The following is a 61,019-nucleotide window of genomic DNA, read 5'->3' on the forward strand; positions in this document are numbered from 1 at the left end:
CTCAGTCAATTTCTGCTTTGCGTTTCTACTTTTTTTTTTTTTTTTTAAATTAAATGCATAACATTCCCCAGATTCCCATTTAACAATACAACCCCCACTATTTCATTCATCATTTTTCATGGACCTGTATTCTCCCCACCCACCCACCCACTCCAGAGTCTTTTACTTTGGTGTAATACTCCAATTCCATTTCAGGTTCGACTTGTGTTTTCTTTTCTAATCTTGTTTTTCAATTTCGGCCTGAGAGTGAGATCATCCCGTATTCATCCTTCGGGAAATGTGTGAATTTAACCCCTCTTAATCTTATGGTTTTGTTGATGATATTTTCTATTTTTTACAAATTAAAAAAAGGGAGTCGGGCGGTAGCGTAGCAAGTTAAACGCAGGTGGCACCAAAGCGCAAGGACTGGCGTAAGGGTCCCGGTTCGAGCCCCAGTTCCCCACCTGCAGGGGAGTCGGCTTCACAGGCCGTGAAACAGGTCTGCAGCTATCTGTCTTTCTCTCCCCCTCTGTCTTCCCCTCCTCTCTCCATTTCTCTGTGTCCTATCCAACGACATCAATAACAACAACAATAACTACAACAATAAAAGGGAATGAATAAATGTTAATAAGAAACCTTAAGACACTAATCAGCCAGCTAACATGACCTAGTCAAAGGCAGGCAGCCCAGCTGGGGGAGTGCAGTCTGCCCTGCCAGGTCCTTTCTTGGAGCCCTAAAGCCCCATATGGGGACAGGCGTAGTGGTGTGCTGGTGTCTCCTTGGTCCTCACTGCCTCTGAGGAAGAGCTCAGGTGCCCTGTGAGTATGGACGGCTCTCATGACTGGCTCTACCTGAGAATCACATGGGCGTCTTGGGATCCAGCCTATGGAGGTTCAGACCCAGATGTGAACATCACAGAGCCTCCCAGTGCACCAACTCCTGGGACGAGTGTTCACAGACCTTCAGCTCCAGCACTTCCTGGAGCACCTTTGGAAGCAGCTCGCCATCTACTCACTCACCAGAGCCAGCGGGGTCGGGGGCAGGGGAACAGCTGGGCCAAGGGAGACATCAGAAGAAAGCCTGTTGCTTTGAAGTGTGTGTGACCCAGGACCGCGCCTGGCCCCCACCTCACTGGAGGAAGTGTTAGTCGCTGGTAACATCTATCTCAAGTTTGCACACAGGTGTTGCATTGTCGAAAGAGGGGGAGAGAGACAGAAATTTTTTTAAAATAATGTTTATATTTACTTATTCCCTTTTGCTGTCTTTGTTTTATTGTTGTAGTTATTGTTGTTATTAATGACATCGTTGTTGGATAGGACAGAGAGAAAAGGAGAGAGGAGGGAAAGACAGTGAGGGAGGGAGAAAGACAGACACCTGCAGACCTGCTTCACCGCTTATGAATCGACTCCCCGTCAGGTGGGGAGCCGGGGGCTCGAACCGGTTTGGTCCTTGCGCTTCGTGCCACCTGCGCTTAACCCACTGCGCTATCACCTGACTCCCTTGACCATTTTTTAACTTCTGTGGACTATATTATATTCTTGCCTATTTTCTTTTTTTTTTTAATTTTATTTATTTATTAATGAGAAAGATAGGAGGAGAGAAAGAACCAGATAACACTCCGGTACATGTGCTGCTGGGGATTGAACTCGGGGCCTCATGCTTAAGAGCTCAATGCTTTGTCTACTGTGCAACCTCCCAGACCACAATTTATTTTCCTTTTTTTAATCTTTTTTTATTTCATTATTATTGGATAGATACAGAAATTGAGAGCGGAAGGGAGAAATAGGGAGAGAGAGATACCTGCAGCCCTGCTTCACCACTTGTGAAGCTTTCCCCCTGCAGGTGGGGACCGGGGACTTGAACCTGGGTTCTTGCGCACTATAATGTGAGCACTTACCCAGGGTGCCACCACCTGGCCCCCTCTTGCCTATTTTGTATTGTGTTGTCACACTGCTATAGAAAGCTAAAGTGTGGGAATCTGGCACAGTGGGTTAAGCGCATGTGGCGTGAAGCACAAGGACCGGTGGAAGGATCCCGGTTCGAGCCCCCTGGCTCCCCACCTGCAGGGGAGTCGCTTCATAGGTAGTGAAGCAGGTCTGCAGGTGTCTGTCTTTTTCTCCCCCTTTCTGTCTTTTTCTCCCCCTTTCTGTCCTCCCCTCTCCATTTCTCAACAACGACATCATCAGCAACAATAATAACCACAATAAAACAAGGGCAACAAAAGGGAGTAAATAAACATTAAGAAAAAAAAAAGAAGCTAAACTGTTAGTATGGCCACAAACACTACCCAGCCTTTTCCTTCTTGATAGGACACAGAGAGAGACTCATGAGCCCTGCTTCAGTGCTCATGAAGCTTCCTACTGCTGGGGAGAAGGGGCTTGAATGTGGTAGCCTGTGCACTCAACTGGGTGTGCCACTACTCAGACTTCCCAACAGCTCTTAGCCATGCGGAACATCCACAAAAAGCTAGATCTCACTTTGTCCTAGTGTCATGGGCAGGCTGGTCTCTGCAGATGTCTGTCTTCTGACTGCTGTTCACAGCCTATAAAAGAAACGCCATTAATAACTACTTGGTGGAGAAGACGACGTAGATGTGTCAGAACTAAAGCACTTGGTCACGGAGCCAGTGACTTTCTGGCTTGTTGAGAGAAAGATGAGAGATCTGGTAACCTCAAGCCATGGAAATGCAGGGCAAGTGATGGGGTGAATGAAGTAAGCGCTATGAAAGGAGTGCAAATCACAAGTTGATTTCCGGTTCTAGCACTCATTCTGTTCATTATTCATTTTGCCATTGCAGGGGCTTCACTGCTTCTGGTCAGCTTTTGATGATGGGGGTGGGTGGGGGGAGACACCAAGTTTCCCATGGTGCTCTAGTCCTACCTCCCTCCCTCCCTCCCTCCCTCTGTCCTCTCTCTCTCTCTCTCTCTCTCTCTCTCCTCTCTCTCTCTCTCTGATCCTGTGCACTGCAAAGCACATGTCCTCACAGGTGAGCTACATTGCACCAGTCTACGTTAGCATTCTAGTCATGATTTTTTTTCAGCCCTGGAGGCAGCTCCCTTGGTAGATAAAACACATGTTGGACAATGAACGGGCTCCTTAGAGCCCCAGCACCACATGGGAGCACCATGACCACCACTGGGGGAACTCCATGAACAGGGACTGGGGCTGTAGTGCCACTGTTCTTGTGGCTGTCTCTTTCTCTTAAAAAAAAAAAAAAAAAAAAAAAAAAAGACCTGCAAGGGGGATGCTTCAAAAGTGGTGAAGCAGGTCTGCAGATGTCTATCTTTCTCTCTCCCTCTCTTGCCACCCCCCTCAATTTCTTTCTGTCCTATCCAGTAAAATGGAAAAAAAAAAAAAACAGCTGCCAGGAGCAGTGGATTCGTAGTGCCAGCACTGAGCCCCAGCAGCAACCCTGGAGGCAAAAGAAAAAAAAATGAAATGAAAACTTGAGGGCTGGGGAGACAGCATAGTGGTTATGCAAACAACTGCCATGTCTGAGGCTCAACCCCCAGTATCACCACAAGCCTGAGCTAGCAGGACTCTGGTAAAAAGAAAAAAAAAAAAAGAAAGAAAGAAAAATTGAACCCAGGACACCACTCAGCTGTGTAATAATATATGCACCAAACTCTGGGTTTACTCCCTGGCTCTGCACTTAAGAAAAAAAGAGGTCATGCAGTGTAATAAATCCATAAGATCAAAAAGAGAATCACAAGGGGAGAAAAGATAGAACAGTGGTCTGGGAGGTGGTGCGGTGGATAAATCATCGGACTCTCAAGCATGAGGTCCTGAGTTCAATCCCCGCCAGCACATGTGCCAGAGTGATGTCTGGTTCTTTCTCTCCTCCTATCTTTCTCATTAATAAATAAATAAAATCTTTTTTAAAAATAAGGAAAAGATAGAACAATTGTGAATTCACCCAGCCTTCAGGGGCTCAGCGATCTCAGCCCTGATTCCACCAGGACCAGGCTTGGCGCGTGGGGGCGGGGCACCAAGAGAGACCACGCCCCACGGGGCGGAGACACTATATAAGGCCCCACCCACGGGGGGGTAACGGGAGGTCGTGGAGCCCCGCCCACAGAGCGAGGTGGCGTGTCCAGCCCTTCCCTCTAGGAGGCGTGGCCAGAGGGCAAACGCGGAGACGTGCACCTCGGGCTCCACCCACCAGGGGGCGTGGTCCGACATGCCCCTCCCCGCGGCGGGCGTGGCCTCGGCGGCGGCGGGAATCTGCACGGCGGGAGCGGCGGCCTGGGTCGGTGCAGGTAGGGCTTCCGGGCGCCGGGCTCGCGGGGCTCCGGATCTGGGGGCTCCGGTGAGGCGGCCGAGGGCAGAGTGGTGGGGGGGTCCTGCCCAGCCGCGGCCGGGAAGCGGAGCCAGGGCGGCCCGGAGCGGCGGGTCCTTCCCGGTGGCCCCGCGCGGCCTCCGCAGCCCACTTCCTGGGGGGGAGGGGCCTTCTCGGACCCCGGCCCGGGAGTGGGGTTCTCCTGGGGGTGGGGTTCTCCTGGGGAGTGGGGGTGCCCCGGGGAGTGGCGGTGCCCGGGGGTGGGGGTCCCGGGGGTGGGGTGCCCCGGGGGTGGGGGTGCCCGGGGGTGGGGTGCCTCGGGGGTGGGGGTACCCGGGGGCGGGGTGCCCGGGGGTGGGGTGCCCGGGGGTGGGGATACCCGGGGGTGGGGGTTCTCCTGGGGAGTGGGGGTGCCCGGGGGCGTGGCGGTTCCCGGGGGTGGGGGTCCCGGGGGTGGGGTGCCCCGTGGTTGGGGATGCCCTGGGTTGGGGGTCCCCGGGGGTTAGGTTCTCCTTTGAGTGTGGGTGCCCGGTGGTGGGGATGCCCGGGGTTGGGGGTCCCTGGGGGTGAGGTTCTCCTTTGAGTGGTGGTGCCCGGGGGTGGGGGTGCCCGGGGGTGGGTATGCCCGGGAGTGGGGATGCCCCGGAGTGGGGGTGCCCGGTGGTGTGGATGCCCTGGGTTGGGGGTCCCCGGGGGTGAGGTTCTCCTTTGAGTTAGGTTGCCCGGTGGTGGGGGTACCCGGGTGGGGGTGCCCGGGGGTGGGGTTCTCCTGTGGCTGAGGTCCCTGGGGTGGGGTTCCCGGGCCCTCTTTGCAGCCCTCCAAACAGCAGCTCCCCTCCCTTCCGTGCTCTCACCCCCGGTTGCCCTCCTCCCTGGCTCTCCCCTTCCAGGGTCACCTTCCCTTCCATTCCCCCCCACCCCTACTTACCCCGCGGTCTATTCCTGAGCCCACCCCTCCGCGCCTTCTCTTCTGGGCTAAGCACCTCTTCAGGCCTCTGCCTCTTCCCTAGTCACCCCATTTCCCATGACTCCATCCTTCTCCCCTGCAGTTTTTTTAAAAAAATATCTATTGGGAGTCGGGCTGTAGCGCAGCAGGTTAAGCGCAGGTGGCGCAAAGCACAAGGACCGGCATAAGGATCCCGGTTCGAACCCCGGCTCCCCACCTGCAGGGGAGTCGCTTCACAGGCGGTGAAGCAGGTCTGCAGGTGTCTATCTTTCTCTCCTCCTCTCTGTCTTCCCCTCCTCTCTCCATTTCTCTCTGTCCTATCCAACATCGACGACATCAACAACAATAATAACTATAACAATAAAAAAACAACAAGGGCAACAAAAGGGAATAAATAAATAAAATAAAATATTAAAAAAAAATCTATTTATTTTCTCTTTTGTTGCCCTTAGTTTTTATTGTGGTGGTGGTTATTATTATTGTTGTTATTGATATCGTCGTTGTTGGATAGGACAGAGATGTGGAGAGAGGAGGGGAAGACAGAGTGGGAGAAAGACAGACACCTGCAGACCTGCTTCACCACCTGTGAAGCGACTCCCTGCAGATGGGTGCCTGGGATTGAACCAGGATCCATGCGCTACCCTGCAGTCTTATGCTGGAGACCCCCACCCCCCCAGGCACCCATCCCCCCCGGGGTGCTCCCCTTCTCTGGACACTGGGACACACCCCTCCTGGGAGACCCCCGCCCCTTCCTGGATGATCCCCTCTCCCATGACCCTATCCCTCAGAATCCCCCCCCAGTTGGGTCCCCTCCCCGATCACCCTCCCTCCCTGGTGGCCAGCAGACCCTCTCCCCAGATGACCCTCTCTGGTGCCTCTTCCTTAGCTGACTTTCTTCCACGTGAATGAACCTCCTCCCCTCCCCCTACTGCTGCAGGTAGTCACTCCTCCCCCTGGGGCCCCTCCCCAGGAAACCCCCGTCCCCCTCCCCCTCCATCGTGTCAGCCCCCCCTTCTCTGAGCTGGGGGGCCCTAGGGGGACCAGCCCTGGATGTCCACTGCTCTGGGCCGCAGGTTGCCTTTAGGGAGCCAGGGTATCTGATCTGAAGCCGATGGGAGGGACCGGGCAGTGGTGCATCTGATAGAGCCCACATGTCACCAAGCACAAGGACCGCGGTTCCCACCCCACTCCCCCCTGCAGGGAGGAAGCTTCAGAGCACGTCTGCAGGTGTCTCTCTGTCTCTCCCTCTCTATCTTCCCCATCCTCCCTCCTCTGTTAATTTCTATGTATTGGATATTTATCATCCTAAAAGTAAATAAAATAAGTTCTTTTAAAAAGAATAAGAAATGTGGTCAGGGGATGGTACAGTGGATTTTTTTTTTTTAATATTTATTCCCTTTTGTTGCCCTTGTTGTTTTATTGTTGTAGTTATTGATGTTGTTGTTGTTGGATAGGACAGAGAGAAATGAAGAGAGGAGGGGAAGACAGAGAGGGGGAGAGAAAGACAGACACCTGCAGGCCTGCTTCACCGCCTGGGAAGCGCCTCCCCTGCAGATGGGGAGCCGGGGATTGAACCAGGATCCATCCCCGTGCTTTGCACCATATGCGCTTAACCCACTGCTCTACCGACCGACTCCTCGGCACAGTGGAATTTAAAGCACTGGACTCATAAGCGTGAGGCCCTGAGTTTAGTTCCCGGCAGCACATGTGCCAGAGTGATGTCTGGTTCTTTCTCGCTCTCTCTTCTTATCTTTCTCATTAATTAATAAGTAAAATATTCTCAAAGTGAAAAGAATAAGAAGCCAGGTGGGAAGCTTTAGGTGGCCTGTGGGGGGACTCAGGTGGGAAGACTTTGGTGCATTGTTCACGGGCCTGCTCAGGGGGAGGCGGGTCTTCTTGTCTGCCGTCCTGCTGCTTCCGGGCCGCTTGTTCTCTCCGACTATTTTACTAATGACATGTGAGACGAAGAGCTTCACGGGAGACAGAGGAATCAGACCAGGAGCTTCAGGCATGCAGGACCGATGCTCCACCAGTTGAGCAGTTTGCCTGGCCAGCTGGGGCCCCTTTTTCCTGCAGAGGGAAACAGAGCTGCTCCTGGTGCCTTAGTGCCTCCCGTGTGGTGCTGGGGCTCCAGCCTGGGCAGCAGCATGGCAGGGTCCCTGTGCCACCGCTGAGCCAGTCCTCTGGCTTCTCACAGCCCCACAGGGTCCGGCTCAGAAGACCCCTCTGCCCCCCTCCCCACGGTCTCAACCCCCTTGTGGGAGGCCCAGCCTCACACGGGAGGATGAAGGTCATCACCTGTGAAATCGCCTGGCACAACAAGGAGCCAGTGTACAGCCTGGACTTCCAGCCCAGTGCGCCTGGCCGCACCCACAGGCTGGCCTCTGCGGGGGTGGACACCACCGTCAGGGTGAGTGTGTGGCTGGGGCTTCCTCAGGCTTCCTCTCTCCATCCGTCTGCCTGCCCACGCATCCGTCCATCCACCCACCTCTGCCAGTCCAGCCATCCATCTGCCTCTCCACTCTATTGACCATCCAACCCTCCGTCATCCATCATCCATCTGTCCATCCACTCTTCATCCATCCATCCTTCCATCCATCCACCCATTCATTTATCAATCCATCCATCATCCATCCTTCCATCCATCATCCATCCACCATCATCAGTCCATCTTCCATCCATCATCCATCCGTCTACCTGTCCACTCATCTCTCTACCCGTTATCCATCCCTCCATCATTCATCCATCTAACCTATTCACTCATCTGTTGATTCACCCATCCATCCTTCCATCCATCATCCACTCTTCCATCCATTCACCCCATCCATCATCCATTTGTCCATCCACTCTTCATCCATCCATCTACCCATCCACCCACTCATTTATCCATCCATCCACCCATCCATCCATCCATCCATCCATCATCCATCCACCACCATCAGTCCATCCATCTACCTACTCATTTATCCGTCCATCCATCCATCCATCATTCATCTGTCCATCCACTCTTCATCCATCCATCTGCCCATCTACCCACTCATTCATCCATCCATCCTCCCATCCATCATCCACTCTTCCATCCATTCACCACTATCCATCCATCATCCATCTGTCCATCCACTCTTCATGCATCCATCCACCTATCCACCCACTCATTCATCCATCCATCCATCCATCCACCACCATCAGTCCATCCATCCACCTACTCATTTATCCATCCTTCCGTCCATCCATCCTTCCATTCATCATCCATCCACCACCATCAGTCCATCCATCCACCTACTCGTTCATCCATCCATCCATCCATCCATCCATCTGTCCATCCATTCTTCATCCACCCATCCACCCACTCATTTATGCATCCATCCTTCCATCCATTCTTCCTTCCATCCATCCACCATCATCAGTCCATCCTTCCATCCATCATCCATCCGTCTACCTGTCCACTCATCTCTCTACCTGTTATCCATCCCTCCATCATTCATTCATCTAACCTATTCACTCATCTGTTGATTCACCCATCCATCCTTCCATCCATCATCCACTCTTCCATCTGTCTATCATCGTCTACCTGTCTCCTCACTCATCCTCCCATCACCCATCTTTTTGTTTGTTTGTTTGTTTGTTTGCTTGTTTCTACCAGAGCCCTGCTCAGCTATGGCTGCTGCAGGGAATTGAAACTGGGATTGGGAACCTCAGGCAGGAGAGTCTCTTTGCAGAGCCACTGTGCTGCCTACTCCTGCCCTGTTATGCTGTCTGCCCTGCCCTCACTCGCCTTTAAGTTCATCTGTCTGTCCATCTGCCCACCTGTCTTTCTCTTCATACACCCATCACCCATCATCTGTCTACCTGTCTGCTCATTCATCTATCCACCCACCCACCCACCTGCCTACCCATTCACCTGTCCATCCATCATCCATCCATCCATCCATCCATCCATGCATCCATCCATGCATCCATCCATCCATCCATCCATCCATCCATCCATCCAATCTGTTCTCTCTAGTGTAGCTGGGCCCCACCTGGCTCGTGCCACATGCTCTGGGGGGCAAAAAAGGGGAGCACTGAGCTCACAGGGTGATTGTCAGACTCCTGGGCTGGGAGGAGAGGAGGGCAGGCCTCGGCGAGCCCCTGGGGGCCCCTGGGCTTGGGGAGCGGGCTGGCGGGGGGCCATCCTCGGGGTGTGTGGGTGCACCCGCAGGTCTGGAAGGTGGAGAAGGGCCCGGACGGGAAGGCCGTGGTGGAGTTCCTGTCCAACCTGGCACGCCATACCAAGGCCGTCAACGTCGTGCGCTTCTCTCCCGGAGGGGATGTGCTGGCCTCGGGGGGTGACGGTGAGTGCCACCCTCCTGGGGGCCCTGCCAGGACCGCCAACCCCTGCCTGCTCCCTGCCACGTCTGTGCTGGTCTCTGACCCCACCTGGCCCGCTCCTTCCGTCTGTCCCTTTGGCAGTGCCGTGGTCTGGGCCGTGAGAGGGGCTGGTGGAAGGCTGCCCCTGGCCCCCCTGCACATGCTGCAGTAAGCAAGGACCTGGGTTCAAGCCCCAGGCCCCCACCTACAGGGGGAAACTTCACGAGCAGTGGAGCAGTGTTGCAGGTGTCTTTCTCCCTCTCTACCTCCCCCCTTCTCTCTGAATCAATTTCTGTCTGTCCTAGCAAATCAAAACAAATACATTCCTAAAAAAATCTTTTAAAAGAACACACATTCATAGATTCATATAACAAGATGTGTCGGGGCACAGCTCTGACACACGGCACTGGGAATTAAACCTAGGGCCTCAGGTTGGCAGGGCACCTGCTCTACCCACTGAGCCACCTTCCCGTCTGCTTTCTTTTGAAGGAATCTGGACTCCTGGGCAATCATTTAATTTGTTTTTGTTTGAGAGAGAATGGGGGGAGAACCCACAGACTTGGGGCTCCCTGGGTGCTGTGCCTGGTGCTGAGAGAGGAGACGAGACCCCACAGCCCTGCCCACCCTCTATGGGTTCCCTGGGTGCTGTGCAGGGTGCTGAGAGAGGAGACACCCCACAGCCCTGCCCACCCTCCATGGGTTCCCTGGGTGCTGTGCCTGGTGCTGAGAGAGGAGACACCCCACAGCCTGCCCACCCTCCATGGGCTCCCTGGGTGCTGTGCAGGGTGCTGAGAGAGGAGAGACCCCACAGCCCTGCCCACCCACCATGAGGCTCCCTGGGTGCTGTGCAGGGTGCTGAGAGAGGAGACACCCCACAGCCCTGCCCACCCTCCATGGGCTCCCTGGGTGCTGTGCCTGGTGCTGAGAGAGGAGAGACCCCACAGCCCTGCCCACCCTCCATGGGCTCCCTGGGTGCTGTGCAGGCTGCTGAGAGAGGAGACACCCCACAGCCCTGCCCACCCTCCATGGGCTCCCTGGGTGCTGTGCCTGGTGCTGAGAGAGGAGACACCCCACAGCCCTGCCCACCCTCCATGGGCTCCCTGGGTGCTGTGCAGGGTGCTGAGAGAGGAGACACCCCACAGCCCTGTCCACCCTCCATGGGCTCCCTGGGTGCTGTGCAGGGTGCTGAGAGAGGAGACACCCCACAGCCCTGCCCACCCTCCATGGGCTCCCTGGGTGCTGTGCAGGCTGCTGAGAGAGGAGACACCCCACAGCCCTGCCCAGCCTCCATGGGCTCCCTGAGTGCTGTGCAGGGTGCTGAGAGAGGAGAGACCCCACAGCCCTGCCCATCCTCCATGGGCTCCCTGGGTGCTGTGCCTGGATGCTGTCTCTCTTCCTGTGGTCCCGGGTCCATTGTGTCTAAGACCACTGAGCGTAGGTCCGTCCCGGTCTACTCTGGGCTCGAGTGGACTCAGAAGCCATCACCCCGCTGGACAAGGATGGTCCAGTCCTGGGAGAGCCAGGCCCGAGGCCTGCGGTGAGCCCGCCCCCTCCCGCCCCACAGACGCCGCCATCCTGCTGTGGAAGGTGAACGACAGCAAGGAGCCCGAGCAGGTGACCTTTCAGGACGAGGACGACGCTCAGCTCAACAAGGAGAACTGGACGGTGGTGAAGACGCTGAGGTAGGTGGCAGCTCCCTGTGTCTGTCTGTCTGTCTGTCTGTCTGTCTGTTTTTCTCGGACTCTGCCTCTGAAGACAGAACTCAGCCGTTTCAATACTCGGTGCTACGGGGGACCGACCCAGGACCTCAAACCTGAGAGGCAAACACGTTACACTGGGCCGTCTGCCTAGCCCAGTTCCTCCTCTGTTTATTTTATTTTACTTTGTTTTACCAGAGCCCTGCTCAGCTCTGCCTTATGGTGGTGCAGGGGATTGAACCTGGGACTTTCAGCCTAAGGCACAGAAGACTCTTTGCAAAACCACATGCTATCTTGCAAGCCCTTATTATTATTGTTGTTGTTGCTTATCATTATTATTTGGATAGAGACAGAATTGGAGAGGCAAGGGAAGAGAGAGAGAGAGAGAGTCAGAGTCACCTGGCACCCTGCTTCACCATTCAGGAAGCTTTTCCCCTACAGGTGGGGACTGGGGGCTTGAACCCATGTCCTTGTGCATAGTAATATGTGTGCTCAGCCAGGTGTGCTACTGCCTGGCCCCCTTTTTATTTATTTATTTTAAAAAATATTTTACACTTTTCAAGGAAAAAAAAATCAAAAGCAAGAAAAAAAAAAAAGGAAATCAGTGAGTCGGGCAGTAGCACAGTGGGTTAAGCACACGTGGGTCAAAGTGCAGGGACCGGCATAAGGATCCCGGTTCAAGCCCCCGGCTCCCCACCTGCAGGGGAGTCACTTCACAGGCGGTGAAGCAGGTCTGCAGGTGTCTGTCTTTCTCTCCCCCTCTCTGTCTTCCCCTCCTCTATCCATTTATCTCTGTCCTATCCAACCACGAGGACATCAATAACAACAATAATAACTACAACAACAATAAAAAAAGGGGGGCAACAAAAAGGAAAATAAATATAAAACATTTAAAAAAAAATAGGAAAGCTTTCAGTGGAGGGGAGGGGATACAGAACTCTGGTGGTGGGAAATGTATGGGATTTTACCCCTCTTAATCTTATGGGACTTGAACTCAGGACCTCTTGCTCGAGGTCACAGCTCCCTCCCCCCCCCCCCCCCCCCGGGAGATACTGGCTCATCTGAACTACACTGGCGGCCCCTCGAGGCACAGACGGGAGCCCCGGCTGACAGTGTCCCTGCGAAGGCTTCTAGACCCCCCCACACACACATACACACTGTGCTCGGCTTCCAGGGGACACCTTGAGGACGTCTACGACATCTGCTGGGCGGCCGACGGGAACTTCATGGCCTCCGCATCCGTGGACAACACGGCCATAGTCTGGGACGTCAGTAAAGGTATCCGGGGCCCCGCAGTCTCTGCCGGGGGGCAGCTGTTCTGCACTTGTTTGGTGGCACCATGGCCTCGCTCCTGGGCCTCTTCCCATTCAGAGAGAGAGAGAGACAGCACACAGCACCAGAGCTTCCCCCAGTCACAGGGCCTCCCCTGTGGTGCCTGGCTCTGGTGTGTGCAAGTGCAGGAGTGGGCAAGCCAGGGACACTCACTCCTCACTACGCCATCCCCGGCCCAGTCGGCTGCTTGCCATCCCCCGGCCTGGGGCTTGACGCATGTGTGATTCCACTGCTCCCGGGCACCTTCTGATTGCCTGATAGAAAGGGAATGACATTTTGGACCGGGTGGTGGCACACCTGGTTGAGCACATGTCACAGGGCACAAAGACCCCAGTTCGAGCCCCTGGTCCCCACCTGCAGGGGAAAAGCTTCACGAGTGGTGAAGCAGGGCTTTAGGTGTCTCTCTGTCTCTCTCCCCCTCTATCTCCCCTTCCCCTCTCAATTTCTTTCTGTCTATCCAATAATAAATTTTAAAAAAGAAGGGGAATGACATTTTAAAATGTTTTATTTATTTTAATGAAAGACACATAGAGAGACACACACACACCAGAGCCCTGCTCAGTTCTGGCTAACGGTGGTGCTGGGGATTGAACCTGGGACCTCAGAGCCTCAGGAAGGAGAGTCTTTTGGAGAACCACTATGCTGTCTCCTCAGCCCCATTATTATGATTATCATTATTTTACCAAAGCCCTGCTCAGCCCTGGCTGCTGATGATGCACAGAGCCTCAGGTGTGAGAGTCTGTTTGCAGAACCGCAGTGCTGCGGGAATGACCTTTAGGACTGAGAAATAGCTCACTTAGTCAGTGTGCCGCTCTGCCATGTGCATGGTTCAGGCTCAGGCTCAGGCTCAAGCCCGGCCCCCACCTCACTGAAGGGAGTCTTGGTGCTGTGGTCGCTAACACACTCTCTCTGTCTCTATCCAAAAATAATAAGTAAGGAAAAAAAAAAGCAGGAGTGACGTTACAAGCTGGCTCGCCGCCGGCTGCGTGTCTCCCCCTCCAGCGAAGCCCCAGTGCCAGCCTGCACCGCCCCTCCGAGCCAGAGCGAGAGCCATAGTGGGCCGTGCGGGTGACCCGCCGCGGGTTTCTTTGCAGGCCAGAAGCTCTCGATTTTTAACGAACATAAAAGCTACGTGCAGGGAGTGGCCTGGGACCCGCTGGGCCAGTACATCGCGACCCTGAGCTGTGACAGGTGCGTTTGTGGGGAGCTCCCGCAGAGGGATTTGGTTGGTCAGTTAGTCATCCAGTCATGCTCTGCATGTTAGGGCATGCCAGGGGAGCCGCCCCACTCCGCTCCCACCGCCAGTGTTCCGTGTCCCCATCCCCTCTGCCGGAACCACTCCCAGAGTCACAGATACGGGCTGATTATATACATGTCTGTCTGTCTGTATGTCTTTCCATCTATCCGTCTGTCTGTCTGTCTATCTATCTATCCATCCATCTATCCATCCATCCATCCATCTATCCACCCACCCATCTGTCCATCTGTCTGTCTATCCATCCGTCCACCTACCCATCCATCCATCCATCTGTCCATCCATCCATCTATCCATCCATCCATCCATCCATCCATCCATCCATCCATCTATCCTATCTATCCATCCATTCATCTATCTATTTATCTATCTATGTTTTCAAGTTCATATTCTTTATGTTTCACTTGTAAGTGAAATCATCCTACTTGTCCTGTTTCTTTTTTTTTTTTCTTTTTTTATTATTTTTTATTTAAGAAAGGATTAATTAACAAAACCATAGGGTAGGAGGGGTACAACTCCACACAATTCCCACCACCCAATCTCCATATCCCACCCCCTCCCCCGATAGCTTTCCCATTCTCTATCCCTCTGGGAGCATGGACCCAGGGTCATTGTGGGTTGCAGAAGGTAGAAGGTCTGGCTTCTGTAATTGCTTCCCTGCTGAACATGGGCGTTGACTGGTCGGTCCATACTCCCAGTCTGCCTCTCTCTTTCCCTAGTAGGGTGGGTCTCTGGGGAAGCTGAGCTCCAGGACACATTGGCGGGGTCTTCAATCCAGGGAAGTCTGGCCGGCATCCTGATGACACCTGGAACCTGGTGACTGAAAAGAGAGTTAACATACAAAGCCAAACAAATTGTTGAGCAATCGTGGACCCAAAGCTTGGAAAAGTGGAGAGGAAGTATTAGGGAGGTACTCACTGCAAACTCTAGTGTACTTCTGCTTTCTTACTTTGGTGCCATACTCCAAACTCAGTCAATTTCTGCTTTGTGTTTCTACTTCTTCTTTTTTTTTTTTTTTTACATTCCCCAGATTGCCATTTAACAGTACAATCCCCACTATTTCATTCACCATTTTTCATGGACCTGTATTCTCCCCACCCACCCACCCACCCCAGAGTCTTTTACTTTGGTGTAATACTCCAATTCCATTTCAGGTTCGACTTGTGTTTTCTTTTCTAATCTTGTTTTTCAACTTCGACCTGAGAGTGAGATCATCCCATATTCATCCTTCTGTTTCTGACTTATTTCACTCAACATGATTTTTTCAAGGTCCATCCAAGATCGGCTGAAAACAGTGAAGTCACCATTTTTTACAGCTGAGTAGTATTCCATTGTGTATATAGACCACAACTTGCTCAGCCACTCATCTGTTGTTGGACACCTGGGTTGCTTCAGGTTTTGGCTATTACAAATTGTGCTGCTAAGAACATATGTGTACACAGATCTTTTTGGATGGATGTGTTGGGGTCCTTAGGATATATCCCCAGGAGGGGAATTGCAGGGTCATAGGGTAGGTCCATTTCTAGCCTTCTGAGAGTTCTCCAGACTGTTCTCCACAGAGGTTGGACCAATTGACATTCCCACCAGCAGTGCAGGAGGGTTCCTTTGACCCCACACCCTCTCCAGCATTTGCTGCTGTTACCTTTTCTGATGTGTGACATTCTCACAGGAGTGAAGTGATATCTCATTGTTGTCTTGATTTGCATTTCTCTGACAATCAGAGACTTGGAGCATTTTTTCATGTGTTTCTCGGCCTTTTGGATCTCTTCTGTGGTGAATATTCTGTCCAAGTCCTCCCCCCATTTTTGGATGGGGTTATTTGTTGTCTTGTTGTTGAGTCTGGCAAGCTCTTTATATATGTTGATTATTAAACTCTTATCTGATGTGTGGCATGTAAAGATCTTCTCCCATTCTGTGAGGGGTCTCTTGATTTGGATAGTGGTTTCTTTTGCTGTGAAGAAGCTTTTTAATTTGATGTAGTCCCATAGGTTTATACTTGCCTTAGTCTTCCTTGTAATTGGATTCGTTTCATTGAAAATGTCTTTAAAATTTATGCGGAAAAAAGTTCTGCCAATATTTTCCTCTAAGTATCTGATAGTTTCTGGTCTAACATCCAAGTCCTTGATCCACTTGGAATTTACTTTTGTATTTGGTGAAATACAATGATTCAGTTTCATTCTTCTGCATGTTTCAACCCATTGTTTCCAACACCATTTGTTGAAGAGACTCTGCTTCCCCCATATAATAGTCTGGGCCCCTTTGTCAAAGATTAGATGTCCATACGTGTGGGGCCTCATTTCTGGGCTCTCAGTTCTATTCCACTGGTCAGTGTGTCTGTTCATGTTCCAGTACCAAGCAGTTTTGATGACAATGGCCCTATAATACAGTTTGAGATCTGGCAGTGTGATGCCTCCAGTTCTGTTCTTTTTTCTCAAGATTGTTTTGGCAATTCTAGGTCTTTTCTGGTTCCAGATAAACATTTGTAGCATTTGTTCTATTCTCCTAAAAAATGTGCTTGGGATCTTGATGGGGATAGCATTAAATTTGTAGATGGCTCTGGGTAATATATTCATTTTGATGATGTTAATTCTTCCAACCCATGAACATGGAATATCTTTCCACTTCTTTGTATCTTTTTCAATTTCTTTGAGTAGTGACTCATAATTTTCAGTATACAAGTCTTTCACTTCTTTGGTTAGGTTTGTTCCTAGATATTTTATTGTTTTTGTTGCTACAGAAAAAGGAACTGATTTCTGGATTTCAATTTCTTCTAACTTAGTGTTTGCATAGAGGAATGCCACTGACTTTTGAATGTTAATTTTATAGCCTGACACCTTACTGTATTGCCTGATGATTTCCAAAAGCTTCTTGCTGGATTCCTTAGGTTTTTCCATGTATACTATCATGTCATCTGCAAATAAGGAGAGTTTGACTTCTTCTCTTCCAATCTGTATTCCTTTAATTCCTTGCTCCTGCCTGATTGCTATGGCAAGAACTTCCAACACTATGTTGAATAGTAATGGTGATAGTGGGCAGCCCTGTCTAGTACCTGATCTGAGGGGAAATGCTTCCAGTTTTTCACCATTGAGTATGATGTTTGCTGTAGGTTTGCTATATATAGACTCCACTATCTTCAGGAATTTTCCATCTATTCCTATTTTTTGTAGTGTTTTGATCATAAAGGGATGTTGTATTTTGTCAAATGCTTTCTCTGCATCTATTGATATGACCATGTGGTTTTTGGTCTTGCTTTTGTTGATGTGGTGGATCACATTGATTGATTTACGTATATTAAACCAACCTTGCATGCCTGGGATAAACCCCACTTGGTCATGATGAACAATTTTTTTGATATACTGCTGTATCCGGTTGGCTAGAATTTTGTTCAATATTTTCGCATCTATGTTCATCAGAGATATTGGTCTGTAGTTTTCTTTTTTGGTTGTGTCCCTGTCTGCTTTTTGGTATCAGGGTGATGTTGGCTTCATAGAAGCTGGCAGGGAGTATTCCAGTGTCTTCAATCTTTTGGAAGACTTTTAAAAGTAGAGGTATTAGTTCTTCTTTGAAAGTTTTGTAGAATTCATTTGTAAAACCATCTGGTCCAGGACTTTTATTTTTGGGAAGATTTTTGATAACTGTTTCAATTTCATTATCTGTGATGGGCCTGTTCATGTTATCCACTTCCTCTTTACTTAGTTTTGGAAGTTGGTAGGTATCTAGGAAATCATTCATTTCTTCCAGGTTCTCTAGCTTGGTTGCATATAGTTGTTCATAGAAGCCTCGCATGATATGTTGAATTTCTGCAGTGTCTGTTGTGATTTCTCCTCTTTCATTTACTATCCGATTTATTTGGGTCTTCTCCCTTTTTTGTTTTGTGAGTCTGGCTAAAGGTTTGTCGATTTTGTTTACTCTTTCGAAGAACCAACATTTACTTTCATTGATCTTTTGTATGGTTTTCCTATTCTCAATGTTATTTATTTCTGCCCTAACTTTAGTAATTTCTGTCCTTCTGGTTGCTTTAGGATTCCTTTGTTGTTCTTCTTCTAGGTCTTTAAGATGTGCAATCAGGCTGTTTATTTGTGCCTTTTCTTGTTTCCTAATGTGTGCTTGTATAGCTATGAACTTCCCTCTTAGGACTGCTTTAGCTGTGTCCCAAATATTTTGATAGCTTGTGTCTTCATTTTCATTGAACTCTCGAAACATTTTGATTTCTTCCTTGATTTCCTCTTTGACCCAGAAGTTGTTAAGAAGTGTACTGTTGAGCTTCCACATTTTGGCACTGTTACTAATCTTTTGTTGATTGTTAAGTGTTAGTTTAATTCCACTGTGGTCTGAGAAGATGCTTGGGATGATTTCAGTGCTCTTGAATAGGCTGATGCTGTCTTTGTGGCCTAACATATGGTCTATCCTTGAGAATGATCCATGTGGATTTGAGTAAAATGTGTATTCCAGTTTCTTGGGATGAATGACTCTGAAAATGTCCAATAGTTCTAGTTTATCTATCTCTTCATTTAGCTCCCTTATGTCTTTACTGATTTTCTTCCTGGATGATCTGTCAAGTTGAGAGAGTGGGGTGTTGAAGTCCCCTACTATGATTGTGTTACTGTTAATATATTGCTGTAGCTCTTTCAGTAGAAGTTTGATGTATTTAGATGGTTTCTCATTGGGTGCATAGATATTAATAATTGTTAAGTCCTCTTGATTGACTGATCCTCTGAGCATTAAGTAGTGTCCATTCCTATCTTTTTTAATCTTATCTATTTTAAAGTCTATCATGTCAGATATGAGAATAGCTGTTCCTGCCCTTTTTTGTGGGCCATTGGCTTGAATGATAGTTTTCCATCCTTTCACTTTAAGTCTGTGTTTGTCTTGTTGCGTTAGGTGAGTTTCCTATAAACAACATATTGTTGGGTTGTGTTTTCTGATCCATCTTCCTACTCTGTGTCTTTTAATAGGTGAATTCAGGCCATTGACATTTATTGATATCAAAGATTGAAGATATTTTAACGCCATTCTTGTAGAGTTTTAGAGTGTTTTGATATATGTCCTATTTGTGGTGGTCTGGTTGTTCATAAGAGACCTTTCAGAATTTCTTTCAGGGCAGGTTTGGTGATGGTTGCTTCCTTCAACTGTTGCTTGTCTGAGAAGGTTTTGATGCTTCCATCTAGTCTGAATGACAATCTAGCAGGATATAGTATTCTTGGCTGAAAGCCTTTCTCATTGAGCACTCGATAGATATCTTGCCGTTCTCTTCTGGCCTGTAGTGTTTGTATGGAGAAGTCTGCTGCTAATCTTATGGGTTTTCCTTTGTAGGTGACTCTTTGTTTTTCTCTTGCAGCCTTGAGGATCCTTTCTTTATCCTTATTCCTTTCCAATCTAAGTATGACATGTCTTGGTGTCTTTAGGTCTGGGTTAATTCTGTTTGGGACCCTCTGGGCTTCTTGAATCTTTATGTCTTTGGTGTTGTCTAGACTAGAGAAATTTTCAGCTATTATGGCCTGGAGAACGCTTTCTTCCTCCCCTTCTCTTTCTTCCTCTGGTAAGCCAATAATGCGTATATTGTTTCTTTTGAAGTCATCCCATAGGACTCTGTTGTTGTTTTCAGCATCTCTTAATCTCTTTTTGAGATCTCTTACTTCTTTTTTAGTTGTCTCTAATTCATCCTCAATCTTGCTAATTTGTCTTCAGCCTCATTGATTCTATTCTCTCTGCCTTCTACTGCTTTCTGGAGTTCATCTATTTTGTTGCCCTGCTCTGATACTGTTTTAGCTTGTTCAGCTAGTTGCCTTCTTAGCTCAGCGATTTCAGCTTTCAGCTCTCTAATAACCATGAGATAATTAGAATTTTCTTCCATATTCTCATTTGTTGTTCCTGCATTTCTGATTGCAATTTTTTCAACTTCTTTACTCCTGTTATTATTTCCTTAGCTAATGTTTGGATGTTGAACTCGTTTTGTGCTTCACCCTCTGGAGGACTTTTAGCTGGACTCTTGTCCTGGTTCGAGTCTCCAATATTTTTTCTTGTTGTTTTAACCATTTTATATAAGTTAACATTTTTTTCAATCCCTGAGTTGGAGTTCAGTGGTGTAAAAGCCTTTTTTTTTCCCCTGTAGGCTATGGGAGCCTGAGGGCTTTTAAACTATCAATAGGCTTCTTAGCTTAATCACTGACTCCTGACCAAGAGATAAAGCAGGGTGTGGCAGAGATAATCCAGTGGTTATGCAAAGAGACTTTCACAGCCCCCTCAGCTATGCCACCGAGGTATAGGTCTTCTGAGTTCCCAGTTAGATCTCTGTACCCTGGTGTCCCTTCCTGTTGCTGCTCCAGATTCTGAGGGTAGTAGCAATGGAGACTCAGAGTTGCACTTGGTGAGTCTCTGGGGAGTCCTTTCCTCCCTTCAGCTGTCCCCTTGTTGGTGGAGCAGACTGGAGGTGGTGTCTCCACTGACAAACTGTCGAACTGTTAGCAGTCACTTAATCTCTCCTTAGGCCCCTCTCTCCTCTCTGTCACCAGCCACGCGTGTTTGTACTCACGGGTGATTTACTGGGTTTCTGTGGTCATTCTAGTGCTGTCTTGTTTCGGTCCGGGTGGTCTCCTTTGGTATTCCTAGTTGATCCGGAGAGGCGAGGAGAGGAGAGAAAGTTATCTGCTGCTCGTAGCTCCGCCTCCGGAAGTCGAATCCCCGCCTCCGGAAGTCGAATCCGTCCTGTTTCTTTTTAAAGATTTTTCAAATATTTATTTATTCCCTTTTGTTTCCTTTGTTGTAGTTATTATTGTTGTTATTATTGATGTCATTGTTGTTGGGTAGGACAGAGAGAAATGGAGAGAGGACGGGAAGACAGAGAGGGGCAGAGAAAGACAGACACCTGCAGACCTGCTTCACCGCCTGTGAATCGACTCCCCTGCAGGTGGGGAGCCGGGGGCTGGAACCGGGATCCTTACTCCGGCCTTTGCACTTTGTACCACGTGTGCTTAACCCACTTTGCTACCGCCCGACTCCCTTGTCCTTCCTTTTTCCTCTTCCCTCTCAGAGAAGAGAAACAGCACCTGACTCCCTCAGGTGTTCTCCAGAATTTCTTCCCTCTTGGCAAAAGCAAAGCTTCCCTTTTTCAAAGGGTCCCGCCCCTTGAATGTCCAGCCCCGCTCCCAGTCGCAGCCCCACGATGACTCGGGCTGACGTGGCCCAGAGTCAAGGGCCTGGGTCCAAGCGTGGGGAACGGTGGCCTCCATCCCGGAAGGGAATGGCTGACAGCTGAAGGGTGACCGTCCCCTCTCCCCCCGCAGGACGCTGCGTGTGTACAGCACGCAGAAGAAGCGCGTGGCCTTCAACGTCTCCAAGATGCTCTCCGGAGCCGGGGCGGAAGGAGAGGTACCTCTTGGAAGTCCTCACCCTGGCGTCCCGGGTCCTGCAGCTGAGTCCCTGTCCTCCAGGGCCCTGCCCCAAACTGGCTCTGCAGGAAGCGTGAAGTCAGCCCAGGGCCCACTCAGGGTGTCCACCATGCTCCAGGCCTAGGATTTCCTCTCGAGGGCAACAGGAGGGCCAGCCCGCAGGAGACCACACACTCCAGACAGACAGACACACACACACACGTCTCTGCAGGCTCACTCTCTAGGGTTTAGTTTCTTTCTTGGTATTGCTGGAGGCTGGGTACTGACACTGTGAATCCACCTTTCCCAGTGGCCGTTTTTATTTTGCTTTCTATTTTGTTTGTTTTTAAACTAAAAAAAAAAAACTTTAAATTTTAATTATTTATTATAAGATAGAGACAGAGAAATTGAGAGGGGAGAGGTAGATAGGGAGAGAGATATCTGCAGCTCTGCTTTATCACTCCTAAAGCTTTCCCCCTGCAGGTGGGGAGCCGGGGGCTCGAACCGGGATCCTTCTGCCGGTCCTTGTGCTTTGCGCCACGTGCGCTTAACCCGCTGCGCTACCGCCCGACTTCCTCCCTCCAACTTTTTTTAAAGATAGAGACAGTGAAAGAGACCACAGCATCAAAGCTTATTTCCACGCTGTGGGGGGCCGGCCTCAAACCTGGGCCGCGTACTTGGCAAAGCCGAACTCAGTCCCAGTGAGCTGTGTCACCCGTCCTGATCTCACAGACACACACTCACTTGGTTGGTAGAAAAGTCATGGTGCCTTTTTTGCATAAAAAAACAGAAGAAGATATGTCACGACTTATGATAGCCAAATGTGTGTGTGCGTGTGTGTGCGTGTGTGTGTGTGCGTGTGTGTGTGTGTGTGTGTGTGTGTGTGTGTGCGTGCGCGTGGATGTGTGTGTTTGCTTTTTTGCCATCAACACCGTTGCTGGGGCTCAGTACCTACATGATAAAGCCACCACTTCTGGTAGCTGTTATTTCATAGGACAAAGAGAAATTGAGAAGGGAGGGGGAGACAGAGAGGCACCTGCAGCCCTGCTTCACCACTCGTGAAGCTTCCCCCCTGCAGGTGGGCACGGGGGTTTGAAGCTGAGTCCTTGTGCATAGTAACACAAGCCCTCTGTCAGGTATGCCACTCCCCTGCCCTTATTTCACTCTGATAACTATTACTGATTTTTTTAGATTTCTGTTTTATTTGATAAGATAGAGAAATTGAGAGGAGAGGGAGAGAGAGAGAGACACCTGCACACTTGCTTCACCACTTGTGAATCTTCTCCCTGCAGGTGGGGAGCAGGGGCTCGAACCCAGATCCTCGTGCATGGTAATGTGTGTGCTCAGCTGGGTGAGCGCCCCCCCCCCCCCCAACTACGATTAACTCCTTTTTTTTTTTTTTTTTTTTTTAACCGGAGCCCCTGCTCAGCTGTGGCTTCTGATGATGCTGGGGGTTGAACCTGGGACCTTGGAGCCTCAGGTGGGAAGGAGTCTTCTGTGGAACCACCCCGCTGCGGCTTCCTTCACGGGGCTGGGTGGTCGGGTGTGATCGCTACTCTCGGACGTGTGTGCGTGTGTGTGTGTGTGTGCGCGTGCGTGTGCTTTGGGGGAGCCGGGGCCCCACAGCTCCCGGGTCAGTGTCGTCCTCGCCGCCATGATTCACAGAGAGGCAGAGAGGAGGGGGCGACACCACAGCCCCCCAATCTGCATCCCAGAGCCTCCCCGGAGCCAAGGTTGTGGTGTCCACACCTGCTGGGGGCCTGAACCCGGGGCTCCCAGAGTTGCCTCCCCTACCGTCTGCAGGCCCCACGCTGGCAGCCTGGGCTCCCTGTGTCCCGAATCCCCTGCGTGACGACCCCCCCCCCCTCCCCGTGTCCCCACAGGCCAGGAGCTACCGGATGTTTCACGACGACGGCATGAAGTCCTTCTTCCGCAGGCTCAGCTTCACGCCTGATGGTTCCCTGCTGCTCACGCCTGGTGCGTCCCGGCTCCCACCTGCTTCTCCGGGTGGGGGCCTTCTGGAGCAGGAGCCGGAGCTAGGAGCCTCGGAGCGCTGGGGTTGGAGGGGGGGAGTGTGTCCTGCGCTGTGTGGGGTCTTCTGTGCCGTGAGTGCCGGGCCCAGAACCCATGGCCTCGAGCCTGTGAGGCCCTGCAGAGCGGACTCCCTGGAGGTCTCAGCATTCATTTTAACTTACTTATTGTTGGAGAGAGACAGAGGGATCGAGAGGGGAGGGGAAAATAGAGAGGAAAAGGAACAGAGAGACTCCTGCAGTCTGCCTCACTGCTTGTGAAGCTTTCCCCCTGCAGCTGGGGACCAGGGGCTTGAACCCGGGTGCTTGAGCACTGTAATGTGAGCACTTAGCCAGCTGCACCACCACCCGACCCTTACCGGGGCCTTCATTCTTTTAAATTGGACAGACACAGAGAGAAATTGAGAGGGGTGGGGGCAGATAGAGAGGGAGAGAGACAGAGACACCTGCAGCCCTGCTTCACCACTCAAGAAGCTTTCCCCCTACAGGTGGGGACCAGGGCCTTGAACCTGGGTCCTTGTGCACTGTAATGTGTGCTCTTTTTTTTTTTTCTTTTAATTTTTTTTATATTTATTTATTCCCTTTTGTTGCCCTTGCTTTTTTTTTGATATTCATTTATTCATTTTCCCTTTTTGTTGCCCTTATTGTTTTATTGTTGTAGTTATTGTTGTTGTTGTTATTTATGTCATCGTTGGATAGGACAGAGAGACATGGAGACAGGAGGGGAAGACAGAAAGGGGGAGAGAAAGACAGACACCTGCAGACCTGCTTCACCGCCTGTGACGCGACTCCCCTGCAGGTGGGGAGCTGGGGGCTCGAACCGGGATCCTTATGCCGGTCCTTGCGCTTTGTGCCACCTGCGCTTAACCCGCTGCGCCACCGCCCGACTCCCATAATCTGTGCTCTTAACCAGGTGCACCACTGCCTGGCCCCATCCAGTCTTTCTGTTCTTTATCAGGAGAGGGAGGGAGGCAGGGGAGAGAGGAGAGACCCCTCAGCACCAAGAGGTACTGGACTGGAGTCCGGGACGTTGCGCGTGTGGCCAGGCATGTGCCCTCCAGGGTCTGGGAGTTTTATGTGTTTATCTGTGTGGGGGTGGGGGTGGGGGGATCCCCAGGCAGATGCGGCTTCACTGCTCCAGGCCGCTTCCTCTTTTGTTTGGGGAGGAGAGGGCTGGGCGGTGGTGAGGCTGGTGGAGCTCCCCTGTCACCAAGCACCAGGCCCCAGGTTCAAGCCCCCCGAGCCCCACCTGCAGGGGTGCAGCGCCACAAGCAGTGAAGCAGGACTGCAGGTGCCTATCTCCTTCCTCTTCTCTCTCCCCTTCCATACATTTATTTACTTACTTACTTACTTACTTTGCCTCCAGGGGTATCACTGCGGCTCAGTGCCGGCCCTGTGAGCCCACCGCTCCTGGTGGGCGTATTTTCTTTCTAATTTTTTTTTTGAAGATTTTATTTATTTATTAATGAGAAAGATAGGAGGAGAGGGAAAGAACCAGACGTCACTCTGGCACATGTGCTGCCGGAGATCGAACTCAGGACCTTCTGCTTGAGAGTCCAAAGCCTTATCACTGCGCCACCTCCCGGACCACTCTTTTTGATTTTTTCATTGGATAGGATAAGAGAGAAATTGAGGGAGTTGGGCGGTAGGTAGCGCAGTGGGTTAAGCGCACATGGCACAAAGCGCAAGGACCAGAGTAAGGATCCCGGTTCGAGCCCCGGTTCCCCACCTGCAGGGGAGTCACTTCACAGGCGGTGAAGCAGGTCTGCAGGTGTCTGTCTTTCTCTCCCCCTCTCTGTCTTCCCCTCCTCTCTCCATTTCTCTCTGTCCTATCCAACAACAACAATAACAACAAGGGCAACAAAAAAGGAATAAATAAATACAAAAAAAAGAGAAAAAAACTTTAAAAAATAAAAAAAGAGAGAAATTGAGAGGAGCGTGAGAGATAGACAGACACCAGCAGGCCTGCTCCCACTCGTGAAGTGTCTTCCCTGTAGGTGGGGAGCAGGGCCTCAAACCTGGGTCCTCTTGATTTCTCTCTGTCTCTATCAATGCATAAATAGATGAAATCTATATCCAGAAAGAGTTCATGAGAGAGAGGGAGAGAGATGCCAGCGTCCTGCTCAGCTCTGGCTGATGGCGGTGCTGGGGATTGAACCTGGGGCCCCGGAGCCTCAGGCGGGAGCATCGGCCCTGTAACCATCTTGTCTTGGCTGGAGCGGGTCCATGACACCCGCCCGTCTCCCTCTGCCTCCCGTCCCCAGCCGGCTGCGTGGAGTCTGGAGAGAACGTGACCAATACCACCTACGTGTTCTCCAGGAAGAACCTGAAAAGGTGGGGTGTGTGCATGTGCGTGTTGGGGGAGGGTCTCCACCTTGCCCCCTGCACCCCTGTCCTGAGCCGCGCCTCCTCCTCCTCCTCCGTCCCAGGCCCATCGCCCACCTACCGTGTCCTGGCAAAGCCACCCTTGCCGTCCGCTGCTGCCCCGTCTACTTCGAGCTGAGGCCCGAGCCCGAGCCAGGTGACAGAAGGTTTTCGTTCTTCGTTCTCCATGGGGGGGGGGGGGTTAGCCTACAGACTGTTAGCACCACGCATGGAGCTTCCCCTGGTGCCCCAGGGCACTCCCAGGTGGTGCCAGGGATCAAACCTTGGGGTTGGCCCCACTGACCTCGATCCCTCTCTCCCTCCTGGGGCCATCCCCGGGCCACAGGTAGCCCTTCCGGGGAGCCGGGTGCGAAGCTGCTGGCCGCCCTGCCCTACCGCCTGGTGTTCGCCGTGGCCTCCGAGGACTCGGTGCTGCTCTACGATACACAGCAGCCCTTCCCCTTTGGCTACGTGTCCAACCTCCACTACCACACGCTCAGTGACGTGTCCTGGTGAGGGGCCGGGGCCGGGGGGTGGGGGGCTGGAGGTAGACCCGGGACACACACACACACTCGCCCCTGAGCCAGGTCCCTGCCCAAAAAACTAAAAGCCAGCTTGCAGACTTAGGAGGTTGTTTTTTTGTTTTTTTTTTTGTTTTTTTTGCTTTTATTGTTTTATTGTTGTAGTGATTGTTATTGTTGTTATTGATGTCGTCGTTGTTGGATAAGACAGAGAGAAATGAAGAGAGGAGGGGAAGACAGAGGGGGAGAGAAAGACAGACACCTGCAGACCTGCTTCACCGCCTGTGACGCGACTCCCCTGCAGGTGGGGAGCCGGGGTTCAAACCAGGATCCTTATGCCGGTCCCTGCGCTTTGCGCCACCTGCTGCGCTACCACCCGACTCCCATGAGTTTTTAAAATTTATTTATTATTATTTATTATTTATTTATTATTGGATAGAGACGGAAGGGTGAGATAGGGAGACAGACAGCTGCCGACCTGCTTCACTGCTTGTGAAGCCTTCGCCTCTCCCCTGCCGGTGGGGACTGGGGGCTTGAACCCGGGTCCTTCTGCATAGTGACATGTGTTCAACCAGGTGTGCCACCACCTGGCTCTGTATAGTTGCTTTTCTTTTTTATTTATTTTAGTGAGAGGCAGAGATACAGAGACCGGAGCCCTGCTCAGCTCTGGCTGGTGGTGGTGCTGGGGACTGAGCCTGGGACCTCGGAGCCTCAGGCATGGAAGCTTTTTTGCAGAATTACTATGCCGTCTCCTCAGCCCTCTCCTCTCCCCTCCCTCTCTTCCTTCCTTCCTTTGTTTTCACTCATTTATTTAATTGAGAGAGAGATCGGAGTCCTGCTGAGCTCTGGTTGACGGTGCTGGGGATGGAACCTGGAACCTCAGGCAGGAGGGTCACTTTGCAGTACCATTATTATTATTGTTGTTATTATTATTATTATTATTACTGTCACTTACCCAGAACTGACTCTGGCTGATGGTGGTGCTGGGGATTGAGCCTGGATCCTCGAAGCCTCAGGCAGGAGAGCCTTGCAGAACCATCATGCTGTCTCTCCGGCCCCCTAAACTTTTCTAAGCGCTGCAGGGTCCCTGCCGTGGGTGCTGAGTGGGGTCCTCCCCCAGGTCCAGCGATGGCTCCTTCCTGGCCATCTCCTCCACCGACGGCTACTGCTCCTTCATCACCTTTGACAAGGATGAGCTGGGGACGCCCCTGAAGGAGAGACCCCCACCGCCACCGAGCCTGGGGACACCCGACCCGGCCAGGAAGACCAAGGCCTCCCCTGCACCCCCGGGCCCCAGCCCCCGTTCCGCTGAGGGGACCCCGACCATCCAGAGCCAGGAGCCCGGCAGCCCCCATGGCGCAAGCCCCCCGCAGACCAAGGCCCCCCCAGCCCCCTCAGGAACCCGGGACCCTGAAGAGAGGAGACCCCAGCAGCCCGCTGGCCAGAACCCGAAGGGCCAGCCTGCCCGGAGGATCCCCCTCAACACGCTGCAGGCCTGGAGCAAGGCTCCCCGGTGAGCACCCCCAGAAAGAGGGGGCGCTGTTAGAAGTGGGGACCCTGGACCTCAGAGCGGGGTGACCCCTGACCTTCAGAGATGGGGGCTCTGACTGTCAGAGGTAGGGGGGTTCCTGGCCCTCAAGAGGTGGGTTCTTAGCAGTCAGCTGGGGGGGGGGGTCCCCTGCTAGAGGGGTCCCAGCCATCAGAGCCTCTGCTGTCCTGGGCACTAATCCAACCCCCCTACACACCCCCTTTGTCCCCCAATATCAAGGAGGATCAACTTGACGCCTGTGAAGACAGAGACACCTCCATCCGGTGTGGCCCCTAGCCCACCCGCCCAGGACCCACAGCCAGGTAAACAGCACCCCCGACCCCCTAGTCAGTCCCCCAGCCCCTCACCCCTGGTGACACCCTGGCATGTCCCTGGCCTCTGCCGTTTCCCCTCCAGCCAGGTTGCCCTGCCCAGTCCAGGGACCCATAGGGAGTCCCCATATCTGCCAGCCGGGTCTCCAGGTTCACAGTGAGCGCCCAGCTCTGCTGTCACACAGGCTCCGGGTCAGCAGCCTGGACTTGAGGGGTGGCGGTCAGTCATTGTCCAGGCTGGGCCTCTCGTCTGAAGGTTACTTCTGTCCTGGGATCTTGTCAGCTGTTCCCTCTGCTCTCCCCCTGGTCAGCAGTCCCCGCCCTCCCTCACACACTCACCTGTGTCTCCCTCAGGTCCCCCCGCTGACCCTCAGGCCAGCCCCCCACAGCTGAAGCGGCCCCGGCTCGAGGAACCAGGTGTCAGTACCCCAGACCCGGAGCCGTGAGGGGCTGCTCCGAGGCCCAGGTCTGGGGACCCTGAGGGGGTGGGGGCAGGGTCGCAGACCCCCCAGCCTCCAGCCTCGTGGACCCTCCTATCCCCAGAGACTGACTGAGAGGAGACACGTGGGCCTGGCGTTCTCTCGGCTCCAGGCCTCACCTCGGGGACATGTCATGAAGGGCACCCTCAATCTGGAGCCGGGCAGCCTCACCACCCAGTGCGGAGCCAGCACCCCACCCCCTGCGGGCCCTCAGGGGCAGCCTCCCTGGGAGCCGGGCTGTGACCCCTGAGTGACTCAGATGGCACCCCAGGACGCTGGGCTCCCGCCTCTCCAGAAGCCCACCAGGCTTGCTTCCTGAGTCTTCAAGATCCTTCTAGAAAGTTAGGGAACCTACAGATGGCAGGCAGACAGTGCAGCCCACGAGCTCCCTTCCCGGCCGACTTCTGGCCTTGTCTTCTCCAGAGAGAGCTGAGCCTGTCCTTGGGCTCTAATCCCATGTCACTCGAGAACTTGCCAGAGCGCAGAAACACCGTCCACCTCGCTCACTGCCCCGTCCTGCCTTGGCTTCCCCGGGACACTGGGGGGCAGGTGGCAGTGCCCTGGGCGGGACCCTCAGCTCAGAGTGGCGACCAGGAGGAGTCTCCTTCCCCACCCAGCAGCTCCGCCAGCTGCACACTGGCTCGGGCTACGCTCGCTCAGAGGAGCAAAGCAGCGGTGGCACTAGCTGGAGTGCAGGGCCTGCGGACGGGAGGTCCTGGCCGGGCTCCCTCCCTGGCCGTGTCTGCCACCCTGATGCTCTGCTTCTCTTTCTGCCTCCAGGGTTATCGCTGGGGCTCAGTGCCCGCACTATGAATCCACTGCTCCTGCGCCCGTTTTTAAAATTTTTTTGGACAGGGCAGAAATCGAGAGAGATGGGGAAGACAGAGAGGGGGAGAGAAAGCACCCCCCCCCCCCGGTGTAGGTGGGGAGCCGGGGGCTCGAACCAGGATCCTTGTGCCGATCCTTGTGCTTTGCACCATGTGAGCTTAACCTGCTGCGCCACCGCCAGGCTCCCTCTGCTTCTCTCGCCTCAAATGAACCTTTTACAACACACGTGTTCGCCACAGAGCAAGTGTCCTTGCGGCTTCTCTGCTGCCAGGGGCAGGCTGCTGGGCCTCGTGGTGGTGAGGGCAGGGCTCAGGAAGTCACCTCAGGAAGACAGAAATGGCCAGGCTGCAACGGGGAGCTGCCTGCTGGCACCGGATGCCACCTGGGATCAGGCTGGGATAGATGTGACCATCTGGTGGCCTGAGGGGGGACAGTGGGTGAAGTATGGGAGGTCCCCAGGTCCATCCCCAGCATTGCGGGTAGCAGAGGGATGCTCTGTTCCTCTCTCTCTCTCTCTCTCTCTTAGATGGAAATAAATATTTTTTAAATGTAAACATCGTGTCCCCTGTGGAGTAAGATGGGCCCCCTTCCCCCACTTGCAAGGCAGTGAATTCCTCCTCGGTCCCCTGACAGAGCTCTGAGTGTGATGGGCTTCACACCTGGGGAGAGGGACCGGACTGCCCTGCAACCCCCGTCAGGAGCAGCCAAGCTCAGGGGACCCCAGGGCAGAGACCCCTCCTGGAGAAACCTCACCACTTGATTCCTTTTATTAAAAAACGTTTCAGGGTGGGGATAGAGTGGTTCTGCAAAGGGTCTCTCATGCCTGAGGCTTCAAAGTCCCAGGTTCAATCCCTTCCACCACCAGAAACCAGAGCTGAGCAGGGCTCTGGTAAAAAAAATAAATCAATTACTTTAATTAAATGTTTTTATCTAGGGGCCAGGTGGTGGTGCACCTGGTTAAGCGCTCACAATCCAGTGCACATGGACGCAGGTTCGAATCCCTGGTCTCCCTACCTACAGGGGGGAAAGCTTCAGGAGTGGGGAAGCAGGGCTGCACGTGTTTCTCTGTGTGTCTCCCTTTCTGTCTCCTCCTCCTCTCGATTTTTCTTTGTCTCTATCCAATAATAAAAATAAATTGGGGAGTCGGGCGGTAGCGCAACAGGTTAAGCGCAGGTGGCGCAAAGCGCAAGGACCGGCGTAAGGATCCCGGTTCAAGCCCCCGGCTCCCCACCTGCAGGGGAGTCGCTTCACAGGCGGTGAAACAGGTCTGCAGGTGTCTGTCTGTCTTTCCCCCTCTCTGTCTTCTCCTCCTCTCTCCATTTCTCTCTGTCCTACCCAACAACGACGACAGCAGTCAAACTACAATTAGAAACAAGGGCAACAAAACCGAATAAATAAAAAAATAAAAATTAATTAAAATCAAACACAAGAAAACAGTAAATATTTTCATCTATTTTGGATAAAGACACATCAAGAGGGGAGGAGGAGAGACCTGCAGCCCTGCTGCATCTGTGAAGCACCCCTCCCCGGCAGGTGGGGACTGGGGGCTCGAACCTGGGTCCTTGCACATAGCAACAGGTGCACTCAACCAGGTGTGTCACCAGCCAGTCCCCAGATGACAACTTTCTGCCCCTTTGCCCTTTCCCCAGCTCAGAGCACCCCTCCCTCCCCTCTGAAGACTTTGCCACTGTGTGTGTGTGGTTTGTGTTTTCCGGCATTTTGGGCCTCAGGCTTGTGCAAGTCCACTGCTCCCAGGCCCCCCTTTTCCTCTCCTATTCCATTTCAGAGGAGAGAGAGAGAGAGAGAGAGAGAGAGAGAGAGACTGACTGCAGCACTAGAGCTTCCCCTAGCTCTGCGGTGCTTCCACATGGAGCCAGGGCTCGAACCCAGGCAGGGCAGAACACTCCCTACCGAGTGAGCTGGCCCCTGGCGTTTCCTCCCTTTTGCTGGTGGCTCGTTCCCTCAAGCTAGAGCAGGTTTGCCAACATCTCCTGGGTGAATGAATGATGCCCGAATGAATGAACTGTGTGGCCTGTGGGCCAGCGGGAGAGGAGGTCAGTCTGACCTTGCCAAGTCCTCATGGGCGCAGTACTCAAGTCAGCCACCAGAGGGCGATGTCGCCAGTCTTTAACTCCACTGTCAAGTTTACTGATTTTTCTCTCCTTTTCTTTTTCCCAGAGCACTGCTCAATTTTGGTTTATGGTGGTGCAGAGGGACTGAACCTGGGACCTTGGAGCCTCAGGCATGAGAGTCTCTTTGCATAACCACTAGGCCATCTTTTTTAAAAAAATTATTTATATTCTCTTTATTGGATAGAGACAGCCAGAAATCAAGAGGGGAGGGGTAAACATCAAAGAGACAGACAGACACCTGCAGCCCCGCTTCACCACTCGCAAAGCTTTCCCCCTGCAGGTGGGGACTGGGGGCTCGAACCCGGGTCCTTGAGCATTGTAACACATGCGCCCGACCGGGTGTGCCACCACCTGGCCCCTCCATTATGCTCTCTACCCCCGCCTGATGCTTTTTATTTTTAAACTCAAATCACTGCCCAGGTCTGGCTTATGTTGGTGCTGGGGATCAAACCCAGAACCCCAGGACCTTAGGCATGAAAATCTTGCAGAACTTAATGTCTCCCTGTGCAAGTTTCTTTTTTTAAAAATATTTATTTATTCCCTTATGTTGCCCTTTTTTATTGTTGTTGTTATTGATGTCGCTGTTGGATAAGACAGAGAAATGGAGAGAGGAGGGGAAGACAGAGAGGGGGAGAGGAAGACAGACACCTGCAGACCTGCTTCACCGCCTGTGAAGTGACCCCCCTGCAGGTGGGGAGCCGGGGTCTCAAACCAGGATCCTTATGCCGGTCCTTGCGCTTTGTGCCACGTAGCTTAACCTGCTGCGCTATCGCCCAACTCCCGCAAGTTTAATTTCTAAGATGTTTTTCACACAGGGGTTTTTATCCTGGTGTGAATATATTTAATCTTTTACCATATTTATGTTACTGGATAGAGACAGCCAGAAGTTGAGAGTTAAGGGGGAGGCAGAGAGGAGAGAGACAGACACCGCAGCCTTGCTTCACCACCCACAGAGCTTCTCCTGAAGGTGGGGACCAGGGCCTTGCCTCCAGGTCTCTACCTTGTAACCTGTGCGCTCAAGCAGGTGAGCCACCACCCCGCCCCTGCTTAGATCTTGTAAGTTTCAGGATAAGGGGCAGGGGAGACAGCATAATGGTTCTGAAAAAAAACTTCATGCCCAAGGCTCCAAAGTCTCAGGTTCGATCCCCAGCACTACCATCAGCCAGAGCTGAGCAGGGCTCTGGGCTCTTCTCAGTCACTCTGTCTTGCTCATTCAAATAAAAAACATGGGAGCCGGTAGCACAGTGGGTTAAGTGCAGGTGGTGCAAAGCGCAAGGACCAGCGTAAGGATCCTGGTTTGAGCCCCCGGCTCCCCACCTACAGGGGAGTCACTTCACAGGCGGTGGAGCAGGTCTGCAGGTGTCTTTTCTTTCCTCGTCTCTGTCTTCCCTCCCCTCTCAATTTCGCTCTGTCCTATCCAACAACGACGTCAGTTACAACAATAAAACAATAAGGGCAACAAAAGGGAATAAATAAATATTAAAATATATAAAAACATTTCAAGATAAGGAAATGCCACAATAGAACAGTATTTCAACACAAGTATGCCAGTTAGTCAAGTTATATCCTGTAGTCGTGGGCAACATCCAAAAGAGAAGTAAAGCAAAGTTACTGTTGTGGTTTATACAGCTCCTCTGGGGCCAGGCGGAGCGCTCACACTACAGTGCACCAGGACCCAGGTTCAAGCCCCTGGTCCCCACCTGCAGGGGGAAAGCTTCTTGCGTGGTGAAGCAGGGCTGCAGGTGTCTCTCCCTCTCTGTGTCCCCCTCCTCTCTCAATTTCTCTGTCTCTAATAAAGAAAGGCAAATATCACTAGAAAGTGTGTTGGGGCAGGGGGGCGGTAGCACACCGAGTTAAGTGCACTTAGTACCAAGTGCAAGGACTGGGTCCTGGCGTATTGGAACCTGAGCACTCTAATAGGTGTGGTACTGCCTGGCTCTCCCAAAATGCTCCCACCTGAAGGTAGCTACGATGTTTTGCGTGGCTTAGAGGGGAGGAGAGGATTGAATCAGAAAAAGAAGAGGCAACTGTGTGTAAATGTGGACAGACAGTTGTAGAGAAGATGGTCAGCCCATGTCCACAACCTTAGGGGAACTGTGGTGGATTCCAAACTGGGGAGAGTGGAGATTCAGAACTCTGGTGGTGGGAATGGTGTGGATTCAAACCCCTGTCAACGTGTAATTCTGTAATATAAAGTAATAATAATAAAGCTCTTGCCTGAAACACCAAAGGTCCCAGGTTCTAGCCCTAGTACCACCATAAGCCAGAGCTGAGCAGCTCTCTAGAAAGAAAAAAAAAAAAAAGACAGTGTAAATAAGTAAATAATAAATAAGTAAATAATAAATGTCTTCCCATAGGCGCTGTGTATTGTTTCATGTGCCTTTGAACTTTAAACAAAAAAAAACACAACAAAAAAAGAGGGAGTCGGGCGGTAGCGCAGCGGGTTAAGCGCACGTGGCACAAAGTGCAAGGACCGGTGTAAGGATCCCATTTTCGAGCCCCCGGCTCCCCACCTGCAGGAGAGTCGCTTCACAGGCGGTGAAGCAGGTCTGCAGGTGTCTGTCTTTCTCTCCCCCTCTCTGTCTTCCCCTCCTCTCTCCATTTCTCTCTGTCCTATCCAACAACGACATCAAAAACAACAATAATAAAACAACAAGGGCAACAAAAGGGAAAACATAAAAACAACGGAGATTACATTTAGGGGCCTCTTTTTAGACTGAAAGAGAAAGGGTGCAGGCAGTGTGGGAGTTCTGGTAGACCCTGCTCTTGCTGCTTGGCTCCCCCTGCTGGTGACATCTGGTAAGGACAGGCTCACTTGTCAGGCCACAAGCTGTCCAGAGCTGACTTCAGGCTCTGCCATGTCTTGGAGCTTCTGTGGTTTGGAGCAACCTAGAAGGAGTACCGGGCCCGGAGCTGGTGCACCTAGTTGAACACATGTGTGCACAAGGACCCAGATTCAAGCCCTTGGTTCCCGCCTGCAGGGGGAAAGCTTTGCAAGCGGTGAAGCAGGACTGCAGGTGTCTTCCTCTATGAACCCCCTTCCTCTCAATTTCTGGCTATCTATCCAACAAATAAATAAAGATAATAAAATTATCTTTAAAAAAGTGGTGCAGGGGGCCAGGCAGTGGCACATCAGGTTAAGTGCACATAGTACTAAGCACAAGGACCCAAACAATTATCTGGGTTCGAGCCCCAGCTCCCCACCTGCAGGGGGGGTCACTTCATAAGCAGTGAAGCAGGTCTGCAGGTGTCTACCTTTCCCTCCCTCCTCTCTCAATGTCTCTGTCCTACGGAATAAAATCACCGCCAAGAGCAGTGGATTCATAGTGCTGGCACCGAGCCCCAGCAGTAACCCTGGAGGGGAGAATAAAGCAAACATCAGTGGTCTGGAAGGTGGTGCAGTGGGTAAAGCATTAGACTCTCCAGCACGAGGGCCCGAGTTGGATCCCCGGCAGCACATGTACCAAAATGATTTCTAGTTCTTTCTCTCCTATCTTTCTCATTAATAGAATCTTTAAAAGAAGAAGATCCTGGGAGTTGGGCGGTAGCTCAGCGGGTTAAGCGCACGTGGCGTGAAGTGCGAAGACCGGCGTAAGGATCCTGGTTCGAGCCCCCGGCTCCCCACCTGCAGGGGAGTCGCTTCACAGGCGGTGAAGCAGGTCTGCAGGTGTCTGTCTTTCTCTCCCCCTCTCTGTCTTCCCCTCCTCTCTCCATTTCTCTCTGTCCTATCCAACAACATCAATAATAACTACAACAATAAAACAACAAGGGCAACAAAAGGGAAAATAAAAAATTAAAATTTTTAAAAAGAAGATTCTGCAGTCACAGACCCCTACAGTGGGTCTCTCTTTTTCCTCCTTCCCCCCTTCCCTTCCTCCTTCCCTCTGGCCCCAGGCACCCTTGGTCTTTCTGGCTCTGTTGCAGAAGGCCCCCAGTTTGGGCCTCTCAGGCCCTCTGCTTGCCTGGCTTCCGTGGCCTCGTGCGTGGCCCATTGCTTTTTTTTTTTTTTTTTTTACAAAACCATAGGGTAGGAGGGGTACAACTCCACACAATTCCCACCGCCCAATCTCCATATCCCACCCCCTCCCCTGATAGCTTTCCCATTCTCTATCCCTCTGGGAGCATGGACCCAGGGTCATTGAGGGTTGCAGAAGGTAGAAGGTCTGGCTTCTGTAATTGCTTCCTCGCTGAACATGGGCGTTGACTGGTCGGTCCATACTCCCAGTCTGCCTCTCTCTTTCCCTAGTAGGATGGGTCTCTGGGGAAGCTGAGCTCCAGGACGCATTGGTGGTGTCTTCAATCCAGGGAAGTCTGGCCGGCATCCTGATGACACCTGGAACCTGGTGACTGAAAAGAGAGTTAACATACAAAGCCAAACAAATTGTTGAGCAATCATGAACCCAAAGCTTGGAAAAGTGGAGAGGAAGTATTAGGGAGGTACTCACTGCAAACTCTAGTATACTTCTGCTTTCTTACTTTGGTGCCATACTCCAAACTCAGTCAATTTCTGCTTTGCGTTTCTACTTCTTTTTTTTTTTTTTTTACATGCATAACATTCCCCAGATTCCCATTTAGCAATACCACCCCACTATTTCATTCATCATTTTTCATGGACCTGTATTCTCCCCACGAACGTGGCTCCTCGAGCTGAATGGACCTCAGTTTATTCACACACACACCGCCCCTCCCAGGGACCCTGAGGTGCAATTTCACGTCAGGCTTATAAATGGAGCCTTTCTTCCGGAAGGCTTTCCAGCCGCGGTGCCAGTGGTTCACTCACTCCTGCCTCTTGGCTCCAGAGTTGCCTCTTTTTATTTTATTTTATTTTTTTTATTTTTAAGGGGCAGGGTTGGGCTTCTGGAACTGACTTCTGGAATTTTTTCTTTGGCAAGCGGACTGTGCTTCAGGAGAGGGCCCACTCGTGGAGGGGTGGGGGGGATGCAAACAGGAAGTTTCTTCGCTGCCCACCTTCCACGGGGACCGCTCTGCCCCTCCATCACCTCTGGGGTCCCTCCTGGTTCTGGCTGCAGCCACCACACTAGAGCATCGGTGACACCTGCTCTGTGTCCCTCTGTCCTGGGGGTCAGACATCCCCAGTCTGGGTTCCAGCCAGCTATGCACAGAGCCTCTTCTGACATGGGACAACCAGGGTGATTGGTTTCCTCGATGGCTTTACAGAGGAGGGACCTAAATATATGTCTTTTAAATATACGTACACATTAGATAGAGACAAGTTGAGTGGTCCAGGAGGTGGTACAGTGGATCAAGTGTTGGACTTTCATGTGTGAGGTCCTGAGTTCAGTCCCTGGTATCACATGTACCAGAGTGATGTCTGGTTCTTTCTTCATGTCCTTCTCATTAATAAATAAAATCTTTTAAAAAGAGAGACAGAACTTGAGAGGGAGATGGGGAGATAGAGAAACAGACAGACCTACAACCCTGCTTTACCACTTACAAAGCGCTCTCCCTGCAGGTGGGGACTGGGGACTTGAACCCGGGCCCTCACGCACTGTAATGTGTTCGCTTAACCAGGTGTGCCGAGTTTATGTGTGTGTAAGAACGAAGAGTTTTCCTGATTGCTTTACTTCAGGTGGAAAGGTTGAGACGGGGGGTGTGTGTGGCAAGGGGTGGTGGGCACTTGGTACACAGTACAAGCTGGAACATGCAAGGACCTGGGAGTCAGGAAATTGTGAGGATGTGGTTGAGCTTGGCAGAGCTTGACCTGAGGAGTGCGTCTATCCTGTCAGTCTCTCTACCGAGAGGTTGAGCAAGGACGGACAGGAGTAACCCCAAAGGTTTGCCTCGTCCTATCAGACTCCCTTCCTCACAAAGCACCCCGCATTCCTGATATTATAGCCTTTAGATAAAAAGAAAGGGGGAGATGTCGGGCATTAAGCCAGCTCCCCCTGCTCTCCCCTGCATTCCTGATACTATGGCCTATTTACACAATCATTGTTTTGCCTGAAAGATCCCCACCCATTCCATTCCTTTGATCTGTCTTCTTTCTACCTCGAGACCCATCCTGCCTGCAGGGTGACATTAATCCCACCAGTTAAAAGCCTCACAACAGTTGCTAAGGAAGTTTCTACCTTCCCAGCCCACTTTGGCCTTTCTCCACCCCCTTTCCTAACCATTTCTGTTTCCGACTTGCCACTTCCGGTTCTATCCTATAAAAGCGCTGTCTCTCTGATCAATAAAGACGTTGCATTACCACTCCACTAGGAGTTCAAGACTCTCTCTCCTGCGTCACTGAGTAGCAGTCCAGGCAGGCTCCGGTCGAGGTCTCTCCAACCCAGAGAGCACAGGCACAGGAAGAGGCACCCCCATGCTAGCCTGGCATCTGGGTTCAAGCCCTGGTTCCCATCTGCAGAGGAAAGCTTCACGAGTGGTGAAATAGTGCTGCAGGCGTCTCTCTGCCCCTTCCCTCTAGGTTTTTTTTCTGTCTTCCTCCAGTAAATAAAAATATCTATGAGTAAAAGATTGAGGCAGAGTGGCTGAGTCACAGAGGGAGGGAGAGGTCACAGCACCAAAGCTTCCTCAGTGCAGTGGGGGCTGGTCTGAGCCTGGTTGTGCACAGGGTAAAGCCACACACTGTCCCGGTGACTGTTCTGCCTGCCCTCCTGTGTCTCCCCCTCCTCCCTGCACGGATCCAAGGAGAAAGCTTTGCACCTTTCTTGAGTTCTGTGATGGCCATGCAGTCATACTTTGACTGATGGAGACCTGAATCTTCCTTTTTAATACTTTGAATAAACTCAACATTTTCTCTTTTGAATGAGATCAAGGACTTTATTTCTTTTCTTCTTTTTTTTTTTTTTCTCCAGGTTTATTGCTGGGGCTTAGTGCTGACACTACAAATCCACTGTCCCTGGTGGCCATTTTTTTTTCATTTTTTTATTGGCTGGAAGCATCCCCTCTGCAGGTGGGGAGCCAGGGGCTCGAACTCGGATCCTTGCATGGGTCCTTGCGATTTGTCCTATGTGCATTTGGCTGGGTGTGTCACAGCCCAGGCGCCAGGACTTTATTTCTCTCTTTTTGAAAATATTTACTTATTTATTCCCTTTTGTTGCCATTGTTTTTTTAATTGTTGTTGTTGATGATGTTGTTGTTGTTGGATAGGACAGAGAAATGGAGAGAGGAGGGGAAGACAGAGAGGGGGAGAGAAAGATAGACACCTGCAGACTTGCTTCACCACCTGTGAAGCGACTCCCCTGCAGGTGGGGAGCCGGGGGCTCGAACCAGGATCCTCACGCCGGTCCTTGCACTTTGCGCCACCTGCGCTTAACCCGCTGCGCCACCGCCCGACCCCCAGGACTTCATTTCTGTGTGACCCATTTTCCCTCATTTTCTTGAGTGTCTGTGTCAGGATTTAACAACAACCCCGAGGCTGGTCTGTAGTTGGGTGCTTGAGGGTATGTGTGTGTGATAGGTTATTCATTTATTTATTAAGATTTTATTTATTTGGGGTCGGGTGGTGGCACACCTGGTTGAGCGCACACATTACAATGTGCAAGGTCCTGGGTTTGAGCCCCCGGTCCCCACCTGCAGGGGGAAAGCTTCAAGAGTGGTGAAGCAGGGCTGCGGGTGTCTCTCTGTGTTTCTCCCTCTCTGTCGCCTCCTTGCCTCTTGATTTCTGGCTGTCTCTATCCAGTAAATAAAAAGAAAATTAAAAAAAAAAAACCAAAAAAAGATTTTATTTATTTATGAGAAAGACGGGGAGAGAGAGAGAGAAGGAACCAGACATCACTCTGGTACATGTGCTGCCAGGGATTGAACTCAGGGCCTCATGCTTGAGAGTCTAATGCTTTATCCACTGCACCACCTCCCAGACCACTCTCTTTTTTTTTTTTTTTTTAAGATTGATTTTTGTCACAAAACTTTCACAGGAGAGACAGAGTGAGAGGGAGAAAGGGAAGAGGGAGGAGGGAACCCAGAGTGCCACTCGCCACTCCGCACGTGCAGTGCGGGGACCCTAGAGGGACCCAGAGTGTGTTCGTGTCACCACGGGGCATTTCAGGGCCTCGGCTGCTGGCGTGCTCTGCTCTCTGGCACCATCTGTTGGCTGCCCTCTTGGATACCCCCCTCAGGGTCCAAGGTGCCCCCCACCCCACCACATCCTTGAACTTTTGCAAAGAACCATCCCCATCCCCTCAGTGGCCCATCTCCGAGGATGGTCCCCTGCACAGACAGATGAGCCGTGAGGGGACAGAAGCGAACGCTCTCTGTTCACAGACAGCAGCGCCCAGAAGTTTTATTCCTGGCTGGTCAGCACCACCCATCCCCTGGAGCCTTGTAGCTCAGTGGTCAGTCCATCACCTGCTGCATAACTATGCAATACCTGTGACGGGATACTCCTTGGCTGTCGGAAAGGACAAAGTCACCTCCTTTGTATCCTCTTGGGGGGAAACTTGAGGGCATCATGTTGAGTGAGACAAGCCGAAAAGAGAAGGACCGATAGACCCACGGATCTCACGTATTAAGGGGACTTGATAAAGCAGGGATGGGGAGGGAGAGCACACAGTGACACGGGGACTAGACACGGTGTACTGCACCAGAGCAAAGGACTCTGGGGAGGGAGGGGAGGATGAAAACTTGCTGGGGGAGGGCAGGTACATAATGAGATTGTACACAGGTGTCAAGCATTAACCCCCCTCAATAAAAAGGGGAAAATATGCACCGTGATAAATACAGAAAGAAAAAGGACAAAGAAAACAGACTCTTTCATCTTTTCTCCTCCTCCTCTTTCTCTTCTTCCTCCTCCTCCTCCTCCTCCAACTCCTTCTCCTCTCTTTCCTACTTCTCCCTCCTCCTTTATTCCCTCCTCCTCCTGCTCCTCCTCTTCTGCTCTCCCCCCCTCACCTCGGTTCCTGACTGCTTGTGTCCTGGGGACCTCAGAGGTGCCTTGGGGGGGAGGGACAGTCCCCCTCCTGCCCCAGCCAGAGCCCCCGGCAGCCTGTGGGAGGCTCACACATAGTCATTCAGCCTGTAGCCGCTGTGTGTGGCCGAGAGGCCTGAGGATGCCCGGTGGTCCTTATAGGCGGCGGGGGGCCGGTAGGCAGGTGCAGCCGAGGTGGGCGTGCGGGGGGCCCCCGGGGGCGGCCTGGAGGGCGCCTCCCCCTGGCAGGACAGGCAGAGCAGAGTCCCCCCGATGAGGGAGAGGGAGGAGGCGGCGAAGCCCAGGTAGAGCGCCTGGCCCAGCTCGTACTTGAGGGCGGTGGGCAGCAGCGGGCTGTAGAAGGTCTGCACCACGTCGTGGGTGGTCCAGGCCACGGCCACCAGGCTCAGCAGCCCGGCCAGCAGCGACAGGCCGCCCCCCAGCGCCGCGCAGGCGGCCTTGGCGGCTGAGGGGGCGCAGCGGGTGCAGTGCAGGCCCGCCGCCCCGCAGCCCGCGGCCCCGGCCGCCAGCAGGCAGGACACCACCATGAGCGCCCGGGCAGCCTGCAGGTCCCGGGGCAGTGCCAGCAGCGAGCGGTACAGCTGGCACTGATAGACGCCCGTGCTGTGCCACACGCACTCCATCCACAGCCCCTTCAGGTAGGACACGGCCGTCAGGAGGCTGCTGCCGACGTGTGCCGTGCGGCGCCAGTGCGGGAGCAGGGTGGTCAGCAGGGTGCCCACCAGGCCCAGGAAGGCCAGGGAGAAGCCCAGCAGCTGCACCGCGGGGCCCGCCATGGTGCCCACGCTCAGGGAGTCCTAGGAGGCCTGGGGTGGAGGGCACAGGGGGAAAGAAGGAGAGGGAGAGAGAGGGAGGAGGGAGAGGGAGGAGAGGAAGAGAGAAAGGGAGATGGAGAGGGGGGAGGGAGAAAAGGGAGAGGGAGAGAAAAGGGGATGAGGGAGAAAGAGAAGGAGGAAGAGAGAAAGGGAGGGGGAGGGGGAAGAAGGGGAGAGAGAGAAAAAGAGCGAGGAGGGAGAGAGAAAGGGAGACAGAGGGAGAGGGGGAGAGAGAGAGAGAGAGGACTCAGGTTAAACATTGTCTCCACACCGCCTGCACCTGCTTCCCCAGGGACATCTAACCATTAGCATTTACCGAACAGCCAGAACCTTCTTCTCATGGGGGTTGACGGACCAGCTGTTTTGTGAGGGCCCTGCCTTTAATTTCACAATTCTTTTGCATTCATTGATCTATTTTTTTTTAAAGGAAGTCAAACTATTTTTTTAAATAGTTCATTTGTTGATTGGATTGAGAAGGGAAGAGGGAGATAGAGAGGGAGAGAGACAGTCACCTGCAGCCCTGCTTCACCACTCGTGAAGCTTTCCTCCTGCAGGTGGGGACCCGGGACTTGAACTGGGTCTTTGTTCACTGTAATGTGTATGTTCTCCTACGTGTGCCACATCCTGGCCCCTAATTAATTGATTTAAAAAATTTATTTGTTGTATTTGATAGGACAGAGAGAACTTGAGAAGGAAAGGGGATAGACGGAGAGAGAGGGAGATAGATAGATAGATAGATACCTGCAGATCTGCTTCACCGCTTATAAAGCTTCCCCCTTGCAGGTGAGGATTGGGCGGTTGAACTTGGATTGAACATGGTAACACATTCACTTAACCAGATAGGCTTCTGCCCGGCCCTCAATTATTTATGTATTTTTAACGAGAGAGGTAATAGAGAAAACAATGGGGGGGAGAGAGAGACCAGAGAGAGAGACTGCTCAGTCCTGGCTGATAGTGGGGCTGGGGATTGAACCTAGGACCTCAGAGCCTCAGGCATGAGAGTGTCTTTGCAGAACCACTGTGATGTCTCCCCAGCCCCTTCATCAAGATTCTTTCAAGTTCATTTTCAGCCTCGTTCCCGGGGCTGAGAGTTTGAGCCTCACCGGGCAGGGACTCCCCACACCCCTGTCTTCCTGCAGACCTGCTTTCCTCACCTCTTAGGGGGGCCAGAGTTTGCATGTTATTCCAGAGGACCTTCTGGGGGGAACCTCTGGCCCCCAGGTCCCCCCAAACATGGACCTCCAGCCTCTGCAGTCACTCAGGTAGCCAGCGTCACAGCTGCCCGGCCCACCAGGGACTGAGAGATGCTGGCACGGGGACAGACCTGCCCACCTGAACGTCTGGTGACTCTTTCAGGTGGCTGAGGCCTCTGTCCCGTGTCCCTCGCTATCCTGTCCCCCTGGCTGCTTGAGGTCAGCCGCCAGGTGCGCTGACCTTGAAGGACACAGCCCCTCACCCCCAGCCCGTGTCTGGGGAACTGGAGTGGAGTTCAGGGGCTCTAAAGATTCATGGGAAGCACGAACTGCTAATTTTAGAAGCTATTAGCTGGCTATTTTTAAACCAGAGCTGGAAGGAGTTGCTAATTTAAGAATCCAGTGTTAATGAGGCCCCAGTTCCAGACAGCAGCCTCCCCGCCCTCCCCGCAAACCCACCTATTCGGACAGCTTTGCTAGGTCATGATTCAAAAAGCCCCAGACGCTGCTTCTCATGTTGGGGCGGGGGCATTCCTGGGGGGGGAAAACAGCCTTGGAAGGAGGCTGGGCTGTGGTGCACCACAGTTATTAAGCACACATAGTACTAAGTACAAGGACCCAAACAAGGATCCGGGTTCGAACCCTAAACTCCCCACCTGTGGCAGGGAGGGGGGGACGTTGTAGGCTCCCCCCAGAAGGTCCTCTGGGATAACATGCAAGCTCTGCCCCCCCTAGGAGGTGAGGAAAGCGGGTCTGCAGGAAGACAGGGGTGTGGGGAGTCCCTGCCGGGTGAGGCTCAAACTCTCAGCCCTGGGAACCAGGCCTGGTGGTACCTTCCTGTGCCCGGAGGCTCTCGGCAGAAAATGAACTTGAAAGAATCTTGATGAAGGGGCTGGGGAGACATCACAGTGGTTCTGCAAAGACACTCTCATGCCTGAGGCTCTGAGGTCCCAGACATCACTCTGGTACATCTCCTCCCCTCTCCTCTCCCCTCCTCTCCCCTCTCCTCTCCCCTCCCCTCCCCTCCCCTCCCCTCCCCTCCCCTCCCCTCCCCTCTTCTCCTCTCTTCTCCTCTCCTCTCCTTTCTTCCCCTCCTCTCCCCTTATCTCCCCTCTTCTCCCTTACCTTCTCCTTTCTTATCCTCTTTCTTTCTTTCTTTCTTTCTTTCTTTCTTTCTTTCTTTCTTCCCTTTGGTCTCCAGGGTTATTGCTGGTTCTCAGTGCCTACACCCTGAATCTTCTGGAGGCTATTTTTTTTGCTTCTGGAGGCTATTTTTTTGCTTCTGGAGGCTATTTTTTTGCTTCTGGAGGCTATTTTTTTTCCGTTTTGTTGTTTTATCATTGTTGTTATTAATGTCCTTGTTGTTGGATAGGACAGAAAGAAATGGAGAGAGGAGGGGAAGACAGAGAGGGGGAGAGAAAGACAGACACCTGCAGACCTGCTTCACCACTTGTGAAACGTCCCCCCTGCAGGTGGGGAGCAGGGGCTCGAACCTGGGTCCTTGTAGATGGTACGTGTGCCCTGTGCACTCAACCAGATACACCCTCATTATACAAAACTTCTTAGAAGCTAAGCCTTTTCCCTCAAGAATTATACCCTTCATTAAAAAGCAGGTTTCTTTATGCATTTAGTGTATTATGAGAGAGGAAGGAGAGAGAGAGCTCAGAGCACTGCTCAGTTAGAACAGAAGAGCTGGGGCTTGAACCTGCAGCCTCTGGGACCACAGGCAGGGGAACTGGTGCTCAAACAGGTGGACCACTCTCCTGGGCTCCTCTCAACTTAAAAAAAAAGAGAGATTGATCAGGGGCCAGGTGGTGGTACACCTGGTTGAGTGCACATGTTAAAGTGTGTGAGGATCCAGGTTCGAGCCCCTGGTCCCCACCTGCAGGGGGGAAGCTTCACGAGAAGTGAAACAGGTCTGCAGGTGTCTCTCTGTCTTTCTCCCTCTCTATCACCCCTTCCTTCTTGATTTCTGACTGTCTGTATCCAATAAATAAAAAAGAGATTGACCTTTTCTTTATTTCATATGAAAAAAATGATAGGAAGAGAAAGAGAGAGAGAGAGAGGAGCAGGGCTTCAGGTACCTCTCTCTCTCACCCTCTCAATTTCTCTCTATATCAAAAAAGAGAGAGGCAGAGAGAGACAGCAAAGCATCACTCTGGCACATGCAATGCTGGGGATCGAACTCAGGACTTGGTGTTTGACAGTCCAACATTCCACCCACTCTGTCACCTACAGGGCCACTCAATGAACATTTAGATTAACCTAAATATTGCAAGAAAGTGGTAAAAGGACCCAACATGGATGTGTGTGTGGGGATGGGGAGAGCAGCGTGACTTCACTCTATCAGGAAGAAATGATAGCCGCTAGCCTTTCCTTCCTCCTTGTCAACTCTGCCTTTCTTTTCCCTCTTATTTCTTCCAGGCTGTTTTATAATATCGGGGGTCATGACTGACAAGGCAGTTGCTGTCACAGGGCGCCACTTCTGACCACCCCAGGATCCCTGTCTGATTCCGTGTTTCCTGACGGTGCAGGAAGCCAGGGACGTCTTTCCTGGAAGCTTTGAGCTCAGCTTCCTCCACAAACGAGACAGCCATCCAACAACGAGCTTGGAAAGCCCATTCCAGACTCATTTTGCAGGAGTGGGTTCTTTTGGCTCCCAAAATACAGTTTTCCTTCATGCCTCTTCCAAACCTTCTGGAACTTTCCTTGAGCTTTTTTTTTTTTTTTTTTTTAATTTTTTATTCCCCCATACTGGCAGGCTTCTGTGTTTAAAATTATGAGGGCTCTGATGCTCTCAGAACACGCAGTCTTTCCGAGAGAGACGGAGTAATTATCTAGCTCATTAAGGCCAGGAGGGTGCAGGCTCGCAATGCCCGCTGGGCTGGGCTGGGCTGGGCTGGGGGGGTGAGGGGGGCAGTTTGCTCTAAGCCTCAGGAAAATCACGGCCTGTGGTTAAATGCTGGCGAAGGAGGTTTGCAACTCGGGGAGACTGCACAGCTCTTGATTTAAGGAACAGCCCGGGGCTGAAGTCACCGTAGCCGTGAACACTGGAAACCCATTCCCGGGAGCCCGGGAGGCAGGCACCAGCGTCTTCGATTCAAGCTCGCTGGTGGTTCGGGAGGCTCTGCTGAACGTGCAGGCATTTTGAAATGAACGATTGAGTTGCACTTAATCAATCACACGGGCGCCTTTGCCTGCTAGCTGCACACCCCCACCCCACACACAAGAGCCTTGTGTCCATTTGCTGAGTTCTGTCTCACTGCTTTTTTCTTTTATATTCATGTATTTATTTATCTATTTTGCCTCCAGGGTTATTGCTGGGTTTCCGTGCCTGCACTACAAATCCACTGCTCCTGTGGCCATTTTTTGAAATTTTTATTATTGATTAAAAAATTTTTTTAAAATGTATTTATTTTCCCTTTTGGTTGCCCTTGTTGTTTCAACATTGTTGTGGTTATTGATGTCATTATTGTTGGATAGGGCAGAGAGAAATGGAGAGAGGAGGGGAAGACAGAGAGGGGGAGAGAAAGACAGACACCTGCAGACCTGCTTCACCGCCTGTGAAGCGACTCCCCTGCAGGTGGGGAGCCGGGAGCTCGAACCGGGATCCTTATGCCGGTCCTTGTGCTTTGTGCCGCGTGCGCTTAACCCACTGCGCCACCGCCCGACTCCCCTATTGATTTTCTTTTTTTTTTTAATAGGACCGAGAGAAGCTGAGACGGGGAGGGGAAGATAGAGAAGGAGAGAAAGGTAGACACCTGCAGACCTGCTTCACCACTTCCCAGGCTGTTGACACTCACTTATTTCTTACTTTACCAAGCTACCGTGTGTATGATGTATTCATTTTCAGACGGGGAAACTGAGGCTTAGAGAGGGCAAGAAACGTGCCCAGTTAAGCATACACAGAACGAAGCACAAGGACCTGAACAGGGACGGGGGACATTTCACAAGCAGTGAAGCAGGGCAGCAGATGTCTCTTTTTCTCTCTCCCTCTCCAGTTCCCTCTCTCCTCTCAATTTCTCTGTCTTATCCAATAATCCAATAAAATGAAAAAAAAAAAAAGCCTCCAGGAGCAGTGACTCTGTAGTGCCGGCACCCAGCTTCAGTGATAACCCTGGAGGTAAACAAAACAAAACAAAATAAAATCTTGTCCAGGGTCACACCTGAACTGAGAAGCAGAAAATGCTGACTTGTGGGGAGAGGGGCTGGTGGGGGCCCCGGGGTGTGGAGAGGCCGTAGGGATTGAACCCCAAAGTCTTCCATGCAAGTCCTTTTCTCCTCCTCTTTCCTCCTTTTCGTCTTCCTCTGCTCTTCCCCTCCTTCCCCTCCTCCTCATTTATTTTATTGCCACCAAGAATACCACTGGGGCTCAGTGCAGGCGCTATGAAGCCACCGGTCCTGGTAGTTATTCCTGTCTGCCCCCCGGCCTTTTTGTTTCCTTCCACGGGACAGAATGATAGGGAGAGAGACAGACAGACATCTGCAGACCCGTTTTACCTCAGCTTCCCCCCTGCACATGGGGAGTGAAGGCTTGAACCCGGGTCCTTGAGTGTGGGAGCGTGGGCACTCAACCACTGCTCGCTCTGCACCCTGCGCCAGTCCTGTACTCCATGGCCGCACTATCTCTCGGCCCCTAGATTCCCATGACTGAGAGAGACAGAGAGACAGTGGCTGGGTGAGTGTCTAAGCCTTTCTCTTCCTGCAGAAGCCTGAGCTGGGCTCCCTGGTGTCTCTTATCTCTGCAGCGGGGCCGGAGATCAACAGTCTCCAGGACTGAACTGACTTCTCAGGAGCTGCTTCCTCTTGTCACCTGACTCTCATGTCCTTCCTGGATCAGCAGGAGGGGAGCGTGACACAGGGTGAGACATGAGGCCAACGCAGCCTGGGAGACCCCCGTGACTCGATAGACAAAGCCAGCAGGAGAGGCCTGGCCGGTGCAGACAGCAGGACCCCACAGTGGGCTCCCCCCCTCCTGGAGGAGTGTCTGAGCTCTGTCACCCAGGGGGCTTTCTGCACACCCACTGCCTCGGCCCGTCGGGAGCTTTAAAGAGTTTCAACTGCTCGGGGCCAGGCAGTGCTGCAGACGGTCAAATGCTCATGTTACCATATGTGAGGACCTGGGTTCAAGCCCCCAGTCCCCACTGGTATGGGGTGAAACTTCACAAGTGGTAAAAGAATGCTACATGTTTCTGTATGTATGTAGCTATCTGTCTAAATATATATATATATATTTAGTATTTATTTATTCCCTTTTGTTTCCCTTTTTTTTCATTATTGTAGTTATTGTTGTTACCGATGTTGTTGTTGTTGGATAGGACAGAGAGAAATGGAGAGAGGAGGGGAAGACAGAGAGGGGGAGAGAAAGACAGACACCTGCAGACCTGCTTCACTGCCTGTGAAGCGACCCCCCTGCAGGTGGGGAATTGGGGACTCGAACTGAATCCTTGTGCTGATCTGAGCTTCCTTCCTTCCTTCTTTTATTTATTTAAAAAATCCAGTGCCAGGAGTGAAGTTTGGGGGTAAAACTCCAGACCTCCCCTCGTTGTCTCTCCCTCTCTCCTTTCTCTCTCCAGGCCACAATACTGCTGAACAGCTGCCCTGACCCAGTGCTTTTTTCTTCCTTCCTTCCTTCCTTTCTTTCTTTCTTTCTTTCTTTCTTTCTTTCTTTCTTTCTTTCTTTCTTTCTTTCTTTCGAGAAAGAGAAAGGAGAGACAGCTCTGTACTGCTCCACCATACATGGAGCTTCCCCAGTGCTGCCAAGGTGCACCCATGTGGTACCAGGGCTGGAATCCAGGGCCTCCTACACGGCGTGGTGCACACTACCCCAGATGAGCATCTCCTGACCCTGCCTCTTGTCTCACAGATTGCTTTGCTGATATGAAGGGGCCCTGAGGTGCCACAACCCAGACAGGGCAGAGAGCCCCAGCAGGACCAGTGATATTTTCAGAGGCGATGGAGCCAGATGGCTCAGAGACGGGCTGCAGGTCTGACTCACTGGGGCTTCTCGCCCAGCCTCTGTGACTCACTCCTCCACCCACGTCCTTCAGCTGGAGATGCTCAGAGGACAGGCCCGGGCACCTGCCAGCCAGACTGCGGGTGGGTGACCTGGGCACTTGCTGCTTTTGCAAATCTCAGGAGTTAAGCTCTGGGTGGGTGCCAACACCCATGTCCAGCAGAGAAGCAGTGACAGAAGCCAGAGCCCCCACCTTCTGCACCCCAAAATGAACTTTGGTCCAGACTCCCAGAGGGGGAGAAATGTTAGGGGAAGATGACCAGAGGGCTCTGAACCCCAATTCCATCGTGACCCTGAGAGAGAAAAGGAAAAATGGAGAGGCATTCAGAAATAGTAACAGGTGTAAATGAGACAGAAAGGAAGAAGAGGCAGAACCTTAGAATAAATGGGCAAATATATAAAAATGTAGAGAGATAGTCACAGAAATAATAGCAGCACACGTCTGTGACCTTGGGAGGGCCACTGCAGTTTCCAATGGAGGAAATGGGGACACAGAGCTCTGGGGGTGGGAACGGTGTGGAATCAGACCCCTGTTGGGAGCTGGGCGGTAGCGCAGCAGGTTAAGCGCACGTGGTGCAAAGCACAAGAACTGGCATGAGGATCCCGGTTCGAGCCCCCGGCTCCCCACCTGCAGGGAGGTCACCTCACAAGCGTTGAAGCAGGTCTGCAGGTGTCTATCTTTCTCTCCCCCTCTCTGTCTTCCTCTCCTCTCTCCATTTCTCTCTGTCCTATCCAACAACGACAACATCAACAATAATAACTACAACAACAATAAAAACATCAAGGGCAACAAAAAGGAAATAAATAAATATTAAAAAAAAAAGGAATTAGACCCCTGTTATCTTGTTATTTTTAAAATCACTAAAAAAAAAAAAAAGAATTAAAGCAAAAAAAAATCTCTGGGTGGGGGAGTGCAGCCTGATCCCCTCCCTGGCCCCCAACCCCTCCTCGGGACCTAATCCCAGGTCCCTTTCTGCTTGGCCTGTGACCCCCACCTCCATGTTTCCTGGGGACACCCCACAGCTGTTATGGATTTGGGCCTGGGAGCAGCTGCAGGGTTAGTTCAAGTGTTGGTGACTGAGGGAATAATCATGGTCCCCAGGACCACTGTCCCCCACCCCTCCACGCCTGTGAGTGGAAGCTACGGAACGAGGAACAGGTGTGGGGGGGTTCTGAGCTTGATAACACATGGGGTTCCCACTACACACACTCCGCATTCTAGAGCTTTATAAATCAGCGACAGATCCGTGGGGGGGGAAACGAGCTGGTGAGACACAGGAGACAGACAGCTCAGCAGTTATGCAGAAGGTCCTAGGTTCAGTCCCCAGCACCCGCAGGAGCCAGAGATGAGCAGGGTTCTGGCGCAGGAGAAGTGGTGCAGTGGCTAAAACCTTGGGCTCTCCAGCACGAGGTCCCAAGTTCTAGCCCTGCGATCGTGTATGCTAAGGTGATGCTCTGGTCCTTCCCTTGTCATGAAGAAATGAATGAATGAATGAATCCTTACAAAATAAAAAGGGGGTGAGGATGGGACACCCGGTTAAGCGTTCACATTATAGTGCACAAGGAAGCAGGTTCAAGCCCCCGGCCCCCACCTGTGGGGGGAAAGCTTCACGAGCGGTGAAGCAGAGCTGCAAATGTCTCTCCATCTTCCTCCCTCTCGTTCTCTCCCCTTTCCCTCTAGATTTCTCTCTGTCTGTATCTAATAAATATTAAACAAATGAAATATTTAAAAATATTTAAAAAGAGAGAGGGGTAGAGAAAGAGAGAGATACCTGAAACCCTTCCTCACTGCTCATGAAGCTCCCCCTGCAGGTGGGGAGCAGGGGCTTGAACCCAGGGCCTTGTGCGTGGTGGTCTGTGCACTCAGCTGGGTGAGCCACCACCTGACCCTTCAGCAGTGAACATTGAGGCTCTGGATTTATCTCTTAGCATCACATAAAAAATAAATAAAACAATTCCCCACTATCCACTGGGCCCCCTCCCCTAAAGGCCTTGATTATCCCACTCCTCCCCCACACGGAGGTGGGAATGGGGGGGCGCTGATCAGGACCCCAGATCCGGGGACCATACACACTCTGCTTGACCCTCTCTGCAGGCAAAACCAGGAGCACCCCAGGGTGACCCCAAGTCTGCCAACATAACAGACTGTCTACTGTCTTGGCTCCAGTCTGAGCCCTGCACAGACCCCCCCCCAGCATTGAAAGATTCCTTCTGGGCCACTCAGGAACCAGCACCCTACTGTTTGGGGTGGGGGCGGCCGGGGTTCCCCCAGGTCCAGTGGCGTCTGTGCAGAGAAGGCTGTCTTACTGCCTTCTCTGAGCTGCCCCAACTTACAGCTCACCCCAGACTCACATGAGGAAGGCAGGGTCCAAGGGGATGTTCTGGGGGGGGGGTTTGCCCCGTCCACCTGGCTGTTCACTAGAAGTTTCTAGGCCAAGTGTCTTGCAGGAGCAGAGCAGCGGGAGCACACCTGTCCCCTCTGGCGGGTGGCTTCTGAGTGACCAGGCAGACTCTCAGCACCGCCCAGAAAGGTCACACACAGGTCCCAGCGGCCCCTCCCCACACAGTCCCTCCCCGCCGTGGCCCCAGCGAGTCTCCAGGCTTGAGGCTCAGCTCTGGTCTTTCCTGCGGCCTCCACCGCCTCTAGCTGCCCTCTGGGGGGCGGTCTTCCTGCACCCCGGTCTGGCTGTTGACCACAGCCACCCTGGCCACCTTCTATTCTGGGGACTGAACCCCGGGGACCTCAGGCCAGGCTGGTGTTGTCTCTGTGATGCCCCCCTTGAATGGCTTTTGGATGGTGTCTCAGACAGGGCAGGGACTTGAGGGGAGAGGGGCAGGCAACAGTGAGAGGGAGGGTGTGTTTATGGGGAGGTGGGGTGGGGGGTTGGACTCAGGAGAATTCATAGTGCTGGGACTAAGTCCCAGCCTCAACCCTGGTGGCAATAAAAAATAATGAAGGGGGCTGGGTGGTGGTGCAAAAAGTTAAGTGCACCACCATGTACAAGCGTCTGGTTTCAGCCCTCGCTCACACCTGCAGGGGGTACGCTTCATGAGCAGTGAAGCACGTCTGCAGGTGTTTCTCTGTCTCTCTTTCTCTCTATGCCCCCTTCTCTCTCAATTTCTCTCTGTCCTATCTAATAAAAGTTGGAAAAAGAAAAAAAAATTACAGGAAAAAAAAAGTTTGCCAGGAGCGGTGGATTTGTAGTGTGCGTACCAAGCCCCAGTGATAACCCTGGTGACAAAAGAAAAGAAAAAAATACACAGCCGCAGAGCATGAATTTCCATTCCTCCCACAGCTCCTAGTGACCACATCTACCTGTCTGTCCCCAAGTCCCCTCTGCTGGCCCACGGAGCCACTGGCAGGGCCAGGTGGGCAGCTCCAAGTCAGGTGGAGACGGAGAAGATGCCAGACCCGCCACCTGCCATTGTGGACACAGACCCACCCACTCAGCTTCTGCTAATTACATCCTGCTGCCCACAGCAGGGACCCTGAGGCCAGATCCCGGGTTGTCATTTTGTGGTTCCGACAGCTCAGACAGGCATCGGGCATCAGCTGTAGCCATCTTGTCTCCCCCCCCCCCCCAGTCAGTCCCAGAACATTCTCGGTCTCACATCCACCCTGGACTGCCCGTCTCTCCTCACTGGCCCTCTCTCTGCCTGGAAAAAAATGGGGCTGTGACCAGGCGTCAGCATGGGCTCGAACACAGGAACACAGGCTCCACTCGTGAATATACCCTCCCCGCCCGAGCAGAGCTGGGGTACCAGGGAGGCTTTGTGGGTCCTGGCTTGAAACACCTTCCAAAATCAAGAACACACTCACACTGTTTTTTTTCTTGTGATGCAGCCAAGTCTAAACTTTCTGATTCTCTGTGAACAAGTAGCAAGCAAAAGGTGGAAACTTGCAGCTCAGAGACTTCTTTTCTACATGTGAAAGGGGGCCACGTGTCTACTGGGGCTGAGAGACAGTTCACCCGGTGGGGCACACACCCTGCTCTATGGGCAGCCCTGGGCTTGACCCCCAGCATCACCTGTGAATACCATGGATGGCACCGGGAAGCTCCATGGGGGGGGAGTAGAGAGATGCTGTTGTGTCTCTCCTCTCTGTCTTTCTCTCTCTTTAAATTAACTTTATTTATTTGTTGGATAGAAACAGTCAGAAATCGAGAGGGGAGGGAATGATAGGGAAAGAGAGACAGAGAGACACCTTCAGCCCCCTGCTTCACCACTCACAAAGCTTCCCTCCTCTGCAGGTGGGGACCAGGGGCTCAAACCTGGGTCTTGGTGCATTGCAACATGTGCGCTCAACCACGTGCGCCACCACCCGGCCCCGCCTCTCTCTCGAACAAAAAGAAAGTTAGGGGGTTGGGTGGTGGCACACCTGGTTAAGCTCACACATCACTGTGCACAGAGACCCAGGTTTGAGCCCCCACTCCCCACCTGCAGGAGTGAAAACTTCATGAGCTGTGAAGCAAGTCTGCAGGTGTCTCTTTCCCTCTCTACCTCCTCTCTCCTCTCTGTCCTGTCAAATAAAATAGAAGGAAAAAAGAAAAGAAAGGAAAAGAAAAGAAAAGAAAAATTGGCCTCAGGGAGCAGTGGATTCATAGTGCTAGCACTGAGCCCCAGCAAGAACCCTGGTGGCCATAAAAAAGAAAGGAAGGGCTCTCTGTCCAGGCCACCGTCCATCGAGTCCCAGCTGCCGCCACGACCCCACCCTGACCGCCCTGCACAGACGACCACATGGTGAAGTGTCCAGAAAGCTCATCTCTCCAGGGCCCTACCCTCCTAGGGAAAGATCAGGGACAGACAGGTCTGTCCAGGAGTATGGTGTCCACTTGGCCACTGTCCAGAAGTGTAAAACTCTGTCCTCCAGCATCCCCCCAAAACGAATTTTGGGTCCGCGCTCCTAGAGGCGGGAATATTGAGGGACAGGAGGCACCTGGAGGGGACCACCCCGAAGATGGGAGCGGCGACAGGTGTGGCTCGGAGAGGAGGAGGCAGGACTTGGGTGCTAAAAGGGAGGAGACCGTGGGCTTCCCTCGCTCTCTGTCCAGGCCATCACGTGAGTGCTATTGTTTTCTCTCTGTCTGTCTGTCTGTCTGTCTGTCTGTCTGTCTTATGCTCCCTCTCTCATGTCCTAACATGAAATTGAATGTTTTCAATTTTCCTGAATAAAATTTAAAATTCCTGAAAAAAAAAATACAAGAAACAAGGAAGGACGAGAGAGAGAGAAAGAGAAAAAAAACACATCCGAAACCAGCATCACAAAGCGGACATCAGTGAGTAGCTTCCTGAGCTCTGGCTGCGGCAGACTGAGCATAGTGACACATGACTGAGGGCACCGTCCTGGTCCCCAGACCCCACTGCACCAGGATCCCCCAGGCACCCCCCAAAAGCCCACTCACAATCTCCCTCCTCAAGCCGGTGCCCTGAACCAACTCATTCTCCTCAGAACCTTCGGGTGGTCATGCTTTGGAGTCTTCCCTGCACTCTGGCATCTTCCCTCTCTTCTAGAAGCTTCTTCCAGAAGGGGGTGACCCAGAAAATAAAAAGCAGACACAGGGAGCTTGCGAGGGGGGTGGGTGTGGTGGACTCCAGCCAGACGACAGAAGTCAGAGAGAGAAGGAGAAGCATGCCACGCGCCCCAGCTTCCGGCCCCAGGCTTCATTTCCCAGCCACTGAGGGTTCATTTTGTGTTGGGTTCAGGGAAATGTATGTGTACAGAGGAACTGGTCTGTGCCCCAGGGCTTTGCTGTGTCCATCCAGGATGGTGATAAAAACCATCTGCCTGGAATCCATGTTGGAACCAGAATGGACACAAGTGAGCAAAGGGCTATGAAAGATCAGGGGGAGGGGTGGAGCTGCTGCAGAAAGGGGGAGCCTGGGCCTGGTTGCTGTTTGCAGGAGCTCTGGCTTCTGAAGGGCTGTGCGAGGCCCTGTGGAAACACAGGCAGCTTTCAGTCCTAGGGGAGCGTTTGTGGAGTCGGGTGGGGAGCAACTCCGTCCTTCCGGCCACCCACTCTGGGCTTGGCGTTTCACCACCGGTGTGAGGACAGAGTCAGGAAGCATCAGACCCCGGATCTCCTGGCAAATGGATACTCAAGGACCCCCACACTCACATCCCCTACAGAGTCAAAGCTGAGTATGGAAAAGACCCCTCCACCCAAGAAGACTCTGTCCAGCCACAGTGCCAGTCAGGTTTGGAGGAGTGAGGGAGGGCAGCTTTTCAGACAAGCAACGGTTCAACAAATTCACGACCACTCAGCCAACTTTAAACAGGAAAACAGGAAATTCAGAGGGACACGTGCACCCTTATGCTCACAGCGGCTTTGTTCACCACAGCGGAGAGTGGATGCAGCCTAGATGCCTATCCACAGATGACTGGATAAAGGGGCTACGGGATAGACACTCCATGGAATACTTCTCTGCAGCCATAAAAGATGATACTGGGGAGTCAGGTGGTAGCGCAGCGGGTTAAGCGCACGTGGCACAAAGCGCAAGGACCGGCTTAAGGATCCCGGTTTGAGCCCCCGGCTCCCCACCTGCAGGGGAGTCGCTTCACAGGCGGTGAAGCAGGTCTGCAGGTGTCTGTCTTTCTCTCCCCCTCTTTGTCTTCCCTTCCTCTCTCCATTTCTTTCTGTCCTAGCCAACAACAATGACAACAATAATAACTACTACAACAAAAAATAACAAGGGCAACAAAATAGAATAAGTAAATAAATATTTTTTTTAAAAAAGATGATACTGTGTCCTTTGGAACCAAATGGACGGAACTGGAGGGGATGGTGCTTATCAAAATAAGTAATGAGAGGAAAGACAAGTACCAGATAGTTTCACTCAGATGTGGAATCCAGAGAACTGACACACATGAACTTGCAAACAAAATACAAAAATGAAACACACATTAGAAGCATCCAATAGCACAGCTATATACAAGATTCTGGATACTGTACAGCAAACCATAACAAAGGGACTTTTCAAAGTTAACCCAATTACCAAATAATGTGATGATAACATTAACTATCGATTGTCTTTTTGAAACCTAAGACAGCAGGAACCTCACATCTCCACTCTAGAGCCCCTACTTCCCCCAGTCCTGGAACCCTTAGATAGGGCCCACTTTCCCGTATGCATCTCCCAATCCAAACCAAATAATATTGCATCCTCCGATCACAACCTAACCAAAGCAACGATTGCCACCTCAACATGCTTCACCTCAGACTGTATCCAGAGACTTCACGTGTGGAATGACAACCCTTCAGCTTCATTACTCGGGTGAGACCTTTCCTTTTACAGTACACTCTAATTTCATCTCAGGTAGTTCACTTTCTAACAAAGTCCTATAACCTAGATATACACCAGTTTCTGTGAGAGAGAGCTTATGTGCACACGTATCCATAAACTACTGCAAAATATATACCTGAAAGCAGAAGTACACTAGAGTTTGCAGTGAGTACCTCCCTAACACTTCCTCTCCACTATTCCAAGCTTGGGATCCATGATTGCTCAACAAATTGTTTGGCTTCATATGTTAACTCTCTTTTCAATCACCAGGTTCCAGATGCCACCAGGATGCTGGCCAGGCTTCCCTGGATTGAAAACCCCACCAATGCGTCCTGGAGCTCAGCTTCCCCAGAGACCCACCTTACTAGGGAAAGAGAGAGGCAGACTGGGAGTATGGACCGACCAGTCAACGCCCATGTTCAGCGGGGAAGCAATTACAGCAGCCAGACCTTCCACCTTCTGCAACCCTCAATGACCCTGGGTCCATACTCCCAGAGGGCTAGAGAATGGGAAAACTACCATGGGAGGGGGTGGGTTATGGAGATTGGGTGGTGGGAATTGTGTGGAGTTGTACCCCTCCTACCTTATGTTTTTGTTCATTAATCCTTTCTTAAATAAAAAATTAAAAATATATATCTCTGTATGGAAACAGAAAAAAAATGAAACACACACACAACAAAAACTGAAGAAAACACACGGTCCCTAAGACTCTGTGAGAATGATGGTGGTTATTGTTGGGGGGATGAGGACAGAGAACATTGATGCTGGGGGAGGCAGGGACCTGTGCCTGGCATAATTTTGTAAACCATTGTTTATTAACCACAAATCAAAAAACACTTGAAAAATAATCAATAAACCAATCCTATAATAAACACTAAAGAAACTCACAGAAAAGGCTAATACAGGGGCTGGGTGGGGGCACACCCAGTCGAGCCTCTACCATGTGCAAGGACTCAGGTTTAAGCCCCTGGTCCCTACCTACAGGGCTGTGAAGCAGTGTATAGGTGTCTCTCTCCCTCTCTCCTCTCCTCTCTCAATTTATATCTGTCCAGATAAATAATATATAAAAATTTTTAAAAAACGTAAAAACGAGGGAGGTGAGTGGTGGTACACTCAGTTGAATGCACATGTTACACTGTGCAGGGACCCAGGTTCAATCCCTCAGCCTCCATCTTCAGGGGGGAAGCTTCAACAGCAATGAAGCAATGTTACAGCTCTCTCTCTCTCTCTCTCTCTCTCCTTTCTCCCTGTTTCCCTTTTCTCTCTCAATTACTCTGTCTCTACCCAATAAAATAAAAATAAATAAAAATAAAAAGATAATTAGTGACACCAAAAGGCTAGTACAGAGTGTTCTCTCTCATCTGGAGGAAATGAACAGACAGTGTCAGATGAAGGCAAGCCTCTGAAGTGAGTTTATCAGGAGTTGGGGTGGGGTGAGTGGATGGTGAGGGTGGTGGACTTTGGTGGCGGGATGCTGGTGCTGTGGTGATGGGGGAGGTGCGGCAATACATTTTGAAGAGATGGAAATTGTTCGTCGGTGGCTGGGGAGGTTACTTAGTCGGTGGAGCACAGGACTTTCATACCTGAGTCTCCCAGTTCAATTCCTGGGGCTGCACGTACCAGAGTGGACTCTGGACTTTGGCCTCTCTCTTTCTCTCTGTCTCTCTCTCTCTCCCTCCCTCTCTCTCTCTGTAAGCACAATATATCTTTTAAAAAGGGGGCCTGTTTATTTATCCAGAAGACTCAAAACACTTGTTTTGAAAAACAAGGTCACCTTAAAATCAAACATTTATTGGGGAGTCGGGTGGTAGCGCAGCAGGTCTTAACACAAAGCACAAGGACCAGCATAAGGATCCTGGTTCGAGCCCCCAGCTCCCCACCTGCAGGGGAGTCGCTTCACAGGCAGTGAAACAGGTCTGCAGGTGTCTGTCTTTCTCTCCCCCTCTCTGTCTTCCCCTCCTCTCTCCATTTCTGTCTTACCTAACAATGATGACATCAATAACAACAACAATAAAACAAGGGCAACAAAAGGTGGGGGCCCGGGGCCTGAACCTGAGTCCTTGTGCCTGGTAACAGGTACATTTAGCCAGGTGCACCACCACCCAGCCCTCCCATTGCCCCCCACCGCCCGTGTGGAGTTTTATTTCATGACTTCTGTCTGGAACGGTGGCCCATGGGAGGGAGAGACTTCTAGGACAGGTGTGTGTGTGTGGGATTTTCAGCCTCGGCCTGGGTGTGTGCACTTGACCGCAGCACAAGACGGAGAGTCCTGTACACAGGTGCATGTCATGGCAAAACTTCCCTCCCCTCCAACCAGGACGAGATGCATTGAGGAAGGACAGGGTGGCAACAGGTCCTGGAGAGAAACAGAGGCATGCACCGGGTCCCCTGTGCTGACATAGGCCTCCAGGGCGCTCACGGCTCTCCCGGCCCTGGGGGCACCCTGCCCTCTCCTCCTAAGCCCCCTCTGCCAGTGGAGGACGGCTCTCTGCCACCCGTCAATTCACCTGCCTTTGTGTAGTGGTCGCCTGCCTGGAGAGGTGGGCTGCATGGCCACACTGGCTCTTGGGGGCCAAAGGCCCCTGAAAATCACAGAAAAGCACCTTCACTCAGAGTGCGGCTGCGGGGCTGAGGAGAAGGGAGCCTTGTGTCTATGCCCACAGCCACCCGACACCAAATGGAAAAGTGAGACCCCTTCAGGCCCGCGGCTAATAAGCCGGCAAATCCTGCAATTTCCGGAGGAGGCAGCAAAGGGGCTGGTTGCCCCCGGGGTGGTGGGGCAGGGGAGCAGAGTGTGTGGGGCAGCTGTCCTGTGTCTCAGCTCCCCCAGCCCCTCAGACCGCCCAGGCTGCTCCCGGGAGCCCTGTTCCCTCTGCTTCTCCAGCTCCAAGTCTCCTGGGGCCGCAGAATGGGGTTGGGGGGACGACTGGAAGCAACACTTTTTGGGGTCTCCACGTTTCAGACCCGGATGCGGGCAGGGCAGCTGTCTTCTTGAGGACCGGGGGTTGACATCTGTGTGCTGCTTCTCCGTGTCCAGAGGCTACCCCAACACCGAGGGCTTCTCTCTGAGTTCTGCCATGGCCTCTCTCAAACTTGCTTTTTTAAATTTTAATCTATTTTTTTAAATATTTATTTATTTCCTTTTGTTGCGCTTCTTATTTTATTGTTGTGGTTATTATTGTTGTTGTCATTGATGTTGTCGTTGTTGGATAAGACAGAGAGAAGTGGAGAGAGGAGGGGAAGACAGAGAAGGGAAAAGAAAGACAGACACCTGCAGACCTGCTTCACCGCCTGTGAAGCAACTCCCCTGCAGGTGGGGAGCCGGGGGGGGGGGGGGGGGGCTCGAACCTGAATCCTTATGCCGATCCTTGTGCTTTGTGCCACGTGCGCTTAACCGGCTGCACTGCCGCCTGACTCCCTAATTTAATTTTTTTTTTTTTACTTGTATTAACAGAGTGGGTTACAAGACTGTAAGATGACAGGGTCTAGTGTCCACACCACACCGCCACTAGAGTTCTGTGTCCTCCACTCTCCCACACTACACGGAAAGCACCAGAGTGCTTATGAACAGTCTGCTTACTTTTCTTTTCTTCTTTAAAAATATTCTGATTTATTTATTATTGGATGGAGACAAAGTGAAATTGAGAGGGGAGGGGCAGATAGAGAGGAAGAGAGACAGAGAGACACCTGCAGCCCCACTTCACCACTCACAAAGATTTCCCCCCTGCAGGTGGGGACCAGGGGCTTGAACCTGGGTCCATGCACACTATAACGTGTGCACTCAACCAGGTGAGCCACCACCTGCTCCTTTGCTTTCTTTTCTTTCTCTCGTTTTTTCCCAAGTTCTTATGTATCAGTTCTCTAGAAGGAATGAAATGAAGGGTTAGCACACCCAGGGCACCACAGCTCAGTGACCTCCCTGACTCAAGTGTTTTTAAATCTTTTTTTAAAAAATATATATTTATTACTGGATGGAGACAGAGAAATTGAGAGGAAAAGAGCAAATAGAGAGAAGGAAAGAGACAGACACCTGCAGCCCTACTTCACCACTTGTGAAGCTTTCCCCCTACAGGTAGGGACTAGGGGCTTAATCCTGGATCCCTGAGCACTGTGATGAGTGTACTTAATCCGGTGCACCACCACCTGGCCACTTCACTTCTTAGAGAAAGAAGAAGGAGGGAAGGACAGACAAGAGAGGAGAGATGCCTTAGCGCCGTTCCACCATCGGTGGAGCTTCCCCTGCTGCCATTGATGGTACTATTGTGGTTCCAGGGTTCACGCCCAGGACCTCACCCATGGGAGATGTTCAGTCCACTAGGTGAGCTCCCTCCTAGCCCCCGGAGAGGTGCCTTGATTCAATAGCTAAGGACCAGTGGCTTTCCGAGGAGGCATGGGGGATGGAGAAAAAGGGATCTTCTGGAAGAGAAGACACCATGGTTGGGGGCACGTGGGCTGCATGATGTCCCCTCCCCACAGGCCTCCCTAGAGCCCCAGGATGTGGCCTGATTGGGAAATGTAGCCACTGCAGATGGACTTAGAGTTAAGGTGAGGCTGTGTTGAGGCCAGGCGGGCCTTTGACCCAGAAGGGCTGGCGTCCTTGAGAGAAGAAGGGACAGGGGCTGGGAGGTAGTTCACCCTTTAGAAAGCGCACCTTCCCACGCTGTGAGGACCTGGGCTAGAGCCCTGGCACGACAAGGGAGCCCCACAGACAGCACCACTTGGGAACTATGTGGATGGAGGAGTAGTACTGCAGTGTCTTTCATTTTCTCTCTGTGTCTCCCTCCATCTGAAGTAAAAAGTGACAAAATTGGTCCATGAATTAAGGTAATTCGACTCAACTCGACCCGACTCGACCCGACCCGACCCGACCTGACCCGACCCGACCCGACCCAATTCAATTCAAGTACTGCAGTGTCTTTCATTCTCTCTCTGTGTCTCCCTCCATCTGAAGTAAAAAGTGACAAAATTGGTCCATGAATTAAGGTAATTCGACTCGACTCGACTCGACTCGACTCGACCCGACCCGACCCGACCCGACCCGACCCGACCCAATTCAATTCAATTCAACTCAACTCAACTCAACTCAACTCAACTCAACTCAACTCAACTCAACTCAACTCAACTCAACTCAACTCAACTCAACTCAATTCAATTTAATTCAATTCAATTCAATTCAATATTGCTGAATATCAGCTGCTCCCAGCTCTGGATGTCTAGCTCCCAGCTAGGCCTCCTGTTACCAGGTTCAAACTCAAGGTTGGTTCATGGCTGACAGCTGCCCTTGGAGCAGCTCTAGCTCACCCCAGGACTCTAGTCCATCTGCCTGGCAGCCGCTGGCTCAGTCCAGCCAGGATTCAGCTCATGCCCAGCTCAGCCTGAGCCTGGTACAGCTTTCCCTGTTC

The 61,019-nt window shown here is 52.0% G+C and overlaps 2 protein-coding genes across 4 annotated transcripts; one reads left to right on the forward strand and one right to left on the reverse strand.

The window, feature by feature from the left end:
* The first annotated feature begins 7,412 nt into the window (after positions 1-7,412).
* Positions 7,413-29,841, forward strand: CHAF1B (chromatin assembly factor 1 subunit B). 3 transcript variants are annotated; one of them, XM_060198699.1, is made up of 14 exons: positions 7,414-7,614; positions 9,406-9,538; positions 11,119-11,236; positions 12,426-12,529; positions 13,678-13,774; positions 21,122-21,206; positions 23,089-23,182; positions 25,500-25,569; positions 25,665-25,766; positions 25,950-26,111; positions 27,241-27,633; positions 27,889-27,971; positions 28,335-28,446; positions 28,572-29,841. In XM_060198699.1, the coding sequence occupies exons 1-13, from the start codon at positions 7,489-7,491 to the stop codon at positions 28,424-28,426; spliced, it is 1,659 nt and encodes a 552-aa protein (XP_060054682.1). In that variant the 5' UTR covers positions 7,414-7,488; the 3' UTR covers positions 28,427-28,446; positions 28,572-29,841. The 3 variants fall into 3 exon arrangements, with proteins under 3 accessions (XP_007519814.1, XP_060054682.1, XP_060054681.1); XM_007519752.2 differs by having other exon boundaries at positions 7,413-7,614; positions 25,665-25,756; positions 25,946-26,111; positions 28,335-29,841; XM_060198698.1 differs by having other exon boundaries at positions 28,335-29,841.
* Positions 29,842-39,640: 9,799 nt separating this feature from the next.
* On the reverse strand, positions 39,641-50,883 carry CLDN14 (claudin 14). Its single transcript, XM_007519728.2, has 2 exons — positions 50,689-50,883; positions 39,641-41,118 (listed from the first exon to the last, which is right to left on the reverse strand). Exon 2 carries the CDS (start codon positions 41,086-41,088, stop codon positions 40,381-40,383), a length of 708 nt encoding a protein of 235 aa, XP_007519790.1. The 5' UTR covers positions 41,089-41,118; positions 50,689-50,883; the 3' UTR covers positions 39,641-40,380.
* Between the last annotated feature and the right edge of the window lie 10,136 nt (positions 50,884-61,019).

The sequence above is a fragment of the Erinaceus europaeus genome, chromosome 9 (assembly GCF_950295315.1).
Source record: "Erinaceus europaeus chromosome 9, mEriEur2.1, whole genome shotgun sequence".
Taxonomy (NCBI): Eukaryota; Metazoa; Chordata; class Mammalia; order Eulipotyphla; family Erinaceidae; genus Erinaceus; species Erinaceus europaeus.

Coding starts and splice junctions, on each gene's coding strand:
- CHAF1B (XM_060198698.1), top strand. CDS start 7,489: ATGAAGGTCATCACCTGTGAAATCGCCTGGCACAACAAGGAGCCAGTG. Junction 7,615..9,405: donor GGGTGGACACCACCGTCAGG/GTGAGTGTGTGG, acceptor GTGCACCCGCAG/GTCTGGAAGGTGGAGAAGGG. Junction 9,539..11,118: donor GCTGGCCTCGGGGGGTGACG/GTGAGTGCCACC, acceptor CCCGCCCCACAG/ACGCCGCCATCCTGCTGTGG.
- CLDN14 (XM_007519728.2), bottom strand. CDS start 41,088: ATGGCGGGCCCCGCGGTGCAGCTGCTGGGCTTCTCCCTGGCCTTCCTG.